General features: G+C 43.3%; 1 protein-coding gene across 1 annotated transcript; it reads right to left on the reverse strand.

The window, feature by feature from the left end:
* Positions 1 to 7,717: 7,717 nt before the first annotated feature.
* On the reverse strand, positions 7,718 to 39,923 carry LOC110525402 (solute carrier family 33 member 2). The gene is made up of 6 exons (XM_036979543.2): positions 39,863 to 39,923; positions 37,585 to 38,350; positions 27,631 to 27,778; positions 17,607 to 17,707; positions 13,311 to 13,420; positions 7,718 to 9,471 (listed from the first exon to the last, which is right to left on the reverse strand). Exons 2-6 carry the CDS (start codon positions 38,273 to 38,275, stop codon positions 9,280 to 9,282), a joined length of 1,242 nt encoding a protein of 413 aa, XP_036835438.1. The 5' UTR covers positions 38,276 to 38,350; positions 39,863 to 39,923; the 3' UTR covers positions 7,718 to 9,279.
* Between the last annotated feature and the right edge of the window lie 23,684 nt (positions 39,924 to 63,607).

A 63,607-nucleotide genomic window follows, 5' to 3' on the forward strand; every position in this document is an offset into this window, starting at 1 on the left:
GCCCTATCTGGTGCAACAAACACAAAGACAGGAAACAGCCCTATCTGGTGCAACAAACACAAAGACAGGAAACAGCCCTATCTGGTGCAACAAACACAAAGACAGGAAACAGCCCTATCTGGTGCAACAAACACAAAGACAGGAAACAGCCCTATCTGGTGCAACAAACACAAAGACAGGAAACAGCCCTATCTGGTGCAACAAACACAAAGACAGGAAACAGCCCTATCTGGTGCAACAAACACAAAGACAGGAAACAGCCCTATCTGGTGCAGCAAACACAAAGACAGGAAACAGCCCTATCTGGTGCAGCAAACACAAAGACAGGAAACAGCCCTATCTGGTGCAACAAACACAAAGACAGGAAACAATCACCCACAAAACCCAACACCAAACAGGCTACCTAAATATGGTTCCCAATCAGAGACAATGACTAACACCTGCCTCTGATTGAGAACCATATCAGGCCAAACACAGAAACAGACAAACTAGACACACATCATAGAATGCCCACTCAGATCACACCCTGACCAACCAAAACATAGCAACATACAAAGCAAACAATGGTCAGGGTGTGACAATACCCTGTGAAATACATATTAATATGTGAAGTTACTGTAAATCCCAACATATTCACCCATTCATTTAGAATGTTTGGTTTTTGTGAATGTTGATAATTCATTAAATATAATATACATTCATACCATTCTCATTTTCCAAGTGGACGTATTGTTTGAAGAGCACACAAACGGTGCAATACTTGTGATGAAGAACTTTTGGTTTTTGGTCTACCAGTTTACTGTCCATTTATTTATTTATTTTGTATGGAGAGAATGGTATTTAATGAATGATCAACATTCCCGAAACCAAACATTCTAAATGAATGGGTGAATATGTTGGGATTTACAGTAACTTCACATGTGTTCGGTTTCTCTATCATGTTTAATGTTGTGTGAACGTGCAACCTTTAGTGTGCATAGACATCCCTGGCCTGTACGCCAAGAATAGGTGTGGCAAAATGTATTTAATTGCCCATTTGGGGATGTTCTAGTCTAGTTAGTTCCCTTTTGGGTAACTCAAGGGGCGGCTGTATCTGAGCCTGGTAGACCCCACCTGTTCATTATTGGTTAAGACAGGTGTTGCCTGATGAGAGGCTTTTTCTGTTGAATGTGGACATTTTAAAGTCAGAACTTTGTGTGTATATATATATATATATATATTTCTAAATATATATATATATGTATTACCGACATCTTTGAAACACCAGCACTGAGTAAATAAATCCAACACTCATCAGCACCTCTACCTGCCTGCCTCCTGCTGAATCTTTGTCCTTATGACTGCAGCTATTTTACACTGATACAGCTCAGCGGGGATGGGCTACAGATTTCCCGCCAACCTGTCACTTCAAAAGCACTCAATGATCTCGGAGTGTCTGCATTTGAACTTTATGTTTATTGTGTTATAAGTATAATTCAACATAATTCCAATGGAAGAACTCCCAAAAATGTAGCCTCCTCGCCGATTTCAACTGCCCCCTTAGTCCCTTCATCCTGGCACCGGGACTGGCCTGTCTTAGTTACAGAACAGATGCAGGTGATGGATAGATACAGTAGCAGCAGTGGAATTTTCCCTTCCCTCCGAGTTGGCTCTCACCAGACGGATGCACATGAAGCACAGGTCACATGACGATAGCACCAATTTCTACATGATTTAAATTCAATTAGTAAACCTATCCAGCTCGGGCTGGTGATGCAATACCACGAGGTGATGCAATGTCTCTTCTGGTGAGTGACAAATGGTCCTTGGAGGTCATCGAAGACAGACCTTTCAGACTTGGGAGAATCACACTAGGGTGGCTTCCTTAGCCAATGGTGACAGGACCTGTACACTGTTCACCCTCATGTTGGTAGCACAGGCCTAGCAAGTGATTTCTTCAAATTATATCTGATCATGTTTAGTTTAAAATATGTTACATTACTGGAGGAATTTAAAGATAGTGATGCACAAAGTAAACGGCAGATTCGGGGCAACTTCCGCAACAACTAAGAGTGAGAAGCTAAACTTCTTGGCTTTCGTTGACCCGCAGCAGAGGGAAGTGCACATGTGCAAATACTCTGTGTGAGCAGAACAGCGTCTTGCATGGAACTCATCTGCAATATCTTCAGTTCATCCTGCTGCTCGTGGCACCATCATATCGGGGATTCTCAGTTTAATCTTCAGACTTGAAATCAGACCCTGGTATCTGTACCGTGTGTACTAGCGGAATATATGCATTCAAGTAGAGCACTACATTCCATAGTCATTTAATTTGTACAAAAGTAATTTCAATATAGAATCTGTACTCCCTGCCAACATAATCAGTCAGCTATTTTTAGAGGTGTACTCTAATCTGCATGAGTATTCCAATGAGATAGCAGAGGCGTCATGCCCATATGGGGCACAGGGGCACTTGCCCTCTCACAGGACACTATTCATCACGATCAGACGGGATTCTTAAAAGGAAGATATATTGGAGACAATATTAGACAACTACTAGAAATAATGGGAAACTTTGAGAATACAGGGAAACCAGGTATAATCTTTATAGGAGATGTTGAGAAAGCATTTGATACACTATGATACAGTATGTCTAGAATCTGTTTATAAGTGCCTGGATTTTTTCATCTTTATAGAATCTCTCAAGATGGGTAAAAGTAATGTACAACAATTATTTATATAAAAAAATGATAATGGCTACATCTGAGAACTTTGAAGTGTCAAGAGGCATAAAACAAGGTTGCCCTCCGTCACCATACATACAGTATTTATTATGGCCATTGAATTGTTAGCTTTAACAATCAAATCTAAATATAACAATCACATCTAAAATTAAGGAATTAGAGTATCAATGTACGCATATGATTCAAGTTCTCTCTTGAGTCCTTAACCTTGAAGGGCCTCATTGAGGAACTGGATCATTTCTCCACTTTCTCTGGACTAAAACCCAACTATGATAAGTGTACTATATTACGGGTTAATTGCTATGTGGTCTCTCGATTTAAATGGGTGGATGGTGAAGTTGATGTACATATCCTGGAAAAGTTTAGAAATTTTGCAACTATTAACTTTCATATCAAATGTAGCAAAATATAGAGAATTTTGAAACCATGGAGATGGAAAAACCTATCCATTTACGGGAAGATTAATATTTATGAAGGACATTGTAAACAAGAACTGTAAAATTATGTCACACAAGCAACTAACAGCAGTGTATGGCGGTGCATGCTTAATACAAAATTATAACCAACTCATCGCGGCTCTGCTACAAAATTGGAAAAGACAATTACCTAAAGAAGAAATGAAAGAATTTGCCTGTCACCCATTAAAAATCACCAATGGCTTAAATTGATTAGTATAAATTGAGAAATGTAGCAGTTTCAATTAAACTCAAAAGGTTTCACCGCAATACCATATAAAATTCAAGTAAGTTGAGAACAGGTTTTTGACGCCCCATAACCTTGGCTTCGGGTCAATGAACTGACATGAAACAATTGCATTCAGATATTATTCAGACCTCTTCCTTTTTTCCACATTTTGTTACGTTAAAGCCTTATTCTAAATGGAATAAATGAACATGTCCTCATCAATCTACACACAATACAGCGTAATGACAGTGAAAACAGTTAAAACAATTTCTTTTTGTGCAGATTAAGAATAAAAAACAGAAATATCTTATTGACATAAGTATTCAGACCCTTTGCTATGAGACTCGAAATTGAGCTCATGTGCATCCTGTTTCGATTGGTCATCTTTCAGATGTTTCTACAACTTGTTTGGACATGATTTGGAAAGGCAGACACCTGTCTATATAAGGTCCCATAGTTGCCAGTGCATGTCAGACCAAAAACCAAGCCATGAAGTCGAAGGAATTATCCGTAGAGCTCCGGGACAGGATTGTGTTGAGGCACAGATATGGGGAAGGGTACCAAAACATTTCTGCAGCATTAAAGGTCCCCCAAAACACAGATTTCTCCTTCATTCTTAAATGGAAGAAGTTTGGAAACATCCAGACTCTTCCCAGAGCTGGCCGCTTGCCCAAACTGAGCAATCGGGGGAGAAGGGCTTTGGTCAGGGAGGTGACCAAGAACCTGATGGTCGCTCTGACAGAGCTCCAGCGTTCCTCTGTGGAGATGGGAGAACCTACCAGAAGGACAACCATCTCCTCAGCACTTCACCAATCAGGCCTTTATGGTAGAGTGGCTAGACGGAAACCACTCCGCAGTAAAAGACACATGACAGCCCGCTTAGAGTTTGCCAAAAGGCACCTAAAGGACTCTCCGACCATGAGAATCAAGATTCTCTGGTCTGATGAAACCAAGATTGAACTCTTTGGCCTGACTGCCAAGCGTCACGTCTGGAGGAAACCTGGCACCATTGCTACGGTGAAGCATGGTGGTGGCAGCATCATGCTGTGGGGATGTTTTTCAGCGGCAGGGACTGGGAGACTAGTCAGGATCGAGAAAAAGATGAACGGAGCAAAGTACAGAGAGATCCATGATGAAAACCTGCTCCAGAGCACTCAAGACCTCAGACTGGGGTGAAGGCTCACCTTCCAACAGGACAACAACCCTAAGCACAGAGCCAAGATAACGCAGGAGTGGCTTCAGGACAAGTCTCTGAATGTCCTTAAGTGGCCCAGCCAGAGCCCGGACTTGAACCGGATGGAACATCTCTGGAGAGACCTGAAAATAGCTGTGCAGAGACACTCCCCATCCAACCTGACAGAGCTTGAGATCTGCAGAGAAGAATGGTAGAATCTCCCCAAATATAGATGTGTCAAGCTTGTCGCCTCATACCCAAGAAGATTTGAGGCTTTAATCGCTGCCAAAGGTGCTTCAACAAAGTACTGAGTAAAGGGTCTGAATACTTACGTAAATGTCATATTTCAGTTTTTATATTTAATATATTTGCAAAAAATTCAAATTGATTATGGGGTATTGTGTGTAGATTGATGAGGATTTTTGTCTTTTAAATCACTTTTAGAATAAGGCTGTAACATAACAAAATGTTGAAAAAGTGCAAGGGTCTGAATACCTTCCAAATGCACTATAGTCTACATATTTCATCAGCAATTAATTTGGTATCTTGTGTTATGGCTTAATCGACTTCATGAAAACAAAATCTATTAATAGCCTATCAAATAGATGAAAGAATATGCCACTTGAGTGTTATAAGAATCATTACTGAAGACAAAATGACCAGTGATCAGTTCTCAGCGGGGTTGTTGTGAGAAGATCTATTGCTCTGAGTAACAAGACTGAATCAGAGATAAAGCGAAATAACTTTCACTGGCAGTTAAAATCAAAGAAGATAAGACTGAGATTGCAGAGGCAGTCAGGACGATGGTGGCTCGCCAAACGCAACATTCCACCGCTGTGGATGGTCAGTCCTTGCATGTCTCTGTCTAGGAATTGGAAAGTGGATACATGTTTCCAGTGGTGGGGTAACCTCTTTGTTGTTGTTTGAATCCCAGATGGCCCCTTTAATGGACACGTATATTTTCAGAAAATACCTCATTGGACAGAATAAGGGGCACACCTCCCCATGTCCAGAAGCAAACGATCAGTTAACATTTTATAATTACTGCATCCTCACGTTTGTAACTGCAGTAGTGCCGTCATTTTGTAGTTCAACTGTAGATATTTAGAGGAAACACTGCAATTACTGCGTCCAAATTAACATTGTTAATAACATTTTTAAAATAGGTATCAAGGTAACGAGGATCGCCTGTGTCAATGTCTTTTTAAGAGTTACCTACATATTTGTTTGTTTTGATAAATCTGTAGACATTAGTGATGTCATTTGGGGCGGCAGGGTAGCCTAGTGGTTAGAGCGTTGGACTAGTAACCGGAAGGTTGCGAGTTCAAACCCCCGAGCTGACAAGGTACAAATCTGTCGTTCTGCCCCTGAACAGGCAGTTAACTGTTCCCAGGCCGTCATTGAAAATAAGAATTTGTTCTTAACTGACTTGCCTGGTAAAATAAATAAAAAGTAAACCGTTTTTCCCTTTTTCACTGCTCTTTGCGGACACTGCTGTCCATAATTGAAAACACCTCACATTCCTGCCCATGATGAGTGACTATCCATCCACACCTGTAGCAGACACCACCTACTGATCTGCTAGAGCCTACCTGGCCACGAGGGTTATGTCATCTTAGGTCAATGGCGTATGTAAAACCAAACGCCTAGTTATCTTAACTGTCTATGGTGATGTGTTTGGTAATGGGAGTTAGTTTGTATAGTGAAGTACTACTGTATAACGTGATAGAAGCTGGTCTGTAGGGAAAAGTCCAATAGAGAGGTTCCTATAGAGTCCTTTCTGATGGGTGGAGATGTGACAGGCTGCCAGCTCATATGGTGTTGTGCTTGAGTCACTTCACAGTGGGTCGTGGGCCCCTCTCGCCCCCATCCCTGGCCTCAACCCTATTCTCTCACAGCCTCGTTTGAGCCATTAGGGCCATAGCAGAAGACGCCCCATGTTTCAAACCACCCCTCTCTGCACCCCACCTCCCCATCCCTTCATTCCTCTGCCCTCTACTACAACTCCATCCCATAACCCCCTCTGTGTCTCATAGACAACCTGTCGTGACACGTTGGCTGAGGGCCGCATCACAGTGTTCAGGGTGTTGTGAAAAGCCCTCTCTAACGATGCCATGATTACATGTCTGTCCATCAGCCAGTGCTGTAGCAAATCCACAACTCTGAGAAGACAAGGGGCCAGGGACTTGAAGGGGTTAACTGCCTTTGTATGATTGATTGAACTGAAGTGATTCATCAGGATACTCTGTCTCACATTCAAGGGAGTCGAATGAATATGTATCTTCGTGTCATTTATCTTTGTTGTATGTATCATTTTCCATAACCAAATACTAAATGATCTGGGAAGTGTGTTACGCTATGCCCTTTTAACTGGCAAGGGGGAAAACATTGGGCTGGTAGGGGTTATCTGGATTTTCTGCCAGGTTACCTATTGTACAGATGAAGACTAGTGTTTTCCCTAATCTGGTACATAACACCTGTAGCAAATACACGGACTACAACTGACTTGAAACAGACAAATTAGGCAATGTAATACTCAACAGTGCTGTACTGCAGAAAAACTGAACATTGCACATGTAGCGACATCATCGCTCGATGTTTCGTTAGAATTTAAATGGGTCTATTGATTAAATGGTCATTCATGTAGTCATTGTTCCAAACACCTGTGTTTTGAATCCCCGACAGAGAACCAAACCTGATCAATGTGTGTTGAAAATGCCAATACCACCTGTGATTTCTGAGAAATATCAATGCTGTAGCTAGAATGTGGTGGGTGTATTGCATGGAGCAAGGGGAGAGGTATAGGAGAGAGATGGAGTCTTTCACACACACACGCACACGCACACGCACACACACACACACACACAAAGAGCTATGGTTATCAGGAGGATCCTGATATATGATAGACGTGTGTGAGGAAGACATAATTGTGTCCCAAGATTTGGCATGGTGTAATGTCCCCAACAATGGCAAGCCTAAATCTTATTCAGTCAGCTGGATATAATTTGTATGATATATTAACTTTATGCTTCTATCTTTCAAATGTACAGGTGCTTACTATGATTCTTTTTTAGACTGATGCCAAAGTGACAGTATTAAAAACAGGTACGTTCAGGTAGAGGATTATTACAGGATATGACATTTGGGTAGCAGCTTTATTTTATGACAATCTCTCAGCATGTGTCAGAGGCAGGGGTGTGCTTTGCAACAGGTGCTTTACATTAGCGTGGACTTGGCTGTATTGGTCAAAGTGACCTTGCTGATCATGACAGTTCATAACATGGCTGCTCTGGTTCTATCTGAAACTGCCTAGGCCTAGTGTCACTATGCCACCTCTGAACTGTCATCCCTTTGACTTGTCCCCTGTGATTGTCATCCCTGTGACTATCTGTTGTATTGTAATTCAGCCATCACAATGTGTGATACGGTAAACAAAAGCCAGATGGTATTCAACACATTACTTAACAACTCAAACAAACAATATCATCAGGTAGTAAATCAACCAGCATCTATGTAAAATTACATATAAATATTGTTTTTTCATATTTTTTTTTGCCAATCTTGTAAAACTAACCCCCATACAAAATGTAAGGCTACAGTGCTGTTCTCTGTAATACTTTATTTGGATAGTCCATCTGTAGAGATAGACCATTGAGTAACATTTCAACTAACTATCTACTAACCCTAGCTGTAACCCTAAACTTAATAATAACCCTAAGCTTAGAACGTACCCTAACCTTAACCCTAAACCTAACAATAACCATAGCAAGCAGTTGCTTATCAACAGATAGTTTGTTGATAGTATGACCATCTGTAGAGCATCTACAGATGGAAAATCCAAACTATATAAATAAAATCTGACCTGGTTCTCTAATTGCGCTAACAACTAACCTAGGCTAGCAGAGTAATGGTTCAAAATTCTAATCAAAATTGCACACTAGCTAGCAAATGTTGTATTCTACTGCTCACTAGACTCTTCTGCGTATCTTACAGTGTTGATAAGAGGTAGTAGGGATTCATTCATAAACGTCACCACAGAACAAGTTCAAAAAGGAAACCGATATGACATATATAACCTTCATCGCAGGCTAATCAATGACTAAGTATAACTGCTGGACTACATTTTACTGCAGCCTTGGCAAATATGAAAATGGCTCAGATAGTACTGTATGTCCTCCAACAAACCCTCAACAGTTTTCCCATGTATTGTCCTCCCTATCCCTTATGCTACTGATCCAATCCCCCAACTCAATATAGCTACTAATCAGTGTCCTGGAAAAATCTTGTATAAAAAAGTTTACTTTTGAGGAATCTGAAACAATGTTGTTGTTGCCATATATTAATGGGAATTCACATGGCTTTTTGAATTACTTATAATAGTACTAGATTCATTAATCTTTCACAGAACATGGAGTGGAATGTTCTGTGAAACTTTCAATTTATGTTTAAAAAAATTGAGATACAGAGTTTTTCTAGGACGCCGACGTACGACAGAATTTGCTTCGCACTCATGCAACACACTACTTCCTCCTCCTCCTCAATCTCAGTGATCACCATCCCTAGTCCTGGACACCTATAGGGTGTGGAGGTTTTTGTTCCAACCCTACACTCACACAGCTTGTTCAACGAGTCAACTGATTATCGACCCTTTGAGTAGCTTGATCTGATGTGTTAGTAAGGGCTAGAACAAAAAGCTGATCACTTGGGCTGTTCCCTGAGGGCCCCTGTGTCTGTGGCCTTCCAGATGTGGAGGGCTGTTCCGGCAGAGAGGACCAGGAAAAAGAGGAAGGCAGTGGGGAAACCCACCCAGTCCACCAGGCCCCCTGCCAGGGCACCGAACATCAGCTTCCCCAGTACCTCCAGAGTGGACAGGAAACTGTAGTGGGTGGCCTGTAGAGAGAAGAGGAGAGGGTTAGGTAGGGACGAGCTCAGAGAGAGAAAAACTAGAGGCCACACCACACCTACACAGATTACCTAACATCCCAGACTCCAACTCTCAGGCCCACAGAAACACAACAAGGCAACATAGCCAACGCATCTCCATGGGTCTCCACCCTCCACTGACACCTAAATGTTCACACAATGGCAACCCTGTTCCATACACTCAGGTGTATGACATAAAGACTCTACAAATGAAACAATGTAAACTGCTAACCTCTTAACTGAATGGATTTATTTCAGCAGAAACCACTAAGACATCCGCTATGGCATGCATAGTTATCAGTACAGTTCTGGCTATCCCTAAATCCACATGATCAAAGTGAGATGGATCTTAATAAGGGGAGGAGTGATCATGGTGAGCAGATGACTTAGATCATTAGAACTTTGGGGCTGTGAAAAGGCGACAAGGTCTTCCTTAGTTGTGCCTTTGACGCCATGTAACATAGCTCCTGTGTGGCTAATTGTAATTTAGCCAGTTACCTGACTCAGACAAATGTCACCGGCAACAACATAGGTGAGCTGCAAAGGAGACATTTCCCAGGCATCTTTGCTGGGTCTCCGTTTTGAGCACATTTCTGGGTTCAGCTGGTTAACACAGTCTGAGCCCCTCTAGATCCCCCTCTAGATCACATTTCTGGGTTCAGCTGGTTACACACAGTCTGAGTGCCTGTAGATCCCCCTCTAGATCTCATTTCTGGGTTCAGCTGGTTAACACAGTCTGAGCCCCTCTAGATCCCCCTCTAGATCACATTTCTGGGTTCAGCTGGTTACACACAGTCTGAGTGCCTGTAGATCCCCCTCTAGATCTCATTTCTGGGTTCAGCTGGTTACACACAGTCTGAGTGCCTGTAGATCCCCCTCTAGATCTCATTTCTGGGTTCAGCTGGTTACACACAGTCTGAGCCCCTCTAGATCCCCCTCTAGATATCATTTCTGGGTTCAGCGTGTCACACACAGTCTGAGCCCCTCTAGATCCCCCTCTAGATATCATTTCTGGGTTCAGCTGGTCACACACAGTCTGAGCCCCTCTAGATCTGAGTTAAGTCAAGACCTTTTATTCGGGCTAACTTGTAAAAAGGATTCAGTTTGTCTCTCCTGGGTCATCGACAAGCACTCACGGTATCAGCTTTCTGTCACTGGATATGACCTTAAAAAGGTGTAATATGTGTCACTGTCATGAGAACATTTCAAATTAACCCCAGAGGTTATTAGCTTTGTTTCATTAGGTTTTTCTTCCTTAATTGCCCAGATACAGCCCTGTATCCTCCTTGGCGTAGTTTTCCTAGTCAACGACTCTTTGTTAGAACTGTGGTAACTCGTCCCCTTCAGAATTGATTGAGTGACGATTGAGAGGCTGCGAACAGAACACCTCCAGGCAGCGATGGCCCAGTTTAAACAGGACAAAATAATTTATGTCAAAGAAGAGGGGTAGAGAGAGGGAAATATAGATATGTAAAAGGGGAGAGAGAGTTAGCTAGGAGAAGAAAATGGCCTTGTTAGTCCCAGCTCAGGGGTGGGTGTTGTTGCTGTGAGGAGGGCTACCTGTCCTGGCTGTTGACATCGTAGGATATAATCTAACTCCAGGAGTTTCCGTTTTGCTCGCTAACATAACAGACCATTTCAGAGGCCACCGGGTTTCAGAGAATTCTGTCTTCTTATATAAAAATCATCTCCTCCAAGTGGAGGCAAAAGGATGAGAGCCTCACACCGTAAATGTGTGCATAGCCTCAAAGATTGGGCCACAGGCAAAAATGTTAACAACTGAGCAAATGCATCCCCATGACAAATAACACTTGATTTCTGACACATCTCAACGTAATTTTATCTTTATTTAACGAGGCACGTCAGTTAAGAACAAAATCTTATTTTCACTGACGGCCTAGGAACAGTTGGTTAACTGCCTTGTTCAGGGGCAGAACGACAGATTTTTACCTTGTCAGCTCTGGGATTTGGTCTTGCAACTTTTCGTTTACTAGTGCAACACACTAACCACTAGGCTACCTGCCGCCCCAATGTACTGATGATGTTAGACATTTGTACTTATCTCAGTCACATTCACCAAAATCAAGGGGTATACAGTTGAAGTCGGAAGAAAACATACACCTTAGCCAAATACATTTAAACTCTGTTTTTCACAATTCCTGACATTTAATCCTAGTAAAAAGTCCCTATCTTATGTCAGTTAGGATCACCAATTTATTTTAAGAATGTGAAATGTCAGAATAATAGTAGAGAGAATGATTTATTTCAGCTTTTATTTATTTCATCACATTCCCAGTGGGTCAGAAGTTTACATTCACTCAATTTGTATTTGGTAGCATTGCTTTTAAATTATTTAATTTGGGTCAAACGTTTCAGGTAGCCTTCCACAAGCTTCCCACAATAAGTTGGGTGAATTTTGTTCCATTCCTCCTGAGCTGGTGAAACTGAGTCAGGTTTGTAGGCCTCCTTGCTCTCACAGGCTTTTTCAGTTCTGTCCACACATTTTCTATAGGATTGAGGTCAGGGCTTTGTGATGGCCACTCCAATACCTTGACTTTGTTGTCCTTAAGCCATTTTGCCACAACTTTGTAAGTATGCTTGGGGTCATTGTCCATTTGGAAGACCCATTTGCGACCATGCTTTAACTTCCTGACTGATGTCTTGAGATGTTGCTTCAATATATCCACATAATTTTCCTACCTCATGATGCCATCTATTTTGTGAAGTGGACCAGTCCCTCCTGCAGCAAAGCACCCCCACAACAAGATACTGCCACCCCATTGCTTCACGGTTGGGATGGTGTTCTTCGGCTTGCCAGCCTCCCCCTTTTTCCTCCAAACATAACGATGGTCATTATGGCCAAACAGTTAAATTTTTGTTTCATCAGACCAGAGGACATTTCTCCAGAAAGTATGATCTTTGACCTCATGTGCAGTTGCAAACCTTAGTCTGGCTTTTTTATGGCAGTTTTGGAGCAGTGGCTTCTTCCTTGCTGAGCGGCCTCTCAGGTTATGTCGATATAGGACTCATTTTACTGTGGATATAGATACTTTTGTACCTGTTTCCTCCAGCATCTTCACAAGGTCCTTTGATGTTGTTCTGGGATTGATTTGAACTTTTCGCACCAAAGTACGTTCATCTCTAGGAGACAGATGACAGGTATGACGGCTGCGTGGTCCCATGGTGTTTATACCTGCGTACTATTTTTTGTACAGATCAATGTGGTAACTTCAGGCGCTTGGACCAGACTTGTGGAGGTCTCCAATTTTTTTTCTGGGGTCTTGGCTGATTTCTTTTGATTTTCCCATGATGTCAAGCAAAAAGGCACTAAGTTTGAAGATAGGCCTTGAAATACATCCACAGGTACACCTCCAATTATGTCAATTCACCTATCAGAAGCTTCTAAAGCCATAACATCATGTTCTGGAATTTTCCAAGCTGTTTAAAGGCACAGTCAACTTAGTGTATGTAAACTTGTGACCCACTGGAATTGTGATACAGTGAATTATAAGTGAAATAATCTGTCTGTAAACAATTGTTGGAAAAATGACTTGTGTCAAGCACAAAGTAGATGTCCTAACCGACTTGCCAAAGCTATAGTTTGTTAACAAGAAATTTGTGGAGTGGTAAAAAAAATAGTTTTAATAATTCCAACCTAAGTGTATGTAAACTTCCGACTTATTATTTAATATCACTGAAAAAAATGCAGATGTCTGTCTTTAATACGTGTTTCTCACATAAAGGACCTGACTTTGCCATAGGAAACAATGTTCTAGGTTGACAGGTGTGTAGAGGGTGACTCTTACCTGTACACTCTCCTCCGCTCTCTGTGTGCAGTGCATCATGGTTGTGAAAGTGAGCGTTGTGATGAGGCCTCCCAGGAAGTGCTGAATGCTCAAACTCAACACGGCCATACCTGAGGGGCAAACACAGTAACAGCCTTGACACTGTCTCAACACAATATTGAAAAACATTATGGGTGCTTACATTTGTCCAATTTCACACGTGTGAATTGGGAATGTGATTTTTGCACTTCCCACTCTCCCTGAGACCCTTGGAGAGTGGGGTCAAGGCCATTATCAACAGCGACCCTGGAACAATTAGGGGTTAAGTGCCTTGCTCAAGGGCGCATTGACAGATATTTCACCTTGTCGACTCAGGTATTTGAACTAGTGACATTGCTGCGTTCCTGTCTTAAAGTGGTGTTATCTAAATGTGCCTCTTTCTTTTCACTCAGAGTCCCTACTGGATGGTGTGAGAAGGAGAGCTCAGTGGCACAGCGTATATCAGTGGAGCCTGATCTGTCGCTGAACCGAGACAACAAAGGTGGAAGTGAGGGGGGTGCTGTCTCCTCGCGTTCCCCCAAACAAGTTGTTCCCTCTCTGAAGACAGCAGAACACAGGCGACACAGAGTGTCTCACAGCTCCCACTGACGCTGAATTATTCACCGGAGATGTCGAGTTTTAAGACTTCTCCATTTCACAGGATTCAGAGAGCGAGACACTAACTCAGCTTATCAGAGTGAGAAAATGGAGCACTCATGTAATATTGAGAATTTTACAGCAAAACATTTTTTAATCTTTGACATCATTGTTCCTGCTCTAAAGAGGGAGGCCTCCACTTCCAGAGGTTCCCAGAGTGAACAGCTCAACATAGGTTCAAACAGGTCACTGAGAAAGCTTCTGTTCTGCTTTCAGCTTTCCTTCAATTTAGTCATGAGATTAAAATGGGATGTTTGTGAGAGATGCTCAAAGCGCTGTAAACGGACGTCTTCACGCACCTCTTCTTCCACCACATACAGTGCCTTCAGAAAGTATTCACACCCCTTGACCTTTTCCACATTTTGTTGTGTTACAGCCCAAGTTTAAAATTGCTTAAATTGAGATGTTGTGTCACACACAATACTCAATAATGTCAAAGTGGAATTATGTTTTTTGAAATGTTTACAAATGAATAAAAAATGAAAAGCTGAAATGTCTTGAGTCAATACATGTTCAACCCCTTTGTTATGGAAAGCCTAAATACGTTCAGGAGTAAAAATGTGCTTAACAAGTCACAATAAGTTGCATGGACTCCCTCTGTATGCAATAATAGTGCTTAACATCGTTTTTTTTATGACTACCTCATCTCTGTGCCCCACACATACAATTATCTGTAGTCCCTCAGTCGAGCAGTGAATTTCAAACACATAGACCAGGGAGGTTTTCCAATTCCTCACAAAGAAGGGCAGCTATTAGTAGATACAAAGCAGATATTTGATATTGCTTTGAGCATGGTGAAGTTATTAATTACACTTTGGATGGTGTATCAATACACCCAGTCACTACAAAGATACAGGCGTCCTTCTAAACTCAGTTGCTGGAGAGGAAGGAAACTGCTCAGGGATTTCACCATGTGGCCAATGGTGACTTTAAAACAGTTACAGAGTTAAATGGCTGTGGTAGGAGAAAACTGAGGATGGATCAACAACATTGTAGTTACTCCACAATACTAACCTAAATGACAGAAGGAATACAAATATTTCAAAACAATGCATCCTGTTTGCAATAAGGTACATTTGCAATTTGTTTTTGTCAAAGTAATGAACTTTAAGTCCTGAATACAAAGCACTATGTTTGGAACAAATCCAACACAACACATCACTGAGTATCACTCTTCATATTTTCAAACATGGCGGTGGCTGCATCATGTTATGGGTATGATTGTCATCGGCAAGGAATAGAGAGTTTTTTTAGGATAAAAATAAACGTAATAGAGCTAAGCACAGCCAAAATGTGACTAAATGTTTTTTGTATAGGCCTAAATGTGGATGGGTTACACGTGACTAAATGTTTTTTGTATAGGCCTAAATGTGGATAGGTTACACGTGACAAAATGTTTTTTGTATAGGCCTAAATGTGGATGGGTTACACGTGACTAAATGTTTTTTGTATAGGCCTAAATGTGGATGGGTTACACATGACTAAATGTTTTTTGTATAGGCCTAAATGTGGATAGGTTACACGTGACAAAATATTTTTTTGTATAGGCCTAAATGTGGATGGGTTACATGTGACTAAATGTTTTTTGTATAGGCCTGAATGTGGATGGGTTACACGTGACTAAATGTTTTTTGTATAGGCCTAAATGTGGATGGGTTACACGTGACTAAATGTTTTTTGTATAGGCCTAAATGTGGATGGGTAACACGTGACTAAATATTCTTTGTATAGGCCTGAATGTGGATGGGTTACACGTGACTAAATGTTTTTTGTATAGGCCTGAATGTGGATGGGTTACACGTGACTAAATGTTTTTTGTATAGGCCTAAATGTGGATGGGTTACACGTGACTAAATGTTTTTTGTATAGGCCTAAATGTGGATAGGTTACACGTGACTAAATGTTATATGTATAGGCCTGAATGTGGATGGGTAACATAAGACACAACGTGTTATTTGTTTCGCTATGGGGTCAGGAAGTTAGAGTGTGGCCGTTGTAGATGCATACGATGGGTATCCAGTAAAGTCCATCATGTGTAGCAAAGCGGATGGATCTGCGAGCCCAGTGGGTTTGTTCATAATAGTCTTGACTACCTGTGTGAGTCAGTAAGGTCACATAGAGGTGCCTGCCTTCATTCATCAGAGTCACACATTCAACTGCCTCCTGCTCCCACTTTGTGCAAGGTGAAAGAAAGATATTGAGCTACGGGTAGACAAACAGATGTGGCTTGTGGGGGACTAGAGACGCGTACAGGTCTAGATCAGTGGAAAGGACATGCTGGTTAGAGTCAATGATGTATGTCCATGGTTAGTGATCAGATGACATTATCCCATATACAATAACCGCAAAAATCTTGTATCATGGTCATAAGAAACCCAGATAAGATGCCTGGGATATGCTGATGGGATACTGTGGTATGTAAACATCTTATGCCATTTACTGTTGTTTTTCAGGCTCCGTTGTGCAAATCATGGGTGTTGTGCATTCTATGGTGTTGTGCATTCTATGGTGTTGTGCATTCTATGGTGTTGTGCATTCTATGGTGTTGTGCATTCTATGGTGTTGTGCATTCTATGGTGTTGTGCATTCTATGGTGGTGTGTGATGATCTTTTTATCTGATTATCAAACAAATCACTGAACAAAGTAGGCTACCTGCGCAGTTCCATCCACCATTAATAATTCCATAATAATTTTGCCTACTATAATTCATTTACTATATTTTAAATCAAGCTTCTGCTTAAAATTTCCGACATTTGGTAGGCCATTTGTTTGTAAACCGTAGTTTGATAGCCTACATGCAGCTTTGCTTCTGTCATAACTTGTTGCCCCAGAACACTAAATAAAGTAGTGCCCACCAGAATAATCTCTTATATCAATAGAATGAATGCATTAATCTAGTTAACACCAGTAAAGTTGTTTGGTTTAGGAACCGGGGAGAAAACACAATAACTCCAACACAGTGGAAAGATTGCATTTGGACATTCTGCACCGGACCAATCAGTTTGACCGGTTTTAAGGAAAGGAAAAGCTGAGAAAATGACTAAACAAGTTTCTGATAAGACTTCAGTTCGTCTGCATATTTTATGTGGTTGAAATACTGTCCGCTTGCATAACAGTGTCAAAGACAAAACATTACACACATTCACATTTTCTCAAATGATGCTGAAAGAAAGAAATCAGACTTTTCCACTCCTCTTCCAGACACAAAATTAACATTTGTTGTCTAATTTTACTGCAAGAAATGCATAATTCTGCAGAGTTAATATTTTATTACTCTACATGTGAGAGGTTACAGGCCTACAGTCAGTGTCCAGATTTCAGTTACTATTCCATTTCACCCATATGAATTTAAAATGAGGAATATGAGGAATTCAGTTTATTCATGGAAACCGGGATATTCGTGAGCGGGATATCAAAGGTGCATGTAAACAGCTTATCCTGAACAAGACCTTAAGTGGGATATGAGCTACTATCCGGAATACTATCCGGAATACTATCCGGAATACTATCCGGAATACTATCCGGAATACTATCCGGAATACTATCCGGAATACGCATGTAAACGGGGTCAATGCTGCCCAGTCAAGTTGTGGTCAGAGTGCAGTCTGGTCTTCTCTCACCTTTCATGAGCGGGGAAGGTTCCAGCACGGTCAGGAGGGAGCTCTGGAACACCATACTGACAGTCCGCATCACAAACACACGCCTCATCAGAGAGCCAATACTGTGGAGACACACAAGACAGACAACCAGTCACAAATGCCATTTGACACACACACAGGCAAAGAATACTGTGTAGTATGTGTATGCTAACAAAAACAACACCAAATTTCCTTCTACAGTAGCACACACACCCACACTCCAGGGTTTCCATTAGGAAAATGTGCCACCGGACATTTGACTGGCAGCATTTTCATTTACTGGACATTTGAGAATTTTTCTCCCCAATTTCGTGGTATTTTTACAGTCTTGTCCCATCACTGCCACTCCCGAACTGACTAGCGAGAGGCGAAGGTCGAGAGCCGTGCATCCTCCGAAACACAACCCAGCCAAGCCACAATGCTTCTTGACACAATGCCCGCTTAACCCGGAAGCCAACCGGAACAATGTGTTGGATTAAACACTGTACACCTGGTGACCATGTCAGCGTGCATTGCGCCCGGCAGGTGAACCGTTTACAAATGAATGGTAAATAATGTAATCATTGCGTGCTAGGAATATGGGACTACTTTAATACACATAAGTGAATTTGTCCCAATACTTGTTGTCCCCTAAAATGAAGGGACTATGTACAAAAAGTGCTGTGATTTCTAAACGGTTCAAGGTAGCAGGTAGCACTGAAGCCTACCTGCCATTATAGGCACTTAGAATGGAGAATGGGAAGTGTACTTCCAATACCAGTTGAGAAATAAAAATAGTAGTTATTTTTTATCATGCTATCACAATTGTTTTTAACACAAGATTTCAGTTAGAATTGTTGCGCAATGATTGGGCTTATAAAAGCACATTTCCCTCCAGCAGCACCAGGAGCGGCGCCGACAGAGATGACCGCCTCGCTTCGCGTTCCTAGGAAACTATGTAGTTTTTTGTTTTTTTTACGTGTTATTTCTTACATTAGTACCCCAGGTCATCTTAGGTTTCATTACATACAGTCGAGAAGAACTACTGAACATAAGAGCAGCGTCAATTCACCATCAGTACGACCAAGAATATGACTTTCGCGAAGCGGATCCTGTGTTCTGCCTTTCACCCAGGACAACGGAATGGATCCCAGCTTGCGACCCAAAACAAAGACGTCGTAAAAGAGGGAAACGAAGCGGTCTTCTGGTCAGACTCCGGAGACGGGCACATCGCACACCACTCCCTAGCATTCTTCTCGCCAATGTCCAGTCTCTTGACAACAAGGTTGATGAAATCCGAGCAAGGGTAGCATTCCAGAGGGACATCAGAGACTGTAACGTTCTTTGCTTCACGGAAACATGGCTCACTGGAGAGACGCTATCGGAGTCGGTGCAGCCAACTGGTTTCTCCACGCATCGCGCAGACAGAAACAAACATCTTTCTGGTAAGAAGAGGGGCGGGGGCGTATGCTTCATGGTTAACGTGACGTGGTGTGATCATAACAACATACAGGTACTCAAGTCCTTCTGTTCAGCTGATTTAGAATTCCTCAAAATCAAATGTCGACCGCATTATCTACCAAGGGAATTCTCTTCGATTATAATCACAGCCGTATATATTCCCCCCCAAGCAGACACATTGATGGCTCTGAACAAACTTTATTTGACTCTTTGCAAACTGGAATCCATTTATCCGGAGGCTGCATTCATTGTAGCTGGGGATTTTAACAAGGCTAATCTGAAAACAAGACTCCCTAAATTTTATCAGCATATCGATTGCGCAACCAGGGCTGGAAAAACATTGGATCACTGCTATTCTAACTTCCGCGACGCATATAAGGCCCTGCCCCGCCCTCCTTTCGGAAAAGCTGACCACGACTCCATTTTGTTGATCCCTGCCTACAGACAGAAACTAAAACAAGAAGCTCCCGCACTGAGGTCTGTTCAACGCTGGTCCGACCAATCTGATTCCACACTCCAAGACTGCTTCCATCACGTGGACTGGGATATGTTTCGTATTGCGTCAGACAACAACATTGACGAATACGCTGATTCGGTGAGCGAGTTCATTAGAACGTGCGTTGAAGATGTCGTTCCCATAGCAACGCTTAAAACATTCCCAAACCAGAAACTGTGGATTGATGGCAGCATTCGCGTGAAACTGAAAGCCCGAACCACTGCTTTTAATCAGGGCAAGGTGACCGGAAACATGACCGAATACAAACAGTGTAACTATTCCCTCCGGAAGGCAATCAAACAAGCTAAGCGTCAGTATAGAGACAAAGTAGAATCTCAATTCAACGGCTCAGACACAAGAGGTATGTGGCAGGGTCTACAGTCTATCACGGATTACAAAAAGAAAACCAGCCCAGTCACGGACCAGGATGTCTTGCTCCCAGGCAAACAAAATAACTTTTTTGCCCGCTTTGAGGACAATACAGTGCCACTGACACGGCCTGCAACTAAAACATGCGGACTCTCCTTCACTGCAGCCGATGTGAGGAAAACATATAAACGTGTCAAACCTCGCAAGGCTGCAGGCCCAGACGGCATCCCCAGCCGCGCCCTCAGAGCATGCGCAGACCAGCTGGCTGGTGTGTTTACGGACATATTCAATCAATCCCTATCCCAGTCTGTTGTTCCCACATGGTTCAAGAGGGCCACCATTGTTCCTGTTCCCAAGAAATCTAAGGTAAATGAGCTAAACGACTACCGCCCCGTAGCACTCACTTCCGTCATCATGAAGTGCTTTGAGAGACTAGTCAAGGACCATATCACCTCCACCCTACCTGACACCCTAGACCCACTCCAATTTGCTTACCGCCCAAATAGGTCCACAGACGATGCAATCTCAACCACACTGCACACTGCCCTAACCCATCTGGACAAGAGGAATGCCTATGTGAGAATGCTGTTCATCGACTACAGCTCGGCATTTAACACCATAGTGCCCTCCAAGTTCGTCATCAAGCTTGAGACCCTGGGTCTCGACCCCGCCCTGTGCAACTGTGTACTGGACTTCCTGACGGGCCGCCCCCAGGTGCTGAGGGTAGGCAACAACATTTCCACCCCGCTGATCCTCAACACTGGGGCCCCACAAGGGTGCGTTCTGAGCCCTCTCCTGTACTCCCTGTTCACCCACGACTGCGTGGCCACGCACGCCTCCAAATCAATCATCAAGTTTGCGGACGACACAACAGTGGTAGGCTTGATTACCAACAACGACGAGACGGCCTACAGGGAGGAGGTGAGGGCCCTCGGAGTGTGGTGTCAGGAAAATAACCTCACACTCAACGTCAACAAAACTAAGGAGATGATTGTGGACTTCAGGAAACAGCAGAGGGAGCATCCTCCTATCCACATGGAACAGTAGTGGAGAGGCTCTCTAGAGGGTAGTGAGGTATGCACAGCGCATCACCGGGGGCAAACTACGTGCCCTCCAGGACACCTACACCACCCGATGTCACAGGAAGGCCATAAAGATCATCAAGGACAACAACCACCCGAGCCACTGCCTGTTCACCCCGCTATCATCCAGAAGGCGAGGTCAGTACAGGTGCATCAAAGCTGGGACCGAGAGACTGAAAAACAGCTTCTATCTCAAGGCCATCAGACTGTTAAACAGCCACCACTAACATTGAGTGGCTGCTGCCAACACACTGACTCAACTCCAGCCACTTTAATAATGGGAATTGATGGGAAATTATGTAAAATATATCACTAGCCACTTTAAACAATGCTACCTAATATAATGTTTACATACCCTACATTATTCATCTCATATGTATATGTATATACTGTACTCTATTTCATCTACTGCATCTTTATGTAATACATGTATCACTAGCCACTTTAACTATGCCACTTTGTTTACATACTCATCTCATATGTATATACTGCACTCAATACCATCTACTGTATCTTGCCTATGCCGCTCTGTACCATCACTCATTCATATATCTTTATGTACATATTCTTTATCCCTTTACACTTGTGTCTATAAGGTAGTAGTTTTGGAATTGTTAGCTAGATTACTTGTTGGTTATTACTGCATTGCCGGAACTAGAAGCACAAGCATTTCGCTACACTCGCATTAACATCTTCTAACCATGTGTATGTGACAAATAACATTTGATTTGATTTGATTTGAGGAGCCGTAGCAGCAGGTCTCATGCTGTCAAAGATGTTCGGCTTAAACTAGGCTCTGTACGCTAGGCTCTGTACGCTAGGCTCTGTACGCTAGGCTCTGTACGCTAGGCTCTGTACGCTAGGCTCTGTACGCTAAGCTCTGTACGCTAGGCTCTGTACGCTAGACTCTGTATGCTGTGCATGTGTGATAAATAAGAATCATAACGACTAACAAAAATATACACATGCCAATTTACTTCCACAAAATTAGGGAAATTAACCCATAGACCAATAAGCATGACTGGTCAAATGTATTTACATCAACTGGCATTTCCATCAATGGAAATTGATGGATTATGCTAAAAGGCATAATCTTGCTATGGGATTTTTTCCCCTCTCCCAGACAATTGGCCGGTACAAATTTTATTTATCAGCTTAAAAAATATTTATTGGCCATAAGCCGGCTATTACCGGCTAACGGAAACCGCGACACGCACACCCACCCACGACATGTCCCCCAGACGCTAATTGATTCCTTGTTAGTCTAAGAACTGTGTCTCCCGACAGGAATGGCTCATGGGGTAATCAATAACCCAAGGAGCTCCCCACTTCTCACCCCCTTAGAGCATTGTGTTGTGTGTTGTGTGTTGTGTGTGTGTGTGTCTCCCAGGGATTACCACTGTGCCTATCAGTCCCCAAAGGATCCTGTCTATCAGACGAACCAGACACGTGTCACTGTCTGGTATCTGACATCTATACCATCTGACAAGGACATTACCACATGGACATTACCATTACCACTATACTTATATCTGATACCAAATAGTATCTGTCCATTCTGTCAGTCTTTACGTCTACAGGCTCTACAACACCTCTCTCATTTCTCCTTCTTTACCCTTTCCACCGGAAAACCAATCTGCTATCATACACATGCTAAAGACATTGTTTCCCTCATTTTTTATTCTCTCCTTCTCAATGACACTCTTTCAAATCTGGCTCTCTGAGGAGTTGCAGTAGTGATGGGGTGAGAGGAGAACCTGCCTCGCTACTGACACCTCACACGGGCTGGTCTGCGATACCATATAGGCTCTCTGGGATCTGTGTGAGGCGGTCAGTCTCTGACCACTCAGACGTTTCTGATGGGCCCCAGGAGAAATGTTCAAATTTGATTTGAGAGCATTGAGATGGCTTGGTGGATTGGCTTTGTGTAGTGTGCGTATGTGTGCTTGCGTGTTGGGAGGTGGGGGAGAGTGGTGGTGAGTCATTCTGTGGGAATCTGGACTGGGTGTACAGTGTCAGGTGAACGCAACTCTGTGTGTGAAAATGTGACAATTCTGCCCGAGTCCTAATGAAGATCAAAACTATGAAATAACACATATGGAATCATGTAGTAACCAAAAAAAGTGTTAAACAAATCTAAATATGTTTTATATTTTAGATTCTTCAAATAGCCACCCCTTGCCTTGATGACAGCTTTGCACACTCTTGGCATTCTCACAACCAGCTTCATGAGGTAGTCACCTGGAATGCATTTCAATTAACAGGTGTGCCTTCTCAAAAAGTTAGACAGGAAGAAAGAGTAGAAGTACCCCAAAAATTTGACAGCGCTTTTGTGAAAGAGATTCCAAACAACATTGTTTTTGGTCATATTTCTTTATGGCTAGTGTGACAAATACCTGGGAGCCAGCATCAGAGACCATATGGAGATGTAATTAAAACAGGACAGACCACAGACTTCTGCAGACGTTTTATAGAAAGACAAGACATTGGTATTCTCTTCATATTCTATTTCATCTCGATGCTAATGCTTATCATTAACCAATTTAGCTTTGTGAGCGCTAGCAATGAATAAGGTGATGTACACTACATGACCAAAAGTATGTGAACACCTGCACTTCGAACATCTCATTCCTAAATCATGACCATTAATATGTAGTTGGTCCCCCTTTGCTGCTAAAACAGCCTCTACTCTTCTGGGAAGGCTTTCCACTAGATGTTAGAACATTGCTGTGGGAACTTGTTTCTATTCAGCTACAAGATAATTAGTGAGGTTGGGCACTGATGTTGGGCGATTAGGCCTGGCTCGCAGTCGGCATTCCAATTTTTTTTTTTTTTTTTTTTTTTTTTTTTTTTTTTTTTTAACCTTTATTTTACTAGGCAAGTCAGTTAAGAACAAATTCTTATTTTCAATGACGGCCTAGGAACAGTGGGTTAACTGCCTGTTCAGGGGCAGAACGACAGATTTGTACCTTGTCAGCTCGGGGATTTGAACTTGCAACCTTTCGGTTACTAGTCCAACACTCTAACCACTAGGCTACGCTGCCGCTGAACACGCTGCCGCTGCCAATTCATCCCAAAGGTGTTTGATGGGGTTGAGATCAGCGCTCTGTGCAGGCCAGTCAAATTATTCAACACCGATCTTGACAAACCATTTTGCTTTGTGCACGAGGGCATTGTCATGCTGAAACAAGAAAGGGTCTTCCCCAAACTGTTGCCACAAAATTGGAAGGACAGAATCGTCTAGAATGTCATTGTATGCTGTAGCGTTAAGATTTGCCTTCACTGGAACTAAGGGGCCTAGCACGTACCATGAAAAACGGCCCCAGACCATTATGCCTCCTCCACCAATCTTTACAGCTGGCATTATGCATTGGTGCAGGTAGCGCTCTCCTGGCATCCGGCAAACCCAGACTTGTCCTTCGGACTGCCAGATGGTGAAGAGTGATTCATCACTCCAGAGAACGCTTTTCAATTGCTCCAGAGTCCAATGACTGCAAGCTTTACACCACTACAGCCGACGCTTGGCATTGTGTGTGGTGATCTTCGGCTCGTGTGTGGCTGATAGGCCATGGAAACCCATTTCCTGAAGCTCCCACCAAACAGTTCTTGTGCTGACGTTGCTTCCAGAGTCATTTTGAAACTCGGTAGTGAGCGTTGCAACTGGGGACAGATGATTTGTATGCGCCACACGCTTCAGAACTCGGCGGTCCCATTCTATGAGCTTGTGTGGCCTACCACTTCGCGGCTGAGCCGTTGTTGCTCCTAGATGTTTCCACTTCACAATAACAGCACTTATAGTTGACCTGGCAGCTCTAGCAGGGCAGAAATTTGATGAACTGACTTGTTGGAAAGGAAGCATCCTATGAAGGTGCAACGTTGAAAGTCTTCAGTAAGGCCAATCTACTGTCAATGATTGTCTATGGAGATTGAATGGCTGTGTGCTCAATTTTATACACCTGTCAGCAACAGGTGTGGCTGAAATAGCCAAATCCAATCATTTGAAGTGGTGTCCACATACTTTTGTATATATAATGTATGTCTCATGTATGGGAAAATACTTACTTACGTATTGTTGTTATTTATAGATTGCATTACATCACATGTATTGTTTTATGCATTGGAGGTTGAGTTAGGGTAGTGTATGTGCTGTAATGGCAGTTGGCGAAAATGTAAGGTTAACTAGCAATTGAAAGGAGAACTTTAATCTCTAGAGCTGAGGCATCCCTGCTTTGTTGTGCAGCTGCTGCCTTTCCAAACGTATGTTCTACTACCGTTTGCTAGGAACTTCAATATTATTCTTAGAAAATAAGATGACGTCAAGGAGAGTCTATAGGAGTGACATTTTTCACGAGCAAATGGCGCTGCTGCAGATTCTAATGACTTTTAGGCTAAAGTCTGATCTGTGATCTCTCTCAAAAATAACACATTTAGTTCACTTCATGTTAGGTCAATAGAAATAGTTGATTATTGGTGAATGCTTTGAATTATCAGCTGTAGGACACAGAATACCTAGTGTTGCTGCTGGGGCCTGTCTCCTTGCCTCAATTTACAAAGCATCTCCCCGTGCTGTTCTCCTACCACACACAGACAGACAGACAGACAGACAGACAGACAGACAGACAGACAGACAGACAGACAGACAGACAGACAGACAGACAGACAGACAGACAGACAGACAGACAGACAGACAGACAGACAGACAGACAGACAGACAGACAGACAGACAGACAGACAGACAGACAGACAGACAGACAGACAGACAGACAGACAGACAGACAGACAGACAGACAGACAGACAGACAGACAGACAGACAGACAGACAGACAGACAGACAGACAGACAGACAGACAGACAGACAGACAGACAGACAGACAGACAGACAGACAGACAGACAGACAGACAGACAGACAGACAGACAGACAGACAGACAGACAGACAGACAGACAGACAGACAGACAGACAGACAGACAGACAGACAGACAGACAGACAGACAGACAGACAGACAGACAGACAGACAGACAGACAGACAGACAGACAGACAGACAGACAGACAGACAGACAGACAGACAGACAGACAGACAGACAGACAGACAGACAGACAGACAGACAGACAGACAGACAGACAGACAGACAGACAGACAGACAGACAGACAGACAGACAGACAGACAGACAGACAGACAGACAGACAGACAGACAGACAGACAGACAGACAGACAGACAGACAGACAGACAGACAGACAGACAGACAGACAGACAGACAGACAGACAGACAGACAGACAGACAGACAGACAGACAGACAGACAGACAGACAGACAGACAGACAGACAGACAGACAGACAGACAGACAGACAGACAGACAGACAGACAGACAGACAGACAGACAGACAGACAGACAGACAGACAGACAGACAGACAGACAGACAGACAGACAGACAGACAGACAGACAGACAGACAGACAGACAGACAGACAGACAGACAGACAGACAGACAGACAGACAGACAGACAGACAGACAGACAGACAGACAGACAGACAGACAGACAGACAGACAGACAGACAGACAGACAGACAGACAGACAGACAGACAGACAGACAGACAGACAGACAGACAGACAGACAGACAGACAGACAGACAGACAGACAGACAGACAGACAGACAGACAGACAGACAGACAGACAGACAGACAGACAGACAGACAGACAGACAGACAGACAGACAGACAGACAGACAGACAGACAGACAGACAGACAGACAGACAGACAGACAGACAGACAGACAGACAGACAGACAGACAGACAGACAGACAGACAGACAGACAGACAGACAGACAGACAGACAGACAGACAGACAGACAGACAGACAGACAGACAGACAGACAGACAGACAGACAGACAGACAGACAGACAGACAGACAGACAGACAGACAGACAGACAGACAGACAGACAGACAGACAGACAGACAGACAGACAGACAGACAGACAGACAGACAGACAGACAGACAGACAGACAGACAGACAGACAGACAGACAGACAGACAGACAGACAGACAGACAGACAGACAGACAGACAGACAGACAGACAGACAGACAGACAGACAGACAGACAGACAGACAGACAGACAGACAGACAGACAGACAGACACACACACACACACACACACACACACACACACACACACACAAACACACACACACACACACACACACATCCCCCCAATATGGGGAGGGGAGGTGATGGGGTGGGGTGACGCTAAAATGGGCACTATAGACAGTGTTGCTTCTAAACACAAACAGGAGAGTGCTGCCTCTGAACGCTAACAGGAGAGTGCTGCCTCTGAACGCTAACAGGAGAGTGCTGCCTCTGAACGCTAACAGGAGAGTGCTGCCTCTGAACGCTAACAGGAGAGTGCTGCCTCTGAACGCTAACAGGAGAGTGCTGCCTCTGAACGCTAACAGGAGAGTGCTGCCTCTGAACGCTAACAGGAGAGTGCTGCCTCTGAACGCTAACAGGAGAGTGCTGCCTCTGAACGCTAACATGAGAGTGCTGCCTCTGAACGCTAACAGGAGAGTGCTGCCTCTGAACGCTAACAGGAGAGTGCTGCCTCTGAACGCTACCTGAACTGGGAGAGCAGCAGGCCACCGAGGGAGGAGCCACAGATTGAGAAGCACATGGCGATCATGCCGTTCCAGAACCCCAGCTCCCGGGCTGTCATGTGATGGTCCAAAAGGAAGAGAGGGAACATGGTCACCGCACCCTGCTCACCTGTGGATAGAGACAGAGAGAGAGGACAAACCAGTTGGAGTTCAGGTTAGACAAGAGAGAGTTAGACTCTAAACACAAATCTCTTCATCTGTAGTTTTAGTCATTTTATCTACAACATAGCCAAGAGTCAACTACGATGGATTAGCCATTGTTGGAAATAAACATACTCAAAAACACCCACAATCCACCTTCCTGTGACAGAGCTATTTAAAGGAAAACAGGAAGAAAACAATAGTGGATGTCTTCACTGTGTATGACAACTCTTAAACACAACTCTTAAACACTGTGACAGTGCACAAAGCAGTTACCTTTAATAGACTGGACAATGTTGTATTGGTGCTTTCTTAATCTAACAACATACACTATTCCTAGATCGTATCAATAATAGATGTAAAAAAAAAAAATGTGAATATCCTGCGTAATTTTTCAAAAGGGCCTAATGTAAAACTTCCTCAGATAACACAAGCCTCAGTCACAGAGCTTTCTGGTGAAATAAAAGTTTATCAGTGAGACAATAGTGCCTCTGTCGCTGTGTGGTTTCGAAGGCGGGACAATTTTCTGCCCGAACGACGCTGTAAAATATTCAGCGCTGCCGCCATTATTAATGGAGAGTGACTTCACAAAGACAGGGAGACGGAGTGCTGAGTGACAGCTCAGAGACTGCTGTCAAAGAGACGACACACTCACACACCACACACTTGGCCAGAAGAAAAACAACAATAGAGAGAGAATCTTTCACATGAAATGGAGAAGGATATCAAAAGGAGTTCTTAGAGAAGACGCTGAAAACCTCCTGGCACACGGGAACGCTAGGACAACGCACACGTTGTGACAGCGCTATGTGACAGCCAAGCTAAATGTATGGAAGGAGAATGAGAGGGATAAACAGAGGCTGCTGTGATGACATATTCATTCAGCGTCTATATTCTATATTCCAAGGCAGCACTAACATAAACAGCTATCAGCTACTGTATTACTCACTATTTCCCACCATCACCGGTTGAAACCTGGGGAACTTTTTATCATCCAACAGGGTAGATAGTTTGAGGCAAGACATTACTTAAATGGACAATCTGCCATTGCTACACCAATTTTTTTTGACGTTGAAATGATTGATACACACCCATTGATTCTTGAAGAATATATACTGAGTGTACAAAACATTAGGAACACATACCTAATATTGAGTTGCACCCCATTTTGCCCTCAGAACAGCCTCAATTAATCAGGCCATGGACTCTACAAGGTATCGAAAGCGTTTCACAGGGATGCTGGCCCATGTTGACTACAATGCTTCCCACAATTGTGTCAAGTTGGCTGAATGTCCTTTGGGTGGTTGACCATTCTTGATACACATGGGAAACTGTTGAGCGTGAAAAACCCTCAAACCGGGGCGCCTGGCACCTATTTCCATTCCCTGTTCAAAGGCACTTAAATCTTTGGTTTTGCCCATTCAACCTCTGAATGGCACATATACACAATCCATGTCTTAATTGTCTCAAGGCTTAAAAAGCATTTTTTTTAACCTGTCTCCTCCTCTCCATATACACTGATTTGAAGTGGATTTAACAAGTGATATCAATAAGGGATCATAGCTTTCACGTGGATTCACCTGGTCAGTCTGTCATGGAAAGAGCAGGTGTTCCTAATGTTTTGTACACTCAGTGTAGTTCAAATGCCTCATGAGCTTAGTTAAATTATTTTACTCCATCAAAACCCCAAATATACATTTGTTTTACTAATTTGTATGTAAACAGTGTAGGTCTTATTGTAAACAAACACTGCATCAAAATAGCCTAAAAATATGGTTATAACTATCATTTTGATGTCATATTTAATTTGTACATTTTGGTTATTTAGCAGATGCTCTTATCCAGAGTGACTTACAGTTAGTGCATTCATCTTAAGATAGCTGGGTGGGACAACCACAACCACATATCACAGTTATAGTAAGTACATTTAAGTACATTGTTCCTCAATAAAGTAGTTATCAGCAAAGTCAGAGTTTGTAAGGAAAGAAAAGTGTTAGTTCACTAAATGCATTTTTATGCAGGGGGGGGGGGGGTGCTCTGCTGTTCTAGCTTTAGGGGGAAGCCAGTTCCACAATCGGGTTGTGCAAGGGAAGAGAAGAGTTTGGACTGGGCTGAGCAGGAGCTGGAGACCAGAGGTGCTCGGGTTGGGGTGTAGGGTTTGAGCATAGCCTGAAGGTAAGGTCAGTCCTAGCTCTGTCTATGAATTTGAGAGGGGTTACATTCCTCCAACCCCATCCCTGAGATATTTACCAAAACACTGGATGGGGTAACACCTTTGTTGTTGTATGAACAACAGATTGTTCTTTTAAAGCCTTTATGAAGTCTAATAAACCACAGGCTGCTGTTGCACATGGAAACCATGTGTTTGATATATTTGATACCAATCCACTCATTCCACTCCAGCCATTACCACGAGCCCTGTCCTCTCCAATTAAGGTGCCACCAACCTCCTATGCTTGATTCTTTACCAGTGGTTCTGTGTCTCTACAGCATTCAGTGCTCCCACTGCTTCAAACTCATTATTTCTTTAAAAGGGGAGTGCAGACAAACACAACAAGGCTGATTATTCAATTCTATAAATATTCGCAAAGCAACAATTGTCCATTTCAGTGGGGATTTCATTAGGCATCCACAAAGAAGAAACTAGTAGAGAGGGGAGTATGGGAGAAAGATAGAGAGACAGAGTGGGAGAGAGACAGAGACAGAGAGGGTGAGAAAGACAGAGAGAGAGAGAGAGAATGACAGAGAGACAGATAGAGGAGAATGACAGAGAGACAGATAGAAAGGGAGAATGACAGAGAGACAGAGGGGGATAATGACAGAGAGACAGAGAGAGAGGGAGAATGACAGAGAGACAGAGAGAGGGAGAATGACAGAGACAGAAAATGAGACACGGTGGAGAGAAAAATAATGGATAAGAGAGAAAGACAGAGAGAGAAGGGTAAGGGAGAAACATGAACAGACAGATAGAGAGAGAGAGGGGTAGTTGAGAAACATGAACAGAGAGTGAGAGAGAGGTAAGGGAGAAACATGAACAGACAGAGAGAGAGAGGGGTAAGGGAGAAACATGAACAGACAGATACAGAGAGAGGGGTAAGGGAGAAACATGAACAGACAGAGAGAGAGTGGTAAGGGAGAAACATGAACAGAGAGAGAGAGAGAGGGGGGTAAGGGAGAAACATGAACAGACAGAGAGAGAGGGGTAAAAGAGAAACATGAACAGACAGAGAGAGAGGGGTAAGGGAGAAACATGAACAGACAGAGAGAAGGAGGGGTAAGGGAGAAACATGAACAGAGAGAGAGAGAGGGGTAAGGGAGAAACATGAACAGACAGAGAGAGAGGGGTAAGGGAGAAACATGAATAGACAGAGAGAGAGAGGGGTAAGGGAGAAACATGAACAGAGAGAGAGAGAGAGAGAGAGAGGGGTAAGGGAGAAACATGAACAGACAGAGAGAGAGAGGGGTAAAGGAGAAACATGAACAGACAGAGAGAGAGAGGGGTAAGGGAGAAACATGAACAGACAGAGAGAGAGAGGGGTAAGGGAGAAACATGAACAGACAGATAGAGAGAGGGGTAAGGAAGAAACATGAACAGACAGAGAGAGAGAGGGGTAAGGGAGAAACATGAACAGACAGAGAGAGAGGGGGGTAAGGGAGAAACATGAACAGATAGAGAGAGAGGGGTAAGGGAGAAACATGAACAGACAGAGAGAGGGGTAAGGGAGAAACATGAACAGACAGAGAGAGAGGGGTAAGGGAGAAACATGAACAGACGGAGAGAGAGAGGGGTAAGGGAGAAACATGAACAGACAGAGAGAGAGAGGGGTAAGGGAGAACATGAACACAGAGAGAGAGAGAGAGAGAGAGAGAGAGAGGGGTAAGGGAGAAACATGAACAGACAGAGAGAGAGAGGGGTAAGGGAGAAACATGAACAGACAGAGAGAGAGGGGTAAAGGAGAAACATGAACAGACAGAGAGAGAGAGGGGTAAGGGAGAAACATGAACAGACAGAGAGAGAGAGGGGTAAGGGAGAAACATGAACAGACAGATAGAGAGAGGGGTAAGGAAGAAACATGAACAGACAGAGAGAGAGGGGGGTAAGGGAGAAACATGAACAGATAGAGAGAGAGGGGTAAGGGAGAAACATGAACAGACAGAGAGAGGGGTAAGGGAGAAACATGAACAGACAGAGAGAGAGGGGTAAGGGAGAAACATGAACAGACGGAGAGAGAGAGGGGTAAGGGAGAAACATGAACAGACAGAGAGAGAGAGGGGTAAGGGAGAACATGAACACAGAGAGAGAGAGAGAGAGAGAGAGAGAGAGAGGGGTAAGGGAGAAACATGAACAGACAGAGAGAGAGAGGGGTAAGGGAGAAACATGAACAGACAGAGAGAGAGGGGTAAAGGAGAAACATGAACAGACAGAGAGAGAGGGGTAAGGAAGAAACATGAACAGACAGAGAGAGAGGGGGGTAAGGGAGAAACATGAACAGACGAAGAGAGATAGGGGTAAGGGAGAAACATGAACAGACAGAGAGAGAGAGGGGTAAGGGAGAAACATGAACAGACAGATAGAGGGGTAAGGGAGAGAGATAGTGAGAATGATTTATGGAGAGAGACTGGGTTTATAGAGGAGGAGGGATGCAGAAAAAGGGGCAAAATGTGGAAGAATGAGACTGAGGAGAATGAGGAATTTGGTACAGGAGGGGTGATGGGGAGAGTAGGGCTGACAGGTTGCTGATGGGAAACAAGAGGTGTTTGTGCACGAGTAAGAAAGAAAGAAAGAAAGAAAGAAATTAAAAATAGTGAGAGAGAGAAAACAGGATGAGGGATCAGCGTGAGAGTCAATTAGGAAACAGAATGGTCGGGTAACAGAGTGATCACATGAAGCTCAGACACTAGAGGACAGGATCAGATGGGATCACGAGGACACTTAGGAGAAAACAAGACACAAAACACACCCTGGGAACAAGTAAATCAGTAAGCTACAGTTCTACGTACACCTTCCATTGACACACACACACACTAACAGCAATCCCTACAGGTGTGCACATTGCAGGGTGTCACAGAGTTTGTTGAACCCCTAAGGAACTAGGCTGAAGCATGGGAAAAAAAACTTGAACCCCACCCACCCTACCCAGATGGGTCACTTTGCTAAAATGCTCTTATGTTACCAACTATGTTTTACTCCCATAACCACATGAACTATAACTGTCCTCGCTAACCTTTCTACAGAAAGCTGTTGCACTACAGAGCTCCATAGCACCAGGAGATCTACACCATTCCACCAATCAGGGGTCCTAACATTCCATGTAGGACTGGGCGATATGGCCAAAATAACATATCACAATATATTTCTCATTCTTTTGACTGCATGGCAGTGTTTGACGGTATTCTATGTTTCTGAATAATACAAGCTATAAATATGTTTTATGAGTAGTGCATAACCCTAGGATGGCAACAGATTCATTCTAATTGGTTTAATGTTCTTTCTCCTTCCTGATTGTTTTATACTCAACCAAACTAGGACAAATCTGACTTTTCATTTATTTAGCACTGTATCAACATATCGTTACAGACGATTTTATAAAAATCCATACCGGTATACCTTGAAATATGATATATCACCCAGCCCTAACTACACGTTACCAGTGTATTGACCAATGATTGTTTACTTTGTCAACAGCATAGATATCAAACACTGACTATGCAATCTAGGGGAGCAGTGTTATGGACAACCAAACAGGGTCACTGGTTGGTTTGGCTCCAGTATTGAAAAAGTCCTGTTATATCGTCCCAATACTGTCCTCTCTCTTTGGGCCTCTTTGCCTTTATCCATCGCTCTCTGTCTCCCTCTGGGCACCATGTGGTGGTTCTTCATTAATTCATCCCCCCTTCAGCCTCCCTGCCGTCCTCCTTTCTCCCTCTGGAAAATTAACCCACATCCCCCGCACACCGCTCTCTCCCCCCACTTCCCAGGCCCCCCTCTCTCTCACCCATGCTCTGCCATCCTCTCTCCCATGTCTCACAGTCTATCCAGTATGGCTGTGCATGGCAGAGGTTGGCGGTTTCCCATAGCAGGAAAATAATCCTGCAACAACAGGACATTTAAATTATTGCATGGATTATAATTAATGGACATTTTTGTAGGGGTTGATAATTTTTTTTGTTAGTGCAAATCAAGTCTGACATTTTAAAGTGGAAATTACCTGCAACAACAGGGTGATCAAATGAAGATCTTACATCTGTAGATGTTGGCCCCAAGTTAACCACTGACTGATACAGGGTCAGTTTTTCTCTGTTTGATTAGTGGTTAAGGTTATTATTGTAGGGTAGGTTAATCTGATCCTAGATCAGTGGGTACTAAACCCAATAAGAGCAGCGCTATCACTTTCCCATCTACCAATACTAGCCCATCCCTCCATCAGTGTTCCCCGGACTACAATACACAGGTTCATTCTCCTTCTATCCCTTTTGCCCCCAACTCTCTCTCTGGGATTCTGCCCAGACAGCAAGTCCCATGTCCGCGACCTCAAATGACACAGGGGTCATCCAAACGGTTCCTTCTCATTGGTTGTGCGGTTCTACACAGAGCAAACTCGCTGTGTTCATTAAGAGTGAGTGGGAGAGGGGTCTGAGATGAGTGTGTTTGTGTGTTGGGGGAGGGGGGGTTTAAGGCAGACCTTTCACTCTAAAATCTCACACACAAACAGTCTCACATTCACATGGATTGTTGAGTTTCACCTGACAGTTGCACACAAACAGTCTGACCTTTTTATTCTGAAATAAAGAGCGGACAACTAAGCCGGTTATTTGTAAATGCTGATTATATTCGATATGATTATTATGTTAATATTGATAACATCATGAGGATGAGGATGTTAACGATAATGGCGATGATGAAAATTATTGCTATGGAGATGGTGAAAGTGGTGATGATGACAATACTGGTGAACCCCTCAAACGAACTGTCTTACTCTCCTGTCTAGTGTCTGCCTGGGATCATCCAATTACTGTGCCACCCCTAACACACTCTCTCTCAAACACACACGAATACATACAGGAAAAACAATGGCACACACATTCACAAAGAAGCACAAGTATGCAAATGTATATAGAACATGTTTTCCCAACACCCAAACAAACACACACACCAGTGTGACGCTGCGTCTTCCATTTCAATTTCCTTGAAAAAAACACCAGACATACAGACACACTAATCCTTACATAATCCCCTCCTGCTGACAGACACCAAACTGTGTTCCTACCAACTCTCGCTCACACACACATACATACACACGCTGATTAACACCAAACTGTGTTCCTACCAACTCTCGCTCACACACACATACATACACACGCTGATTAACACCAAACTGTGTTCCTACCAACTCTCGCTCACACACACATACATACACACGATGCTTAAAACCAAACTGTGTTCATATCAACTCTCGCTCACACACACATACATACACACGCTGATTAACACCAAACTGTGTTCATATCAACTCTCGCTCACACACACATACATACACACGCTGATTAACACCAAACTGTGTTCATATCAACTCTCGCTCACACACACATACATACACACGCTGATTAACACCAAACTGTGTTCATATCAATTCTCGCTCACACACACACACACACACACACACGCTGCTTAACACGAAACTGTGTTCATATTAATTCTCGCTCACACACACACACACACACACGCTGCTTAACACCAAACTGTGTTCATATCAACTCTCGCTCACACACACATACATACACACACGCTGCTTAACACCAAACTGTGTTCATATCAACTCTCGCTCACACACACACACACACACACACACACACACACACACGCTGCTTAACACCAAACTGTGTTCATATCAACTCTCGCTCACACACACATACATACACACGATGCTTAACACCAAACTGTGTTCATATCAACTCTCGCTCACACACACATACATACACACGGTGCTTAACACCAAACTGTGTTCATATCAACTCTCGCTCACACACACACACACACACACACACACACACACACGCTGCTTAACACCAAACTGTGTTCATATCAACTCTCGCTCACACACACATACATACACACGATGCTTAACACCAAACTGTGTTCATATCAACTCTCGCTCACACACACATACATACACACGATGCTTAACACCAAACTGTGTTCATATCAACTCTCGCTCACACACACATACATACACACGATGCTTAACACCAAACTGTGTTCATATCAACTCTCGCTCACACACACACACATACACACGATGCTTAACACCAAACTGTGTTCATATCAACTCTCGCTCACACACACATACATACACACAATGCTTAAAACCAAACTGTGTTCATCATAGAACGTTTTCTCTTGCAAATATAAACTTGGAGACAAATACATTTTTTAAAGGACAACATTTCTAACATCTCACTAGCCCTAATATATACCTGTTACTTTGTACATAAATGCTATTCACAGAGTTCAAAATGTCATATTTTGTAAAAAATGGAACGTTAAGTAGGTTCTGGACTCATTACCAAGTCCCTGGGAATAACTCACTCATTCCCTTTATTCATCAACAGACTAGATGATCAGTCTAGATCAGGGTCATCGTTAGTTACCCCAGACACAAATGTTATTTTAAACCTAACCTTAACCATACTGCTAACTTTATGCCTAACCTTAACCATACTGCTAACTTTATGCCTAACCTTAACCATACTGCTAACTTTATGCCTAACCTTAACCATACTGCTAACTTTATGCCTAACCTTAACCATGCTGCTAACTTTATGCCTAACCTTAACCATACCTCTAACTTTATGCCTAACCTTAAATTAAGACCAAAAAGTACATTTTTACAATATAGCCCTTTTTTTAAACTTTGTGGCTGTAGTAAATAGTTCAGGGCAACAGTGGTAAGAAATGAGACCACAGCTGAAAGGAGAAAATATGATTCTGTCTTGCTTACTTCATTTATACATTTTAGTCATTTCGCACAAGGTATTATCCAGAGCGACTTACAGGGGCAATTAGGGTTAAGTACCTTGCTCAAGAGCACAAACAGATTTTATTTTTCACCTTGCCAGTTCAGATATTTGAACAAGCGACCGTTTGGTTACTGGCCCAACGCTCTTAACTGCTAGGCTACCTGCCACCCACTTCACAAATGAGGCTACAGGTCATCAGGCTTGCATTCAATAGGCACCAAATGGAATAAAACAGACTGAAACAGGCAGGGACTATGAGAACTTGTCCAATAAGAAACCTTTCGTTTTTGTACTCCGTTGCAAAATGTTTTGCTATGTTTTGCATTAAATAATGTAGGACTACTATTGGAAGAAAACATGCTTTGGCTAAGTCATTTATGGAATAGTGGGTTTCTTATGTAGTAGCCTTGTAGTGGATCAGCTTCAGTGTACAGTAGATGAGAGTGGAGGTTGGTGTTAAGACTTTTAGCTACTTCTCTAGTTGGTACAGTAGATGAGAGTGGAGGTTAGTGTTAAGACTTTTAGCTACTTCTCTAGTTGGTACAGTAGATGAGTGTGGAGGTTAGTGTTAAGACTTTTAGCTACTTCTCTAGTTGGTACAGTAGATGAGTGTGGAGGTTAGTGTTAAGACTTTTAGCTACTTCTCCAGTTGGTACAGTAGATGAGAGTGGAGGTTAGTGTTAAGACGTTTAGGTACTTCTCTAGTTGGTACAGTAGGTGAGTGTACATGGTTGTCAGACTGACTAGCAGATTTACCCAGTTTGTATGTGAGAACGTAGATCATGGTCCAGGGCGTCCCAGGTACTGACAGCAGCTTCCGCCACACCCTCCAGGGATGCACAGCGTCCGACTGGACCCCCTTCCTCCCCTCTGCCTGGCCCCTCAACAGCTCATTGTCCAGCACGGGGGCCCCCAACACAAACAGTGCCACCCCGAAGTACACAAAGGCCAACAGCATAAACATAGGGCCCCACCCGGCCACGTCAATCACAGCCAGGAGCCCGCCCCCGGCGAACACCGAGCCGGCCTTGTAGCCCACCACCTGAGCCATGTTGCCCAGGCCCAGCTCGCTACGGCCCTTCAGCAGTCCCACAGCAGCCCCATCCACTGTGATGTCCTGAATCGATGCCAGGGCGTTCATGGCCAGCAGAGTCCCCACCACTCCCCAGATGTGGGCCTCCGGGGCCAGAGCGGCACTGGAGAGACAAGTAAGCGCCAGGCCAGAGACCGTGGCCACCAGCCAGCGCCGCTTGGTGCCCACACGGTCCACCAGAGGTGCCCAGAGGACCTTGAGCACCCAGGGGAAGTAGAGGATTTTGGTCAAGCCGATGTGGGTGAGGGAGTGGCCCGCCCCACGGAGGTAGACAGGGAGCAACAAGGACTGGAGACCATAGGGGATCCCCTGCACAAAGTACAGGAGACCCAGAAAAACCAGCTTGTCATTCATGATTAAATAGGAAAGGGACAATTCGTCAGGTCATGACGATGTTCCACCAGGAGCTGATCAAATGGGTCGATCAGCCTAGGAGAGATGGGGAAGAGAAAGAGGGGATCATTTCACTGACGGAAAACATGAGCAAATGGGTGCCGGAGTCTGGTCTAGTTAGTCCGGCAGACTCCAGACCACACATGCAAGCTAGTGACGGGGTTCCAAATTCCACCTTGCTCCCTATACTCTTTCTCCCTCTGTATCTGTCACCTTGTCTACCTTCCGACTGCCAAGGTACATGAAAAAATAATATATAAAAATAAAATCATGAGCAAATGGAATTCCCCTCATGATAAATAGTTTTGGGTTTTAGTATATGTATTAAATGAAGGAAACTCAGGTTTCATTATACACTGAACAAAAATATAAACGCAACATGTAAAGTCCTGGTCCCATGTTTCATGAGCTGAAATAAAAGATCCCAGAAATGTTTTAAATGCACCAAAAAAATGTTTATCTCAAATTTTGTTTACTTCCCTGTTAGTGAGCATTTCTCCTTTGTCAATATAATCCATCCACCTGACAGGTGTGGCATATCAAGAAGCTGATTATGCAGCATGATAATTACACAGGTGCACCTTGTACTGGGGACAATAAAAGGTCACTCTAAAATGTGCATTTTTGTCACCCAATACAGTGCCACAGATATTGCAAGTTTTGAGGGAGCGTGAAATTGGCATTTGGACTGCAGGAATGTCCAATAGAGCTCTTGCCAGGGAATTGTATGTTAATTTCTCTACCATAAGCCGCTTCCAATGTAATTTTAGAGAACTTGGCAGTATGTCCAACCGGCCTCACAACCACAGACCACGTGTAACCATGCCAGCCCAGGACCTCCACATCCGGCTTCTTCACCTGTGGGATTGTCTGATACCAGCCACCCCGACAGCTGATGAAACTGAGAAGTATTTTTGTCTGTAATAAAGCCCTTTTGTGGGGAAAAACACATTTTGATTGGCTGGTCCTGGATCTCAAGTGGGTAGCCTATGCCCTCCCAGGCCCACACGTGGCTGCACCCCTGCCTCGTCATGTAAAATCCATAGATAGGGCCAAATGTATTTATTTAAATTGACTGATTTCCTTATATGAACTGTAACTAAGAGAAATCGTTAATAGTTACGTTTATATTTTTGTTCAGTATAGATTCTGGCAAACTGATGCATCAGACAGCTGTCAAGCTTTATTCACAAGCAATAATTAACTTTCATAACTAGTTCATCTTCCTTTTAATTAAACGTATAACACATGGGACCGTGTAGATATCCGTTTACGCCCCAAACTTGACCTTTCGATAGTAGCAAGCTAAACTGATGTCTCGGTAACTTGGCTAGTTATACTACAAGCAAAAACCAATAAACATGCATGGCCAAATAGCTAGTATTCAAGCTAACGCTGTCATACTACCAATTCAGAGTAAGTTAAGTATCAGCGCGTGCCAATAGCTAGCAAATTCCGTGGTGAAGTTTTATAAATATTATATTATAAAACGTTAATCTGAGTGCAATCTGTTATGATAATTGTGTCGTTAGCTAGCTGGCTACATACTGGAAAGGGAGAACCTGCTTTCAGCGTCTCGTCAGCAACACTAACAGAGTACATCCGGGTCACGGAATTTCAGAACTTTTCCAAATAAAAGCCCCCCAAGTAATAGTAGAAACGTTTCAATAACCTGTATTTACTCATGATATATGAACAATTATAGTCTTAACATTAACAATGATTCCTATTTGTTCATATTTAAGTTACATTTGCATTAAATGTGGGTTTTAAAACTTGTTCCAAGGTCAAATAAATGGCCACAATACGAATCACCATATGGAATACATATTGGTTTAAAAAAGCCAAAACTATTCTGGGTGTCGCAGTAAAAGTATTGTAGGAAATACTCAGTAGGGTCAGTAGAATGTATATACTGTATGTATGGTGTCATTTCATAGGGCTCTGAATAATACAGAGTGTTGCTGGCCTTTTACTCAACCCATTCCATTGGCCACAATGGGAATAACTGTATATGGAATACATATTGTCTTATAGAGAAAAAAAACTATTCTGTTTTCCGCAGTAAAAGTATTTAAAGGAATTATCAGTGCGGTCTGTATAATACATATATGGTGTTATGTCACGGTGGACACTTTTATTTGCCCAGCAACACTTTTTACACCACCCTTGGTTCCAATGCAATACACTACAGGCCAATAGATGACATATTTTCTTATAGAGAGAAATATAGTTTAGGTGTCGAAGTAAAATGTACAGTACCAGTCAAAAGTTTGTATACACTTACTCATTCAAGGGTTTTCTTTATTTTTTTCAAAACTATTTTCTATGTTGTAGAATAATAGTGAAGACATCAAAACTATGAAATAACACATATGGAATCATGTAGTCACCAAAAAAGTGGTAAACAAATCAAAATATATTTTATATTTGAGATTCTTCAAAGTAGCCACCCTTTGCCATGATTACAGCATTGCACACTCTTGGCATTCTCTCAACCAGCTTCATGAGGTAGTCACCTGGAAATGCATTTCAATTAACAGGTGTGCCTTGTTCAATGTTAATTTGTGGAATTTCTTTCCTTCTTAATGCATTTGAGCCTATCAGTTGTGTTGTGACAAGGTATGGGTTGTATACAGAAGATGGCCCTATTTGGTAAAAGAGAAACGACAGTCCACCATTACTTTAAGACATGAAGGTTAGTCAATCCGGAAAATGTCAAGAACTTTGAAAGTGCAGTCGCAAAAACCATCAAGCACTATGATGAAACTGGCTCTCATGAAACTGGCTCTCCACAGGAAAGGAAGGCCCAGAGTTACCACTGCTGCAGAGGATAAGTTCATTAGAGTTACCAGCCTCAGAAATTGTAGCCCAAATAAATGCTTCACGGAGTTCAAGTAACAGACACATCTCAACATCAACTGTTTAGAGGAGACTGTGTGAATCAGACCTTCATGGTTGAATTACTGCAAAGAAACCAACCAAAGGACACCAATAATAAGAAGAAGACTTGCTTGGGCCAAGAAACACAAACAATGGACATCAGTAGTGGAAATGACCAGTGGAAATTTGAGATTTTTGCTTCCAACCGCCGTGTCTTTGTGAGATGCAGAGAAGGTGAACTGATGATCTCTGCGTGTGTGGTTACCACCATGAAACATGGAGGAGGAGGTGTGATGGTGTGGGGGTGCTTTGCTGGTGACACTGTCTGTGATTTATATTGAATTCACTATTCACAATATAGTGGCAATATCCAGGAAATCCAAAGTTCCAAAAGCTGGGCCGAGAATTTGCTTCGACTTATGTGGATGATGTTAAAAATATTTGTTGGTCTGATGTGATTAATAAGGTGCATCCAGATGCTGCACCTGTTAAGAGACTCACTGTTAGAACTGTTTAAGCCGCATGGACTGAGGAGGACTTGAAAAACTGTATGGTTGAAAGAGAGGGGGCAAAAGGAGTGGCTAATAAGTCTGGCTGCAAATCTGACTAGCTGACTTACTGCAATTTGAGAAATGATGTGACTAAACTCAACAAAAAGAAACAGAAACTGTATTATGAAGCCAAGCTCAATGATATATGAATGATGATGGAATGGAAAAAAAATTATGGACAGAAGGACAAATTCAACTCCATCTTTCATCGAATCAGATGGCTTATTCATCACAAAACCATTTGTTGTTGCCAATTATTACAATGATTACTTTATTGGCAAAGTGGGCAAACTTAGGCAGGAAATGCCAACAACAAACAGTAAGCTATCATATTCATGCATAATGATAATAATAATGAAAGAAAAAGCATTGCTTCCCACAGTTGTGTCAAGTTTGGCTGGATGCCCTTTGGGTGGTGGACCATTCTTGATACACACGGCAAACTGTTGAGCATTAAAAGCCCAGCAGCGTTGCAGTTCTTGACTCAAACCGGTGTGATTGGCACCTACTATCATACCCTGTTCAAAGGCACTTAAAATAGCTAAAAGTCTTAACACTAACCTCCACACTCACCTACTGTACCAACTAGAGAAGTAGCTAAACGTCTTAACACTAACCTCCACTCTCATCTACTGTACCAACTAGAGAAGTAGCTAAAAGTCTTAACACTAACCTCCACACTCATCTACTGTACCAACTAGAGAAGTAGCTAAACGTCTTAACACTAACCTTCACACTCATCTACTGTACACTAATGCTGATCCACTACAAGGCTACTACATAAGAAACCCACTATTCCATAAATGACTTAGCCAAAACATGTTTTCTTCTAATAGTAGTCCTACAGGTCTAGGCGATTACTCCATCAATGTTCTGTGCAGTGGCGGTTCTGGGAGGTTGGGTGGCAGGGGGGGCCAGTGCCACCGTGACAACAATTTTGGACACCCTTGTGGCCCCCCTAAATGTGGTGTATGAAAAAAAAATTACATAACAATTTTTTGCAATCGTTCTTTTTTTACATCCGTTATTAGACATTGGCAACGATGATGATTATGAACATGGTCTTTTGCCTGCTAATGTCTGCAATGCAGTGAAGAAAACGATGACAACAATAACGTCTAATGTAACTGGCCTCTCTAACAGTACAACTGGCCCCAGCTTGGCCCCTCCAGTTGAAATGGTCTGGAACCTCCACTGATTCTGTGCCTGTGTTGAAAAGCACAGCGATTAATCCATATATTATACAGTGCCTTGCGAAAGTATTCGGCCCCCTTGAACTTTGCGACCTTTTGCCACATTTCAGGCTTCAAACATAAAGATATAAAACTGTATTTTTTTGTGAAGAATCAACAACAAGTGGGACACAATCATGAAGTGGAACGACATTTATTGGATATTTCAAACTTTTTTAACAAATCAAAAACTGAAAAATTGGGCGTGCAAAATTATTCAGCCCCTTTACTTTCAGTGCAGCAAACTCTCTCCAGAAGTTCAGTGAGGATCTCTGAATGATCCAATGTTGACCTAAATGACTAATGATGATAAATACAATCCACCTGTGTGTAATCAAGTCTCCTTATAAATGCACCTGCACTGTGATAGTCTCAGAGGTCCGTTAAAAGCGCAGAGAGCATCATGAAGAACAAGGAACACACCAGGCAGGTTCGAGATACTGTTGTGAAGAAGTTTAAAGCCGGATTTGGATACAACAAGATTTCCCAAGCTTTAAACATCCCAAGGAGCACTGTGCAAGCGATAATATTGAAATGGAAGGAGTATCAGACCACTGCAAATCTACCAAGACCTGGCCGTCCCTCTAAACTTTCAGCTCATACAAGGAGAAGACTGATCAGAGATGCAGCCAAGAGGCCCATGATCACTCTGGATGAACTGCAGAGATCTACAGCTGAGGTGGGAGACTCTGTCCATAGGACAACAATCAGTCGTATATTGCACAAATCTGGCCTTTATGGAAGAGTGGCAAGAAGAAAGACATTTCTTAAAGATATCCATAAAATGTGTCGTTTTAAGTTTGCCACAAGCCACCTGGGAGACACACCAAACATGTGGAAGAAGGTGCTCGGGTCAGATGAAACCAAAATTGAACTTTTTGGTAACAATGCAAAACATTATGTTTGGCGTAAAAGCAACACAGCTGAACACACCATCCCCACTGTCAAACATGGTGGTGGAAGCATCATGGTTTGGGCCTGCTTTTCTTCAGCAGGGACAGGGAAGATGGTTAAAATTGATGGGAAGATGGATGGAGCCAAATACAGGACCATTCTGGAAGAAAACCTGATGGAGTCTGCAAAAGACCTGAGACTGGGACGGAGATTTGTCTTCCAACAAGACAATGATCCAAAACATAAAGCAAAATCTACAATGGAATGGTTCAAAAATAAACATATCCAGGTGTTAGAATGGCCAAGTCAAAGTCCAGACCTGAATCCAATCGAGAATCTGTGGAAAGAACTGAAAACTGCTGTTCACAAATGCTCTCCATCCAACCTCACTGAGCTCGAGCTGTTTTGCAAGGAGGAATGGGAAAACATTTCAGTCTCTCGATGTGCAAAACTGATAGAGACATACCCCAAGCGACTTACAGCTGTAATCGCAGCAAAAGGTGGCGCTACAAAGTATTAACTTAAGGGGGCTGAATAATTTTGCACGCCCAATTTTTCAGTTTTTTATTTGTTAAAAAAGTTTGAAATATCCAATAAATGTTGTTCCACTTCATGATTGTGTCCCACTTGTTGTTGATTCTTCACAAAAAAATACAGTTTTATATCTTTATGTTTGAAGCCTGAAATGTGGCAAAAGGTCGCAAAGTTCAAGGGGGCCGAATACTTTCGCAAGGCACTGTATCTATGTTGAAAACCCCTCATCACTTCATAATTTATCTCCACGTTGAAAATATTTACTGTAGAGACTGGTTGAAGTTGTCTTGTGTTGCATCAGTACTTTCCCAGCATTTGAACACCACCCTTTTCATTAAAATAGCCTTAACGAGTTCTCTACTCATTCTCTATGTAAGTGGGGTTTAGGTCATCGAGTTCAAGTGACAGAGGAGCTTTCAATACAAGTAGTGTCTGTTTGACTCCTATGAGAAAGCACACAAAACATTGTTGGGTTATATTCATTAGTGCACAATGTAGCAAAACATTTTGCAATGGAAAATGAAAACAAGCGTTTCTTATTGGACAAGCTCACATAGTCCCTCCCTGTTTCAGTCTGTTTTCTCCGGTTTGGTAATAATGAATACAACCTTGATGAAGCCATTCTAAACATCTCTTTCTCTGGGTTGTGTTCACTAGGGCATGCAAAAGAACACATATTAAAACAGTTTGCAATGGTGAACAAAATTAAGTGTTTCATATTGGTCCGATCCAAGTAATCCCCTTGCTGTTTCTGTCAGTTTTCTTCCGTTTAGTGCCTAAATGAACACAACTCAGATGACCTGTAACCTCATTTGTGAGGTAAGCAAGACTGAGTCTTTTCTCCATTCAGCTGTGGACTCATTTCTTACCACGTGATGTCACTGTTTTCATGTCTAAGAGGGCACAGATCTAGGTTTTCCACTCGTTACGACAACCACAGTAAAAAATGGCTATATCATAAACATGTATGAAAACGTAACTTGGATTTTTGGTCTTAATTTAAGGTTAGGCATAATGTTAGCAGTGTGGTAAAGGTTAGTGATAAAATCACATTTTAAGAAGAGAAATTGTTGAAGTTAAGCAGGGTTTATGGCTTTGTGGCTGTGGTAGTGACGACCCTGATCTATACTGGTCAACTAATCTGTTGATGAATAAAGGGAATGTGTGGGTTATTACCGGGGACTTGATAGTGAGTCCAGAATCTAGCCTACTTAAAATCCGTTTTTTGGAAAAACGAAATTTTGAGCTGTGTGAATAGCATTTATGTACAAAGAAACAGGTACATACATTTATACACTGCTCAAAAAAATAAAGGGAACACTTAAACAACACAATGTAACTCCAAGTCAATCACACTTCTGTGAAATCAAACTGTCCACTTAGGAAGCAACACTGATTGACAATAAATGTCACATGCTGTTGTGCAAATGGAATAGACAACAGGTGGAAATTATAGGCAATTAGCAAGACACCCCCAATAAAGGAGTGGTTCTGCAAGTGATAACCACAGACCACTTCTCAGTTCCTATGCTTCCTGGCTGATGTTTTGGTCACTTTTGAATGCTGGCGGTGCTTTCACTCTAGTGGTAGCATGATGGCACATCAATGCGAGCTGTGGCAAGAAGGTTTGCTGTGTCTGTCAACGTAGTGTCCAGAGCATGGAGGCGCTACCAGGAGACAGGCCAGTACATCAGGAGACGTGGAGGAGGCCGTAGGAGGGCAACAACCCAGCAGCAGGACCGCTACCTCCGCCTTTGTGCAAGGAGGAGCAGAAGGAGCACTGCCAGAGCCCTGCAAAATGACCTCCAGCAGGCCACAAATGTGCATGTGTCTGTTCAATCGGTCAGAAACAGACTCCATGAGGGTGGTATGAGGACCCGATGTCCACAGGTGGGGGTTGTGCTTACAGCCCAACACCGTGCAGGACGTTTGGCATTTGCCAGAGAACACCAAGATTGGCAAATTTGTCACTGTGCTCTTCACAGATGAAAGCAGGTTCACACTGAGCACATGTGACAGACGTGACAGTCTGGAGACGCCGTGGAGAACGTTCTGCTGCCTGCAACATCCTCCAGCATGACCGGTTTGGCGGTGGGTCAGTCATGGTGTGGGGTGGCATTTCTTTGGGGGGCCGCACAGCCCTCCATGTGCTCGCCAGAGGTAGCCTGACTGCCATTAGGTACCGAGATGAGATCCTCAGACCCCTTGTGAGACCATATGCTGGTGCGGTTGGCCCTGGGTTCCTCCTAATGCAAGACAATGCTAGACCTCATGTGGCTGGAGTGTGTCAGCAGTTCCTGCAAGAGGAAGGCATTGATGCTATGGACTGGCCCACCCGTTCCCCAGACCTGAATCCAATTGAGCACATCTAGGACATCATGTCTCGCTCCATCCACCAACGCCACGCTGCACCACAGACTGCCCAGGAGTTGGCAGATGCTTTAGTCCAGGTCTGGGAGGAGATCCCTCAGGAGACCATCCGCCACCTCATCAGGAGCATGCCCAGGCGTTGTAGGGAGGTCATACAGGCACGTGGAGGCCACACACACTACTGAGCCTCATTTCGACTTGTTTTAAGGACATTACATCAAAGTTGGATCAGCCTGTAGTGTGGTTTTCCACTTTAATTTTGAGTGTGACTCCAAATCCAGACCTCCATGGGTTGATAAATTTGATTTCCATTGATAATTTTTATGTGATTTTGTTGTCAGCACATTCAACTATGTAAAGAAAAAAGTATTTAATAAGAATATTTCATTCATTCAGATCTAGGATGTGTTATTTTAGTGTTCCCTTTATTTTTTTGAGCAATGTATTGTGTGTGTGTGTGTGTGTGTGTGTGTGTGTGTGTGTGTGTGTGTGTGTGTGTGTGTGTGTGTGTGTGTGTGTGTGTGTGTGTGTGTGTGTGTGTGTGTGTGTGTGTGTGTGTGTGTGTGTGTGTGTGTGTGAGAGCAAGAGTTGATATGAACAGAGTTTGGTGTCTGTCAGCAGGAGGGGATTATGTAAGGATTAGTGTGTCTGTATGTCTGGTGTTTTTTTCATGGAAATTGAAATGGAAGGTGCAGCATCACACTGGTGTGTGTGTTTGGGTGTTGGGAAAACATGTTCTATATACATGTTCTATGTACATGTACATACATGTGTTTGTTTTTGAATGTTGTGTTATTAATTATAATCCACACAATAATTACAATTTCCTGTTGCTGCAGGATATTTTCCTGTTGTGGGAAACTGGTCCCCTCCCTTCCATGCACAGCCATACTTGGAGGATAGACTATGACACACGGGAGAGATGATGGCAGAGCCTGGGTGAGGGGAAGAGGGGGAGGGATGTGGGGTAATTTTTAAGAGGGAAAAAGGAGGACGGCTGGGAGGCTGAAGGGGCGATGAATTAATGAAGAACCACCACATGGTGCCCAGAGGGAGACAGAGAGCGATGGATAAAGGCAAAGAGGCCCAAAGAGAGAGGACAGTAAGTTTGGTTGAGTATAAAACAATCCGAAAGGAGGAAGACCATTAAACCAATTAGAATGAATCTGTTGCCATCCTAGGGTTATGCACTACTCATAAAACGTATTTATAGCTTGTATAATTCAGAAACATAGAATACCGTCAAACACTGCCATGCAGTCAAAACATTTGAAAAATATTGTGATATGTTGATAGGTAGGTTGATACATTGCTATGTTTTCATTTATAAAGTCCCACTCTACCTAACTTATTTCCAACCTTTAGACATACAAGATACCACACCCAGTTTCCTGGGATGGCTAACTTTGGAAATTCCTTTGTTTTCTACCCCTCTCTCTCTGTCTGTTCATGTTTCTCCCTTACCCATCTCTCTCTCCCTGTCTGTTCATGTTTCTCCCTTACCCCTCGCTCTCTCTCTGTCTGTTCATGTTTCTCCCTTACCCCTCTCTCTCTCTGTCTGTTCATGTTTCTCCCTTACCCCTCTCTCCCTCTCTGTCTGTTCATGTTTCTCCCTTACCTCTCTCTCTCTCTGTTCATGTTTCTCCCTTACCCCTCTCTCTCTGTCTGTTCATGTTTCTCCCTTACCCCTCTCTCTCTCTCTCTCTGTCTGTTCATGTTTCTCCCTTACCCCTCTCTCTCTCTCTGTTCATGTTTCTCCCTTACCCCCTCTCTCTCTCTCTCTCTCTCTCTCTCTGTCTGTTCATGTTTCTCCCTTACCCCCCTCTCTCTCTCTCTCTCTCTCTCTCTCTCTGTTCATGTTTATCCCTTACCCCTCTCTCTCTCTGTCTGTTTATGTTTCTCCCTTACCCCTCTCTGTCTCTCTCTCTGTTCATGTTTCTCCGTTACCCCTCTCTCTCTGTCTGATCATGTTTCTCCCTTACCCCTCTCTCTCTCCCTGTCTGTTCATGTTTCTCCCTTACCCCTCTCTCTCTCCCTGTCTGTTCATGTTTCTCCCTTACCCCTCTCTCTCTGTCTGTTCATGTTTCTCCCTTACCCCTCCCTCTCTCTCTCTCTCTGTTCATGTTTCTCCCTTACCCCTCTCTCTCTCTGTCTGTTCATGTTTCTCCCTTACCCCTCTCTCTCTCTCTCTCTGTCTGTTCATGTTTCTCCCTTACCCCTCTCTCCCCTCGTTTTGGTCTTTGGCATAGTTTCTTTCCGATGTTTGTGCACAAGCTGAAGTCGGTAGCTGAGGTCGGCCCCTTCGTTGGTTATAGGTCAACAGTAGGGATTCTTCAATTAAGTGTTTGATGTTTCATTTTCATGCACATTTTTTCACTTGAGAAACACTGCACCAAACATCTTAGTTAGATGTAAAATTGCCGACTAAGATCTCCTTGGCAAAAATGTCAAAATTAATGACAGATTTCTGGAGTTATCTTAGATTAATTCTGACTATTTTGAGGCAATGGTGTCTCAAGATGAACAAACAGTTCTATTGCAGCTTTTTTCTAGTTTTTCAAGCGAATGTATTTTAAGGGAGTATGCGAGCACACTCGTTCAGTTCACCTAGTCGAGTTCGGCTAGTCGCTAGCCAGCATGCTGATGCCTTTATTACTCATCTCCACCTTTCTCCCTTACCCCTCTCTGTGTCTTTCTCCCTTACCACTCTCTGTGTCTTTCTCCTTTACCCCTCTCTGTGTCTTTCTCCCTTACCCCTCTTTTTCTCTCTCTGTCTTTCTCCCCCTCTCTGTCTATGTCTATGTCTCTCTCCCACTCTGTCTCTCTATCTTTCTCCCATACTCCCCTCTCTACTAGTTTCTTCTTTGTGGATGCCTAATGAAATCCCCACTGAAATGGACAATTGTTGCTTTGCGAATATTTATAGAATTGAATAATCAGCCTTGTTGTGTTTGTCTGCACTCCCCTTTTAAAGAAATAATGAGTTTGAAGCAGTGGGAGCACTGAATGCTGTAGAGACACAGAACCACTGGTAAAGAATCAAGAGTTGATTATTTCAGTGTAGGAAATATGATGAACTGCAACAGTAACCTGCAGATTATTGGACATTATAAAAGCTTATAGTGCTTATAACATGTTATAACACATTATACCTGCAGGCTTTAAAAGGGCAATCCTCTGTTCAAGCAACCACAAAGGTTTTACCCCATCCAGTGTTTTGGTAAATAGCTCAGGGATGGGGTTGGAGGAATGTAACCAAATTCATAGACAGAGCTAGGAATGACCATCCCATGAGATCAAAATAGAGTAGAGTTTTAACCATACTTTGAGGCTATACAGTGTTTGTTTACAATAAGGCCTACACTGTTTACAAACAAAGGAGTAAAACAAGCTTATATTTTGGGTTTTGATGGGGTACGACAGTTTAAACTGGTGCTGGTGGGGAATAGTGATTAGTAGAGTAGCTGATAGCTGTTGATGTTAGCGCTGCTGTGGAATATAGAATATAGATGTGATGAATATCACTGTTTATCCCTCTCCTTCTCCTGCCATAAGTTTAGCTGTCACATAGTAATGTCAGAACGTTTACAGGTGCGTTGTCTTAGCGTTCCCTCGCTCCTGGAGGTTTTCATCTTCTCTGAGAACTATTTTTAATTTCCTTCTCTGTTTCATGTGAAAGGTTCTCTCTCTCTCTCTTTCTCTCTTCCTCTCTTTTTCTTTTTCACACAGTGTGTGTGTGTCGTCTCTTTGACTGCCGTCTCTGAGCTAGAGGTCTTCACGGATATACCCTAACCTGATTACCTGAGATTTGGGGGTCGGATCACGCTCGGTGGCCACGGACCTCGAATCTGTCTGAAAATATGTGAAATACCTGAAAATCCAAAATTATACTTGAAGAAGAAAATATCCTGATGAAAATAAATACCCTTATGAAAATAATCACATTTGCTACACATGGCAGTTGGTTCAGTCAAAAACATGAATCTCTCCTCCACCTGTCTGCCTCTCTCTCTGTCTGGCTTGAGCTGACGCTATAGTGAACTTGTAACATTGTTTCAACTGGACCCTCAATGTTTCCCATGCTCATGAGCTCAGAACAGACATAGCTGTATTTGAGTAAGACAGACGTGTTCAGGTAGCCTATTTTATGACGTCTCCACTGGAGATATATAGTGACAGCTCAAGCCAGACAGCGAGGCAGACAGGCCGAGTGGCACAGCAGTCGAAGGCACTGCATCTCAGTGCTAGAGGAATCACTACAAACCCTGGTTCAATTCCAGGCTGTATCACAACTGGCCGTGATTGGGAGTCCCATAGGGTGGCACACAATTGGCCCAGTGTCATCCGGGTTAGGGTTTGGCCGTGGTAGGCCGTCATTGTAAATAATAGTTTGTTCTTAACTGACTTGCCTAGTAAAATAAAGGTTCAACAAAATAAAGATATGGGATAAGCAACAGTGCTGGACTTGGACTGAAATACAGTACCAGCCAAAAGTTTGGACACAGTTACTCATTCCAGGGTTTTAGTGAAGACATCAAAACTGTAAAATAATACATATGGAATCATGTAGTAACCAAACAAATAGTTAAACAAATCACAATATATTTTAGATTTTAGATTCTTCAAAGAAGCCACCCTTCGCCTTGATGACAGCTTTGCACACTCTTGACATTTTCACAACCAGTTTCACCTGGAAATCTTTTCCAACAGTCTTGAAGGAGTTCACACATATGCTGAGCAATTGTTGAATTCGAAATACATTATAGACAGTGTCACCAGCAAATCACCCCAACACCATCACACCTCCTCTTCCATGTTTCACGGTGGGAACCACACACACAGAGATCATCTGTTCACCTACTCTGTGTCTCAGAAAGACACAGCGGTTGGAACCAAAAATCTAAAATTTGGACTCATCAGATCAAAGGACATATTTCAGCCCGTCTAGTGTCCATTGCTCGTGTTTCTTGACCCAAGCAAGTCTCTTCTTCTTTTTGGTGTCCTTTAGTAGTAGTTTCTTTGCAGCAATTTTACCATGATTCACGCAGTCTCCTCTGAACAATTAATGTTGAGATGGTTCTGTTTAATTTAAAAAATATATTTTTAACCTTTATTTAACTAGGAAACTTGAACTCTGTGAAGCATTTATTTGGGCTGCAATTTCTAAGGCTGGTAACTCCAATGAACTTATCCAGAGGTGACTCTGGGTCTCCCGTTCCTGTGGCGGTCCTCATGAGAGCCAGTTTCATCATAGCGCTTGATTGTTTTTGCGACTGCTCTTAAAAGAAACTTTCAAAGTTCTTGAAATGTTCCGGATTGACTGACCTTAATTTCTTAAAGTAATGATGGACTGTCATTTCTCTTTGCTTATTTGAGCAGTTCTTGCCATAATATGGACTTTGTAATTTACCAAAAAGGGCTATCTTCTGTATAACCCCCCTACCTTGTTTCAACACAACTGATTGGCTCAAACACATTAAGAAAGAAAGGAATTCCACAAATGAAGGCACACCTGTTAGTTGAAATGCATCTGAAATCCAGGTGACTACCTCATGAAGCTGGTGAAGAGAATGCCAAGAGTGTGCAAAGCTGTCATCAAAGCAATTTATTTTATGTTTAACTAGGCAAGTCAGTTAAGAACAAATTCTTATTCACAATGACAGTTTACCCCAGCAACACTGGGCCAATTGTACACCGCTGTAACGATCATCGTTGCATGAAGGATCGGACCAAAGAGCAGCGTGGTAAGTGTTCATGATTTTATTGGATCAACAAACACTCGACCAAAATAAACCAAGAGGGACAACCAAAACAGTCCTGTCAGGTGCAGAACACTAAACAGAAAACAACTACCCACAAAACACAGGTGGGAAAAGGCTGCCTAAGTATGGTTCCCAATCAGAGACACCGGTAGACAGCTGTCCCTGATTGAGAACCATACCCGGCCAAAACAAAGAAATACAAAACATAGAAAAATGAACATAGAATGCCCACCCAAATCACACCCTGACCAAACCAAAATAGAGACATAAAAAGCTCTCTAAGGTCAGGGTGTCATGTTTTTGACTGAACCAACTGCCATGTGTAGCAAATGTGATTATTTTCATAAGGGTATTTATTTTCATCAGGATATTTTCTTCTTCCAATATAATTTTGGATTTCCAGGTATTTCACGTGACAACCACTCTATGGGACACCCAATCACGGCCAGATGTGGTGCAACCTGGATTCGAACCAGGGACTGTAGTGACACCTCTTGCACTGAGATGTGGTGCCTTAAACCGCTACTTTGAATCTCAAATCTAAAATACAATTTGATTTGTTTAACACTTTTTTGGTTACTAAATAATTCCATATGTATTATTTCATAGTTTTCATGTCTTCACTATTATCTTCACTATTATTCAAAAATGAAGAAAAACCGTTGAATTAGTCAGTGTGTCCAAATTTTTCACTGGTACTGTAGGTTCCGGTACTCATTTTGGGTGCCAGTACTGTTTATATTTAGGTGCAGAAGCTCCACAATAATTTTGAGCAAATGTTCTATAAGAGGAACAGGAGTTCAATCGGTAGTAGATTTTAGGTGCCGGTACTCAGCTCCAGTGTGCTTCTGCCCAAGTCAAGCACTGTTCAGCAATATGTTTCTATTTCACACCATGGCGCGGTGCTTAGCCTACTTAAGCCTATGGAAAGGAGAGTGTTGATGATAGGATTGTTCAAATACAGTAACTATTGTCATGTCATCAGACTTGTCTATACATAACTATTAACAGACTTGTCTATAAAATAACTATTAACAGTGTAAAGAAAAATGGTCCTGTGTGGCTCAGTTGGTAGAGCATGGCGCAGGGGTGTGGGTTTGATTCCCACGGGTGTCACGTCCTGGCCATAGAGAGGCTTTTATTCTCTATTTTGGTTAGGCCAGGGTGTGACTAGGGTGGGCATTCTAGTTTCTTTATTTCTATGTTTTCTGTTTCTATGTTTTGGCCGGGTATGGTTCTCAATCAGGTACAGCTGTCTATCGTTGTCTCTGATTGGGAATCATACTTAGGTAGCCTGTTTTTCCACCTTAGTTGTGGGTAGTTGTCTTTGTTAGTAGCCTGTATAGCCCTAGTAAGCGCCACGGTCGTTTATGTTGTTTCTTGTTTTGTTGGAGACATTTATAATAAAGAGAAAATGCACGCTCACCACGCTGCACCTTGATCCGGTCATTTCCACGATGACGACGGTCGTGACAGAACTACCCACCACCAAAGGACCAAACAGTGTGGCCAAGAGGAGCAGGGATCCTGGGCCCGGGAGTGGATGACCTCATGGACATGGGAGGAGGTTATGGCAGGGGACAAGACCCTACCATGGAAACAGGTGGAAACAGCAAGGGGGGAACGGCGGCGATACCAGGAGTCACGGCAACCAGGCAAGACCGGGAGGCCACTCCAAAAATGTTGGAGGGGACACATGGGGAGTGTGGCAGTCAGGATTCAGACCTGAGCCAACTCCTCGTGCTTACCGTAGGGAGCGTGGTACTGGTCAGGCACCGTGTTATGCGGTGGAGCACATGGTGTCTCCAGTGCGCGTTCACAGCCCGTTGCGCTACATTCCAGCTCCCCGCATTTGCCGGGCTAGAGTGGGCATCCAGCCAGGACAGATGGTGCCGGCTCAGCGCATCTGGCCTCTGGTGCGTCTCTTCGGCCCAGGATATCCTGCGCCGGCTCTGCGCACTGTGTCTCTGGCGCGTCTCCACAGCCCAGAGCGTCCTGTGCCAGTGCCCCGCATTTGCCGGGCAAAGGTAACCATGCAGCCAGGACAAGTTGTGCAGGCTCTACGCTCGAGAACTCCACTGCGCCTCCACGGCCCAGTGTATCTGGTGCCTACTCCAAGATCAAAGCCTCCTGTATGTCTCCCCAGCCTGGTGAGTCCTGTGCCTGCTCCCAGAACCAGGCCTCCTGTATGTCTCCTCACTCCAGTGATGATCCATGGCACAAAGCCTCCAGTGATGATCCATGGCACGACGCCTCCAATGATGATCCATTGCCCGAAGCCTCCAGTGATGATCCATGGCCCGAAGCCTCCAGTGATGGCCCGTGGCATGAAGCCTCCAGCGAAGGCCTCCAGCCCGGGGCCCCCGGCGACGGCCCCCAGTCCAGGGCCTGCGGCGAGGGCCCCCAGTCCGGGGCCTGCGGCGATGGTCTCCAGTCCAGAGGCACCACCAAAGTGGGGGGAGCCAGAGGTGGAGCGGGGTCTGCATCCCGCACCGGAGCCGCCACCGAAGTAGATGCCCACCCGGACCCTCCCCTATAGAGTCAGGTTTTGCGCCCGGAGTCCGCACCTTTGGGGGGGGGGGGGGGGGACTGTCACGCCCTGGCCATAGAGAGGCTTTTATTGTCTATTTTGGTTAGGCCAGGGTGTGACTAGGGTGGGCATTCTAGTTTCTTTATTTCTATGTTTTCTATTTTTCTGTTTTGGCCAGATATGGTTCTTAGTCAGGGACGGCTGTCTATCGTTGTCTCTGATTGGGAATCCTACTTAGGCAGCCTGTTTTTCCACCTTAGTTGTGGGTAGTTGTCTTTGTTAGTGGCCTGTGTAGCCCTAGTAAGCTTCACGTTCGTTTATGTTTCTTGTTTTGTTGTCGACATTTATAATAAACAGAAAATGTATGCTCACCACGATCAAATCAAATGTATTTATATAGCCCTTCGTACATCAGCTGATATCTTAAAGTGCTGTACAGAAACCCATCCTAAAACCGCAAACAGCAAGCAATGCAGGTGTAAAAGCACGGTGGCTAGGAAAAACTCCCTAGAAAGGCCAAAACCTAGGAAGAAACCTAGAGAGGAACCAAGCTATGTGGGGTGGCCAGTACTCTTCTGGCTGTGCCGGGTGGAGATTATAACAGAACATGGCCAAGATGTTCAAATGTTCATAAATTACCAGCATGGTCAAATAATAATAATCACAGGCAGAACAGTTGAAACTGGAGCAGCAGCACGGCCAGGTGGACTGGGGACAGCAAGGAGTCATTATGTCAGGTAGTCCTGAGGCAAGGTCCTAGGGCTCAGGTCCTCCGAGAAAGAAAGAAAGTGAGAAAGAGAGAGCATACTTAAATTCACACAGGACACCAGATAGGACAGGAGAAGTACTCCAGATATAACAAACTGACCCTAGCCCCCCGACACAAACTACTGCAGCATAAATACTGGAGGCCGAGACAGGAGGGGTCAGGAGACACTGTGGCCCCATCCGATGACACCCCCGGACAGGGCCAAACAGGAAGGATATAACCCACTTTGCCAAAGCACAGCCCCCACACCACTAGAGGGATATCTTCAACCACCAACTTACCATCCTGACACAAGGCCGAGTATAGCCCACAAAGATCTCCACCACGGCACAACCCAAGGGGTGGCGCCAACCCAGACAGGAAGATCACATCAGTGACTCAACCCACTCAAGTGACGCACCCCTCCTAGGGACGGTATGAAAGAGCCCTAGTAAGCCAGTGACTCAGCCCCTGTAATAGGGTTAGAGGCAGAGAATCCCAGTGGAAAGAGGGGAACCGGCCAGGCAGAGACAGCAAGGGCGATGCACCTTGGTCCGGTCATTTCCACGATGACGACGGTCGTGACAATGGGACTAGCACAGAGAAAGTGTAAAAAATGTATTTCTTAAATAAAAATGAATCTTTATGTTGGTAAATGTATTGCTAGCTTGACATTTCTTAACATTACAGGATGCAATATGCAAAAAACACCAGATCTCTCATTTTCAGAGAACAAAGGATTATTCTGCCATTATGTCAGAAGGTCTGTTGCTGACTAGTTCTTCTGGAACATTTCTTCAAAGTCATGAACATAAAATATTTCCAGTAAACTTTAAACCAAAATGCATCTCATTTATTTTAATACAAATCTACCCCACTTGTAAGCTCGAACTGTAACAACTTGTCAACTGTTTTATTTTTATTTTTTTACATAGAGCTCAGTTTTTTATTGCTGTTTGTTTGACTTAGTATTGGCACTGTGGTACGAAACAGTTGTCCCATCAGCAGTTGTGCCGGGCTGAAGGTATTCTGAAGTGGAGTTGACCAATAGGCCATCAAAGCAAGGTAAGGGTTTGCTGTTTTCTTGAGATTCTTCACTGTCTGAATGATGTGTTCCTCCTATCCTTTGCTTTGAGGGAACTATGGACTGCTAGTGACATGACAAAATCCATACTCTGCAGCGAAGTCCGAAATAGGTCTTCCAGAGAACTGAGGACCATTGTCTGTAAACCAGGACCTTAGGTACCCCAATGTGAGTGACACACTAATTCATTAGCTGCACACTGTTCTCTTGGATGTGCACAGCTTTTGCCACAGTTTAGACACTTTCACTACTTTTTGTCATTAGCTTTAGAATTTCCATGGCTAGCTTTCTCAAGCTGAAATTTCTGTTTCGAATGATACAGCCTGCCTTTCTGCATAACTCTATCCACCGAGCATGCCTCTTTTTGTTATTACTGTGTCACCTCGCAGGCAACTTTGCAACTTTAGTTTCCCACGCCATCTCAATGGCTCTTTCTAGCATGAGATATTTATCTATCCATTCTAACAGATGCATGTCTGCTAACCCAACGACTAGCCTGTCTATAATTAGCTCACCATGCAAAAGTCCATTGTTGCATAGCTCTGCTAGGGCATAAAAGGCCGTGACAAAATAATCCACTGTTTCCCCGTCTCCACAATTTAAAGCAGGGTCTCTCATAGATCATGTTCTTTGATTCTCCCTCATCCTGGACATATTTTGGGTCGGATCTGGTCCACCTCGAATCCGAATCGAATCTGGTATTATCTTTCCAAAAATAACCGGGTCTTGTCGGTGTCGGATGGGAATTTCACGTATCCAATCATTTCGGGATCTGAGAAGACCTCTTCTCTGAGCTGTCATTCAATGCTCCATCTCCCTGTCATTGTGAAGTCACTATCACTCTCCATTAATAATGGCGGCAGCGCTGAATATTTTACAGCGTTGTTCAGGCAGAAAATTGTCCCTTCAAACCCACACAGCGACACTTGTCTGACAAACTTTTATTTCAATCAAACTCTGACTGAGTCTTGTGTTATCTGAGGAAGTTTTACATTTTACTGTCTAAACGACTAAAACTTCAGATCAACTGGTTTGTGTGTGGAGGGGGGGGGGGGGGGGGGGGGGGGGGGGGGGGGGTAAATGTGGGTGTTGTGGTGGTGTTTGCTACTGTAGAGGGAAATAAGTGTTATTGTTAGCAAAAACATACCCCACCGCATTCTTCGCTTGTGTGTGTCAAATGGCGTTTGTGACTGGTTGTCTGTCTTGTGTGTCTCCACAGTATTGGCTCTCTGAGGCGGGTGTTTGTGATGCGGACTGTCAGTATGGTGTTCCAGAGCTCCCTCCTGAACGTGCTGGAACCTTCTCCACTCATGAAAGGTGAGAGAAGACCAGACTGCTCTCTGACCACAACTTGACGAGGCAGCATTGTCATCAGTTCACACACACTCTAACCATGGACATACATCATTGACTCTAACCAGCCTGTCCTTTTCCACTGATCTAGACCTGTACGCGTCTCTAGTCCCCCACAAGCCACATCTGTTTGTCTACCCGTAGCTCGATATCTTTCTTTCACCTTGCGCAAAGTGGGAGCAGGATACAGGTGAATGTGTGACTCTGATGAATGAAGGCAGGCACCTCCATGTGACCTGACTGACTCACACAGGTAGTCAAGACTATTATGAACAAACCCACTGGGCTCGCAGATCCATCCGCTTTGCTACACATGATGGACTTTACTGGATGCCCATCGTATGCATCTACAACGGCCACACTCTAACTTCCTGACCCCATAGCGAAACAAATAACACGTTGTGTCTTATGTTACCCATCCACATTCAGGCCTATACATATAACATTTAGTCACGTGTAACCTATCCACATTTAGGCCTATACAAAAAACATTTAGTCATGTGTAACCCATCCACATTTAGGCCTATACAAAAAGCATTTAGTCACGTGTTACCCATCCACATTTAGGCCTATACAAAAAACATTTAGTCACGTGTAACCCATCCACATTCAGGCCTATACAAAAAACATTTAGTCACGTGTTACCCATCCACATTCAGGCCTATACAAAAAACATTTAGTCACGTGTAACCCATCCACATTCAGGCCTATACAAAAAACATTTAGTCACGTGTTACCCATCCACATTTAGGCCTATACAAAAAACATTTAGTCACGTGTAACCCATCCACATTTATGCCTATACAAAAAACATTTAGTCACGTGTAACTCATCCACATTTATTTCTTTTTTATTTATTGAACCTTTATTTAACCAGGTCAGTCTCATTGAGATATAAATCTATTTTTCAATAGAGACCTGGTACATAAGGTCTACACGTACAATACACACATTGGTGGTGGAAGAGGTGAGTTTACAGCGCTTTGAGCATTTAGAAAGGCGCTATATAAATGCAATCAATGATTTATTCTTTATTTTATGATACACCCAATCCATTCGGTGTGCTGAATTAGCCCATAAGCCATGCATGCACCTCAGCAGTGGTGGAAAAAGTACTAAATTGTCATACTCGTGTAAAAGTAAAGATACCTTCATAGAAAATGACTCAAGTAGAGGTGAAAGTGACCCAGTAAAATAATATTTGAGTCTAAAAGTATTTGGTTTTAAATATACTTAAATATCAAAAGTAAATGGAATTGCTAAAATGTTCTTAAGTATCAAAAGTATAAGTAAAATTATGAATAATTTCAAATTCTAATATTAAGCAAACCAGATGGCACAATGTTCTTGTTTTTTTAAATTGATGGATAGCCAGGGGCACAATCCAACACTCAGACATAATTTACAAACAAAGAATTTGTTTAGTGAGTCTGCCAGATCAGAGGCAGTAGGGATGACCAGGGATGTTCTCTTGTGTGAATTTGACAATTTTCCTGTCAGAATGTAAAGAGTACTTTTGGGTGTCAGGGAAAATGTATGGCATAAAAAGTACATTATATTTCTTTAGGAATAAAGTAAAAGTTGCCAAAAAAATAAATATTAAAGTACAGATACCCCCCAAAAACGACTTAATTAAGTAGTACTTACAAATATTTTTTACTTAAGTACTTTACACCACTGCACCTCAGCCAGGCAGACGTGGATTTAAATACTTATTGTTGTCAAAAAAAGGATGGAAAGTGCTGCTAGGATAGACTAGGAGATCTACAAATCTCAGATCCCCCCCCACCCCCCCACCTCTCTCTCTGCTCTCTCTCACAAACATCCACGTTTAATCTATTCCAAATCATCTTGGCTTCTGGACCGATTTCAAGGCTGTGTTGAAACAATGACTGGTAAATGTTCCAAGACCAGCTCAGTTAATCCCTACCATTGTGACAATGAGTCGTCATAATGCTGCATCAAATGTACATGATCTTAGGGGCATTGGAAAACACAATGTAAGTAATTTAATTTATGTTCCCCTAATTGCACCGAATACATCTGTTTATCCTACAGCTACTGTAAGCAGTAATCATGAGCCTATAAACCAGAGTTACACTGTTAGCACTGAGGCGGTGTGCCATAGTAGGAAGACCACTTAGTGCAGGGTGATATGCATAATCAGCTCCAATGTAGATAACATGAGTAAGTCTACCTCTGACATAATGTCTCGCAACATTGGGCTGTTGTGTTGATACAGCATCAAGGCTCTTTTTCCGCCCCTCAGGTATGTCCGTGTTGAGTTTGAGCACTTCCTGGGCGGCCTCATCACCACACCCACAGCTGCGATGCACTCTACACAGAGAGCAGAGTCACCCTCTACATTCATTTAATTTAGCAATTACAGTTAAGAGCTTTGCTCAAGGGCACATCAATAGATTTTCACCTTGTTAACTCAGGGATTCAAACCAGCAACCTTTCAGTGACTGGCCCAATGCGCTTAACCACTAAGCTACCTTCTGTCCTCTACACACCTGTCAACATAGAACATAATTTCCCATGGCCAAGTCAAGTCCTTTGTCTGAGAAACACACATCTGCATTAAAGACATCTTCATTTTTTCCCAGTAATTTTAAATAATCATATATTTGACCCACCGCCTCAATTTGGTCTTTTGTAGCAACATTTTTATAAAAGTAGAGACTCAGAGCTACAAAATGATATATTGTGCAGTTGAGGAAGAATTGGAAAGTAATTCTGCTTTGAAAGTTGATAAACTTGTAACCCAACTTTTGAGAAAATGGCCCTTGAATATTTTGGTACACCTACAGGACAGCTCTTTGTCTACACCTATTCATCATTGTTCACACCCTCTTAAGCCCCACCCATCTCTTTAAGGATTCACATGAGGCAATGTGGTAAACAGAGTGAGTAAGGTAGTTAACATCCAAAGATTTCAAGACTAAAAGTGGTGGAAGTAGTAGCCTACAATAAGGAAAAACTCCAGATAAAAATACACTTTATCTAGTCCTTGGCATATATCTTAATCTGACTTTGAAAGTGTCCAGATAAAAATATTGTATCAATATTAGATGATGCTTACTCAGACACTAAATGAACGGGTCATGTGAAATAAATGCTATAACCACCCCCCCAGCCACATCTAGCTAAATTGATGGGTCACTATAGACATGTACACATGTTCATGAAATACAATAGATGGCCATAATCACCCCAGACACACCTGGCTAACTTGATGGGTCATGTAATCATTATCTTTTTTATCTAGCTAGCTAAACAATGAACCATAATCTCAACCCATTATCTACAGGACAAATGGATTGTTATAGCCAGCCACTATGCATTATGCTGGAGTATAAATCTGCAAATAGCTAAAGCTAAGCAACTAGGTTCAATGTTACCAGAGCGGTATCAACAGGTATCACAGGTAGCCTTCCTCACAGCAACACCCACTGGTCTGCTTGGATCTCTCTCTCAATCTCTTTCCATTTCTCTCTCTCCTTTTACATATCTATATTTCCCTCCCCTTCTCTTTTTGACATAAATTATTTTGTCCTGTTTAAACTGGGCCATCGCTGCCTGGAGGTGTTCTGTTCGCAGCCTCTCAAACGTCACTCAATCAATTCTGAAGGGGACGAGCTGTCGCATTTCTACCAAGGAGTCGTTGACTAGGAAAACAACGCCAAGGAGGACACAAGGCTGTATCTGGGCAATTAAGGAAGTAAAACGTAATGAAGCTAATCACCTTTGGGGTTAATTTGAAATGTTCTCTTGACAGTGACACATATTTTTAAGGTCATATCCAGTGACAGAAAGCTGATACCGTGAATGCTTGTCGATGACCCAGGAGAGACAAACTGAATCCTTTTTACAAGTTAGCCCGAATAAAAGGTATTGACTTAACTCAGATCTAGAGGGGCTCAGACTGTGTGTGACCAGCTGAGCCCAGAAATGAGATCTAGAGGGGGATCTAGAGGGGCTCAGACTGTGTGTGACCAGCTGAACCCAGAAATGAGATCTAGAGGGGGATCTAGAGGGGCTCAGACTGTGTGTAACCAGCTGAACCCAGAACTGAGATCTAGAGGGGGATCTACAGGCACTCAGACTGTGTGTAACCAGCTGAACCCAGAACTGAGATCTAGAGGGGGATCTACAGGCACTCAGACTGTGTGTAACCAGCTGAACCCAGAAATGTGATCTAGAGGGGGATCTAGAGGGGCTCAGACAGCTGAACCCAGAAATGTGCTCAAAACGGAGACCCAGCAAAGATGCCTGGGAAATGTCTCCTTTGCAGCTCACCTATGTTGTCGCCGGTGACATTTGTCAGAGTCAGGTAACTGGCTAAATTACAATTAGCCACACAGGAGCTATGTTACATGGCGTCAAAGGCACAACTAAGGAAGACCTTGTCGCCTTTTCACAGCCCCAAAGTTCTAATGATCTAAGTCATCTGCTCACCATGATCACTCCTCCCCTTATTAAGATCCATCTCACTTTGATCATGTGGATTTAGGGATAGCCAGAACTGTACTGATAACTATGCATGCCATAGCGGATGTCTTAGTGGTTTCTGCTGAAATAAATCCATTCAGTTAAGAGGTTAGCAGTTTACATTGTTTCATTTGTAGAGTCTTTATGTCATACACCTGAGTGTATGGAACAGGGTTGCCATTGTGTGAACATTTAGGTGTCAGTGGAGGGTGGAGACCCATGGAGATGCGTTGGCTATGTTGCCTTGTTGTGTTTCTGTGGGCCTGAGAGTTGGAGTCTGGGATGTTAGGTAATCTGTGTAGGTGTGGTGTGGCCTCTAGTTTTTCTCTCTCTGAGCTCGTCCCTACCTAACCCTCTCCTCTTCTCTCTACAGGCCACCCACTACAGTTTCCTGTCCACTCTGGAGGTACTGGGGAAGCTGATGTTCGGTGCCCTGGCAGGGGGCCTGGTGGACTGGGTGGGTTTCCCCACTGCCTTTCTCCTTTTCCTGGTCCTCTCTGCCGGAACAGCCCTCCACATCTGGAAGGCCACAGACACAGGGGCCCTCAGGGAACAGCCCAAGTGATCAGCTTTTTGTTCTAGCCCTTACTAACACATCAGATCAAGCTACTCAAAGGGTCGATAATCAGTTGACTCGTTGAACAAGCTGTGTGAGTGTAGGGTTGGAACAAAAACCTCCACACCCTATAGGTGTCCAGGACTAGGGATGGTGATCACTGAGATTGAGGAGGAGGAGGAAGTAGTGTGTTGCATGAGTGCGAAGCAAATTCTGTCGTACGTCGGCGTCCTAGAAAAACTCTGTATCTCAATTTTTTTAAACATAAATTGAAAGTTTCACAGAACATTCCACTCCATGTT

The sequence above is a fragment of the Oncorhynchus mykiss genome, chromosome 6 (assembly GCF_057628025.1).
Source record: "Oncorhynchus mykiss isolate SJ-2025 chromosome 6, ASM5762802v1, whole genome shotgun sequence".
NCBI lineage: Eukaryota > Metazoa > Chordata > Actinopteri > Salmoniformes > Salmonidae > Oncorhynchus > Oncorhynchus mykiss.

What these genes read in the sequence shown, in the direction of transcription:
- LOC110525402 (XM_036979543.2), bottom strand. Translation starts at nt 38,275, where the DNA reads ATGAATGACAAGCTGGTTTTTCTGGGTCTCCTGTACTTTGTGCAGGGG. An exon ending in CTGCTGCTCTCCCAGTTCAG is followed by an intron (nt 17,708 to 27,630) that starts GTAGCGTTCAGA and finishes GTGTCTCCACAG; the next exon opens with TATTGGCTCTCTGATGAGGC. An exon ending in ACCTTCCCCGCTCATGAAAG is followed by an intron (nt 13,421 to 17,606) that starts GTGAGAGAAGAC and finishes TTTGCCCCTCAG; the next exon opens with GTATGGCCGTGTTGAGTTTG.